This window comes from Akebia trifoliata, chromosome 7 (assembly GCF_017979445.1).
Source record: "Akebia trifoliata isolate Shusen 1 chromosome 7, ASM1797944v1, whole genome shotgun sequence".
In the NCBI taxonomy this organism is placed as follows: Eukaryota; Viridiplantae; Streptophyta; class Magnoliopsida; order Ranunculales; family Lardizabalaceae; genus Akebia; species Akebia trifoliata.
In genome coordinates this window covers 22,726,957-22,799,045 of record NC_141381.1, presented here as the reverse complement: position 1 = coordinate 22,799,045, position 72,089 = coordinate 22,726,957, and the positions used below count along the sequence as shown (strand labels likewise).

Below are 72,089 nucleotides of genomic sequence, written 5' to 3'. Positions count from 1 at the left end.
TTCAGTCTAGTGGTCTGCTAGATTACAATAGGAGCTATCCTAAGCAAATCAATCATTCCATGAACTAAGCCATTATTCCACAAGTAACTTATCAATATCAGCAATCTATTGAATGTAGAATCATAATCCCAGATTCTATGACTAACTACAATTCGTCTAGCTAACAATAGTCATCTTTAGAATATATGATGGCAGAGTTGATGATGCAGCAATGGCAGCTCATCCAAACTCAACAATAAATCAATCAAAACCAAACCCAGATTAATCAGGTCACTGCTTAGTTCATAGCTTAGATGGAAGTTCAGTTAGGTCAGTTAGATCTTTCTTTTGGAGGAAGAGGAAAATGTCAATTTGCCAGTCAAATTGTTCTTAATCCTAGAGGTCAACCTACGGTTCCCAATGGACTGAAGGGTTAATACGAGGTAGAAAACCATTCTGGAGCCCTATAAGATTTCGTCCAAGCTATCTACACCTTGAAGTTAAGAAAGAAGATGGACAACAAGGTCCAACTTATTGACGATGAAGATAATATCTTAGAGAAGGACAAAGTTCAAGTAGAAGAAATTGTAGAATCTCTTAAAGATAAGGAAAAAGATTTGGAAAAACTTCTTATTGTTCCACCAATTCCAAGAGCTCTATTTTTCCATTGCCTTAGAGATAATTAAAAGAGTAAGCAAGTCGAGGATGTCCTCGAAGTTTTTTAAAATATGCATATCAATATCTCATTCTTAGATGTCATTAAGAAAATACCTTTTCATGCCAAATTTCTTAAAGATTTGACCACAACTAAAGATCCTAGATGTTCGATAATTTTCATTTATATTGGAGATCAAATGATTGAAAATGTCTCTTAAACTTAGGAACGAGTGTGAATCTTTTACCTTACTCGATTTATAAATGACTAGAATTGGGAGTTTTTGAAACCCACCAAGATAACATTGAGTTTAGTCAATAGGTTTATTAAGGTTCTTAAGGGTATAATTGAGGATATGATAGTGAAAGTCAAGATTTATATTTCTCGATTGATTTTGTTGTCTTAGACACAGAAACAGTCATTAATTAATCTGCATAGTCATGTTCCTATCATCTTAGGATGTCTATTTTTAGCAAATTCTAACGTAGTCATTTATTGTAGAAACGAGATTATGACTTTAGCATTTAGGGATACAAAAGTCAAATTGAACGTCTTCCACAATTTTTACGGAATTGATGTAGAGGAAACGAACATGATATATATGCTGGTAAATCAAACGTGTCAAAATTTAAGGTATTCTAATCTCGTCACAAGTTATTTGACCCATTTTTGTTAAGATCTTGACATAGTAGAGTCCATAAATAAAGTCAATTCTTTACTTGAATCCGTTCCTTACTTTACACGTTGGCACATAGAAGTCAAAAGTCTTCCTGTTCATACTTCCACTTTTATTTTTTCTCAAATCGAGCCTCCCAAATTAGAACTCAAGTCTCTTCCAGAGATTTTGATATACGCATTTCTTGACAAAAATCAAACTTTTCCTATGATTATTTCTCACACCTTAATGTAGTTTATAAGGAAAAGTTGTTAAAAATATTGAGAGGACATAAAGAAGCTATTGGGTGGACCATAGCTGACATTAAGAGAATTAGTCCATTCATGGTAATGCACCACATTCGTCTAGAGGATTTTGTTAAGCTTTCCTTAAAACTTTGGAGACGAGTAAATCATGTCATGAAGGATATAGTCCAGAATAAAGAGATGAAATTATTAGATGCGGGTATCATCTACCCCATCTCCTATAGTTGTTGGATGAGTCACATTCAAGTTGTTCCTAATAAGTCTGGTATGTGGTAGTAAACCAAGACAATGAGTTAATCCCCACTCAAGTCCAGATCTGATAGAGAATGTGTATCGATTATAGGAAACTCAACTCAATAACTCTCAAAGATCACTTTTCGCTACTTTTTATTGACCAAATGTTAGAGTATATAGCAGGACATTTCTACTATTACTTATTGGATAATTACTCCGGGTACAATCAAATACCTATTGTTCCCTACGATCAGGAGAAAATAACTTTTACTTGTCCCTTTGGAACTTTCACGTATAGTTGCATACCTTTTGGGTTGTGCAATGCACCTGTTACTTTTCAGCGGTGCATGATGAGTATATTCTCGAACATACTAGAAAGATACCTTAAAGTATTTATGGATAATTTTTTAGAATTCAGACCAAGTTTTGAGGAATATCTTCACCACTTGAATTTAGTGTTCATGCATTTTAAAGAAATCAACTTAGTCCTCAATTGGAAAAAATGTTATTTTATGGTAACATCCAGGATTGTGCTAGGGCACATTATTTCTGTTAGAGAGATTGAAGTAGATAGAGAAAAAGTAAGTTTAATTAAGAAGTTAACACCTCTTCAAACGGTTAAAGAAATTAAGTCATTCTTAGGCTATGCAGGTTTCTACTGTAGATTCATTAAAAATTTCGGGAAGATCTCGACGTCTTTATGTGAACTCTTAGGCAAGGATGTTCCCTTCAACTTCTCAGAGTCATGTCTCTTTGTATTCAACCAACTTAAGTCTGAGTTAACCTTAACACCCATTATTCAACCTCCAAATTAGAACATTCCAATTGAAGTTATGTGCGATGTTTTAGATTATGTGATAGGCATTGTTTTAGGTTAGTGAATTGATAAACATCCTCACGTTATCTAGTACGCCAATAAAATTTTCAATAATGCTCAGTTTAATTACTCTACAACAAAGAAAAAAATGCTAGTGGTAGTTTATATTGTTGATAAATTATATCCCTACCTAATAGGATCGAAAGTCGTAGTTTACACAGACCATGTCGTATTGAAATATCTTCTATTCAAGAAGGATGCTAAAGCAAGGTTAATCCGTTGGATTTTTTCCTTCAAAAGTTTGATTTTGAGATCTGAGACAAAAAGGGTGCAGAGAATGTCGTGGTTGATCATCTATCTAGGATGTTACTATGTCATCCAAGGAATCTTTACCTATTTCTAAATCCTTTTCCAATGAGCAACTTATAAAAATCTCTAATTCTAACACTCTTTGGTATGCTGACATTAGCAACTACCTAGTTACCAGGTCAATCGTCAATCTCAATAACTAGACAAGAAAATTTTTGTCTCCTTTCAAAAAATTAAGTGGTATTTTTGGGATGAATTGTACTTATTTAAGTACTGCTCCAACCAAATCATTAGACGTTGTGTTCCAACCTGTGAGCAAGCCAATATTTTAGAGTTTTGTCATAATCATGCATGCGGGAGGTACTTCAGTGGTAAGAAAATCATTATGAAATCTTGTAGTGCGATTTCTTCTAGCTTTCCATTTTTCGTGATACCCACGAAGTTAACAAATCTTATAATTAATGTCAAAAATTAGGAAAAATCTTCAAGAGAAACAAAATGCCTCATAATCCTATCCTGATCATCGAGATTTTTTACGTTTGGGGCATAGATTTTATGGGACCTTTACCTATTTCCTTGAGTTACCAATATATAATCGTTTTCATTGATTACATGTCCAAATAGGTCAAAGCTGTAGTGTGTAGAATGAACGGTCACAATGTGGTGATCAACTTTGTCAAGAAAATCATATTTTCAAGTTTCGATATTCCACGAGCTATCATAAGTGATGGTGGCTCACATTTTTGTTATAAAATCTTTGCAACATTGATAAGAAAATATCTCATAACTCATAAAATTGTAGCACCTTACCATCCATAAATATGTGGACATGTAGAGATTTCTAACAGAGAAATCAAGATCATTCTGGAAAAATAATCAATCCTTCACAGAAAGATTGGTCTTTGAGATTAAATAACTCACTGTGGACATATGGAACTGCTAGTAAAACACCAATAGGGATGTCCCCTTACCAATAAGACATGTCATCTCCTTATAGAACTTGAGCATCGAGCATATTGGGCGATCAAACGCCTTAACTTTGATATCGATAAAGTCGGTAAAAATCATAAATTACAACTTGATGAGTTAGAAGAGATCAGAAATAACTTTTATGATTATGCTAAATGTTACAAAGAGTGTACAAAATTTTATCATGATAAACACATTCTTTGACGAAATTTCGAACCTTCTCAGAGAGTTTTGTTGTACAACAATAAACTCTATATTTTTCTAGGAAAACTCAAGACTCGTTAGATTGACCCATATATTATCCAAACAATTTACCACCATGCTACTGTTGAAGTCTTTAATCCTAAAGATGAATCCATTTTCAAAGTGAATGGTCAATACCTCAAACCTTATCTCGAGTATGTACTTCAAGAGGAAGTTTTTCTCCTTAATGATCCAGTTTATCAAGATTAACAAAGTTTTCGTCTGACTGAAGACGTTAAAATTAGTGCTTCGGGAGGCAACCCATTCTTTTTATTTTCGTGTTTAATAGTTTTAGAAATTTTAGATGAATACTGTAGTTTTTCACTTCAATTAAGCCTAGAATTTGATTATTTCCCTCATCGAGAACAATTATCGGTTCGGAACTAGAATGGTAGGTTTTAAAAGAAAAATCATAATTGGTCTCATATGTTTAGGATTGCACAACGCTTAGTAGAAAAGAATGGTCTATCTATTGATAGATTTTCCCCTTGCTGGACCTCTTCAAATGGTCACCAACGCATCGGGACAGCATACTTGATGTACCCAAGTTCTACATGCTAAAAATTGACGAACAGATCCCTTTCATGTTAAGCGATAATTATAGCTACCTTCCCATCTAAACCATATGTAATTAGCATTTTTTTTTTATTGTTCTTTTGTTTTGATTTTTTTTTTCAATTTAGGATTTTCTTAAGGTTATTTTAGAAAAAAATTTATTTTTCTGATCCAAAGAAACCCTATTCTCTAAATCTCTTCTTCTCTACCTCCAAATTCGTCCAACACCTTAGCCATCAAAGAGACATTTTTCAGATCTCTTTCCTCTGTCATTTCTATGCAGATCAAAGGAAAGCAGTGCATGCAACACCAAATTGTGACCAACTCGTATTCATTACTCCATCATCCCCATCACAGTCACTATGTCGCAGTCACCCTTCATTGTGTCGCAATTCTCTAATCTACAATTAGATTCGAATTTTCATTGATTGATCGTTTTATCATCCTGATTGTAGTGGTATCCATAGATTTTTTGAAATAAACAACTTTTGAGGAGTTTATTTTATGTCATTTCTTCCAAAGCGTCAATGGAACGTGGTTTTACGAAACCATCATCGAACAAGGGTGGAGCAATTTGCTCTACATCGAGTTTGAAACCTACTGCAAGGAGTTAGTGAGGAGTTTTATGCATCCATTATTTTGGGCAATATTGCCACTCCCTCACTCACCGTCGAGTTTCATGGCATCACGTTTGTCATTGGTTTGGAGGATCTTACAACAATCTTAGGTACTGCGAAAATCAACGATGGGACTTGCCATACCCATTATCTATTTGAATTAATTGTCATTCGATTGGGTCTTGATTCCCCATAGATTAGTAAGCGGAATGGAGGATTACTATCCAAAAGCTTTCAAACCAATCAATGCCTTTATTAGCAATGGGTGCATCGAATATCCTGGGGACACAAAACAACACTTTGCTATTTGCAAAACACATATACATCATGCATGTAATCTAGACTAAGGATCATACCTTTTGCATATCCTGTCTCATCTTAAAAACCCCGCTCGAGGCCTATGTCAAACCCATGAAGGGGCAATCATTGATTTTCCCATACTTAGTCTATTAGATTCTTGTGAAACGGATGGGCGTGCCGATGGCAGTTCTAGCAACCCATAGAGAGTTAATCTGACTTTCAAAATTCAAGGGTGCATTGTCTTTCACAAAGTGTGCCTCAGGTTTCTGGCAGATAATACCTAAGCACTTTGAGGAGCAAAGAAGCCATCAAGGTTTTGCACGCCCATGACCAGAATTCGATGAGGTCAAAGGGAGTGAGGCTAGGTCTCCTAGCCAAATTTTGAGGACACATCCTTTTTGGATGATATCAAACCTCGTCCCCTCCGAAGGCAATTACAAAACTTTTCAAGGGAATGGGTAAGCTTTATAAGGGGTAGAAAACATTATAACGATGACTCATTGTAGTTGAACAATGTGAGAAGATGCGAGAATTTGAGACAGCCACTGCTAGAGACAGAGCTCGTGGGGATTAGGCATTTTATTAAGTATTGTATTAGGATTTACTTTGTTAGTAGTAGTTTTTGTGTATTTTTAAATAATTTATTTTGGTATTATTCAAAAATCCTTTTCTTTTTCGTAGTTATTTTGTCTTGTGCTAATTTACACAGTATAGGTTGAAAATACTGATGTGTGTTTATCCGACATAGCCTAAGAATCATTTACCTAGGTTATGAGTACAATATCTTTCATGGTGCTCCTAGCATAATAAAACATGATCGCGATTAATACAGTAGATATAACAAACACTACGACAGTGGTGAGTAGCGTGTTATCTCATTTCAGAGGATATTGTGTTGATATCAACAAGACAATAGGATCATGTTTGAGTGTTATTCAATCCACTTCATTTCCTTTTGTCAATTTCCATTCTGCATTTGCATGTGCATATTAAAATATTGAGGACAATATTATGTTTAAGTTTGGGGGTGTAGGGTCTGATTTCACCTATTTTTTTTATTTTCTATTTAAAAAATCAAAAAAATTTGAAAATTTTGAACAATTTAAAAAAATATTTTGGTTACAACTTTGTTGTATTTTGTTCAAGATCTTAGCTTGTATATTTAAGCACTTATTTAAAAACAATAATCGGTCTTTGGTTGGAAACTTTGATCTAGAATCCTTATTCGTGTTTCTTTTAAACAAAAATTAGAGCAAAGTTACCTATTAATTATAGTTACTTCTAATAAAGTTACCAAGAATCTAGGTTGAATTAAGTAAGCTTTTTACCTAGAGTATACGGAAAAATGGATTTAATGAATTTTGACTTCCTTGTTAATTTGGTTGGCTAATTAGAAGAAAAACAAAATTTGTTGAATATATCGTGAACAACAACCATTGAATTGGACTGGGTACCTTGAAAAGGGTTGCCTGTTTTTCTTAAAAAAAAGAAAGAAAAATTAAAAATAGAAAAGAAAAGATCCCTCGAAGTGAGAAAGAAAGAAGGAACCACAACTTTTAAGTTTATATGTTAAAATTTCAATAGGGTGAAAATCATTAAGTTTAAAAATATAAGTACATTGGAATATCTTAAATAAAACCCGTATTAAAGTGAACATCTACACTTCTCACTACCATAGACATGATGCTAAGTTTATAATTAAACCCTAAGTTGATCCAATTATTATTGATTAGTTAAAAGGTTGAAACTCACTCTAAGAAATTGATTTCTAAAGTTTTTAAGTTAGAATCACTATACCCTAAAGGTCAATTTAAAGATGGGTTTTGTCATAGAGAAATAAGAGTTGGGATTCTATACCGAGTATTACTTCCAAATGATTGACAAATCTAAAAAAGAACTTGTGTTTTTAAATATAAGTTTTGATTTTGACCATTGTTACTTCAAAAGTTATTGCGAATTTTGTGGGTATATTATCTGCAAATCTTCACGAGTCAAACTGGTCTATTGGGGATAACCTAGCGGTTTAAGGGTTTACTACATTCGTTAAATGCAGTCAAGATGCCTGCAAAAGTGACAATTTATTTTCTAAGGAACTAAAAAAAGATAAGTTTGGGTTGTGATGAGTGTCTCAAAACACTGATTTATTCGCATTTTTTTTTAATATTTATTTTGATTTCCGTCTTATTTTGTTAGATTAAGTAAATAATCATGCTAAGCCTCAAATTTTCTCATTACATATCCTACCATGCTAAATAGGCTTAATTACATAAAATTAATGCATTTATTAGAAGACTGATTACGTGTGTTCATTGTATAGGTCAAATATCAAATCATTAGGATGGACTACCAAATCAATCAATCAAGTGTGCATTACAATCTAGAGGACCAATCAAGCAACCATGCAAAATTGGAGATCTAGAAGCCTCGGCATCAATGTGGCGCAATCAAGAACCAATGTGGCACAATAAATCTCGAATGGAACACCATAAAATTCCTTGAGTGTGTTCCTCGCATGCTCTTATACGCAAGACTGATGATGACTATTTTTGGGTGCTTCTAAAACACCAAATATCTATAAATAGATTTTTTACCAATTAGGAAGGGCCCTTTTCCATTCACTCTTCTCCCTTCCCCCTAATGCCCTTAGCATTTTCTCTTGTAATTTTTCATTTTTAAATAAGTTACATTTTTATAAATTTTATAATTTTTTCAAGAAGAAGATAATGTACCTTGATCACTCAATGAATAAAAGTGTTGGTTTTACAACTTCTTTTTGTCTCCTTGCAATGACCATAGGCTAGACTCCTTCCATTAAAGAGAGGATAAAGTCTAAAAGTAAGCTTTTAATTATGTATTTTAGTTGTTATCCTTCCATATTTATTTATAATTATTAGATTCTCTTCAAGGTTTTATCCAACTCTAATGGATCAAAGTTTTAGATAAATCTCTACATCTTTTATGCTTAACTTAGATATTTTATACTTAGATTAAATCAAGATAAAATATGCTTAATTTAGATAATTGATAGTAGGGGCTTCACATATTAGTGAGTGAAGGAGCCCTAACTATTGTGTTATTTAAGCTTCATGCTATATCTTCCAACCCAAGGAGCTCACACCAAACCCTTGGAGTTGAGTTAAAGGAAGGATAAAACTTAGATGGGATTTTAATTCCTAGTCCTAGGTTACTCTAATTACTAATGGTACTTTTCTCTTACTTCTTAATATAATTTTCATTTCTATTATTTTACTTTCCAACAACATTTACTTTCATTTTTGTTACACAAAATACAAAAGCAATTTAAAAATAGTGACTTAGATTACTTCATTTTGCCTTAGCTTGGTAACAACCCCTTTTCTCTTAGGTTCGATCCCTTACTTGCCCCACAAGTTAAGGAAAGTTATAAAAACATATATTAATTTTTGAGTGACGATATCATGTACTATGTTTCAACACTAATGATAAGGCATGAAAAAATGCCCAAAATCAAAAATTGGAAGTTAACATAAAATTACTTCAAGCCTTCATAAGCATTAATCATTAGATGTAAATAATAATTTGAACACAAAGTACCATTTTGGAAAAGTACATCTTCCCCATTCTTTTTACACTCAAAAAATATATCTTCCCCTGCTTATTTATACCCAAAAATACATATTTTCATTACTTGTCTTTACCAAAAAAATATAGCTTTCCCCATTTGTTTTCCCTTAAAAAGTATACTTTCCCCTATCTATTTTGTCAAAAAAAAAAAAAAAATCTTTCTCCATCTATTTCTCCTCAAAAAATACAAAACAAAATAACAATAAATCTTCTTCATATCCCCTTACTAGCAAAATACCTTTTTATATGCCCCGACTCTTTGCAAATCGACAACGAAAAACTTGTTTAACCTTCAATGCCTCGAATCTCTTTCTTTTCACTTTAGGATGACCTGGCCTGCATTTTTTCTTGGGTGGAATTATGCTATTTGAAATGACAAAGCCCAAAGGAGAACATAACAATATAGGTTGCATATGATCTTGATAAGTTAGACGATAAAAATGTACTATATAATAAAAGTCACAAAACTCATATGAACTTTCTCAATAACAGCAAAAACTTTAGACAAAGAAAGTGATTCATTTGCCAACCTAAGCAGCTACACGTCTTGATTGAAAGATCTACTTGAAATCCCAAGTTGTTACTATCTCTGACCTCATAAATAGCATCACTTACAAGGGTTATATTATAATACTGAGTAGCCTTCTCTATATCCTCAAGAAGCTTCTTAGCATGTGGCATGACCAATTAGTTAAACTTGATTCAATACATTATCTATCATAGAAAAGAACCATCAACTGCATTCGTAATTCCTCTAGCATTGCAAAAATGGATAAATGCCCGTGACATAAGTTTTAAAATTTTAGTCTTCTAATATTAAATTTAACTATTTAAAAAATAAAGATAAATATAATACTTCCTTTTTTACCTCGCTAATCTTATCCATTTGTTAAAAATCTCTACCATATTGGATGTTGTAATGACACATGTATCACTTTTGAACTTTGAAGTAGCCCAATTTTCAGGTTGATTATCTTTTATTTATTTGCCGTTGATTTATTTTTCTTCTCCAAATAGTCAAAAAGTTTGTCATATTCATCAGTAGTAAACCTACTAGCAATAAGCCAAAAAAAGGATTGCACCAGTTTTTACCTGAACTTCTTTCGCATGTTTTGTGCCAAATGCCAAGTACAATGCCCATACACAACCTCTGAAAAGTAATTCTTAACCGCATCAGGTAATCCACATAATAATGCACTATAAGAGATAAAAGTTTGTGAATCTCTTATCTTCAACAATTTGCAACACCGCAATACTTCTTGGATTTGATTACAATAAACAATGCACGTAATTCGGGAGCTTCTTATACGAGTTAGCCTAAGAACCATGAATTTTTTGGAAGGCGTCATCCTTCTTCTCCAAGAAGTCATATACTTTACATTGATTTGAGCTTGAGAATAGATGAAGGTTTTGATTTTCCTTGGACGAAAGTCTAGATGTTTTCATATCATTTCCATTATTTTGATAATAACCCATTCAGATGTTGTCGTTATTTTTTTTGACATTAATCTTGGGCATGTGTGCTCATCTCATAATGTCTTCACAATCACTTCATCCTAGTCTTTCTCAATCACAACCTACAATCTCTGCTTACAATAATTTTTAGTGATGTGCGTCCTCTTAGATTTTTTGAATTTGACTACATCTCTATCTAGTATGACATCATTTATGATTGCGGTTCTGCATTCTCTAACACTAGAGAATTTGTCACCCATTTGTACTGGAAATGGAATGAAAAAGGGATTAGAAGTTCCCTCGTTATCCACAACATGTTCGGGTAATTCTTCTTCATTATCATCTCCATTGGCACTCCAATCATTATCCAATGATTCATCAAAATATCCTTTATCCACATCAATTGCATCTTCATCCATCATCAAAATATTCTTCATCTAAATTATAGAGTTTCTTTTTCTTGCAATTTAGGTTTGAAATTACAATAACTAATATATAAAATCCAAATTTCAAGAATATCTACATATAAAAAAAGTTATATACACATCAAAACTAACAATCAAATAACATGAAAGACAGAACCTTCAATACGTCTTGATACTAGTTCCAAAGGTTCCCCTTCATTCTGTAATTTTCAAACCTTAAAATAATTTAGGACTAATTTTCATACCTAATTTCTAACCTTTATTTTATTTCAACCTAAGGTGCATAAGAAAAATCAAATTTTAGGTCTTCATTTTTTACCTAAAGCAAAATTTAAGAAAAAAAATATCAAAATCATGTTCTTTGTCCCCATTAAAATGTTGATCCAAACCCTAACCCTTTGTTCTAGGGTAGTTTAAAGAGAAATAATAATAATAATAATAATAATAATAATAATAATAGTGAGAAATTATAACCTGTTTGATACTACTTCCATGTAAGATCAAATCTTAGAGTTGATAGGATTTGAGAGAGAAAGAGAAAAGAGGAAATAGCAGAGATGCGGGAAGAGAGTTATGAGTGTCAAACTCTCAAATTTTTACATGAATGGGACCATTTGGAAGAGAATGATGTCAAGGGGAAAGAAAGGATATATGAGCTATTAGATTTAGAAAAGTGAGGATATAATAGACATTTAAAGCTCTATGGTGATGTAGATCCCACTAAAATTTTTGTTGGGTAATGATTATAGTAGATTACCACAATAAATAACAAAGAACAAAATAATAAAATCCTAGAAAGCAAGGAGTCGATCCACAAAGATAATGTTGATTCGAACTTTTAACTAAAAACGACTAAGATTTAAAGTACCAATTAAAAATAGATTTGTGAATATTTAAACTAATTAAAAATGATAAAAATAGCTAGAGATAAAATTGTAGTGTGAAAAAAGCTTAGATCGGTGGAATCCACCAAAAAATAATTAAACTAATCTTGTTTTTTTGTATTTGATTTTGTTTCAATCCAACTAACAATCTAATGTTGGTAGATCAGAAGATTCATGTGGCACCCCGCCAAATGCTAACACAAAGTCCCCTGTCAGATCTCAAGGCACAAGGTGGCGCCTCAAAATTTTGGCATGGTCTCCTCTGTTTATGTTAGCATTCCAAGGCGTTCAACCTGCACCTGATAAAAAAACATACAATCTTGCATATATACATACAAAATATAATAGTAATGGAAGCTTATATACATCTAATAATGTACGATAGATCAGAGTACGGAAGGGTAAACAAAATACAACATTATACAAAACTCCTCACTCTAACAAAAGTCCTAGCACTCAAGACAAAATCCATAAGACTAACTTGGAGGAACTGACACCACTAGGGGGGATAGCCTTAGTATTTACAGGTGACGGATTATGGTTGTCTATCTGACCCACCAGATGATCCTCACATGTGCTCTATACCTGCCTCGCCAAACTCTGAATCTGAAACTAAAAAAAATAGAGAAGAAAAGGGTGAGTAACAATGGTTACCCAGTAAGAAAGCAAATAATTTCTGCCAATAACCTCTCCTAACATGAACGAATAAATATACTGAATCATTTTAAAATATGTAAAATTTTACAGAAGAAACTACGATTAACTGATACATATAGCTAGGGATTAGCAATTAAACATTTTAAAACTCACATTACATCGATCAACAGTACTCACTATAACATTCTATTTTTATACAAATCTAATTGATCAAATGGAAATATTAAACATGTATTTCAATTTATATACCAAAATAAGGTAATATATACATAATACACAATGGTGGAGTAGTGAAATTAGAGAGTTGAGATTCACGACTGGATCACTCCCAGTTGAGGCATGGTGTTTCATAATAAAGTATTAGTTCCTGATTTTGTGGCTAGTCGCTGTTTACCACACTTGCGGGACTAATTATCTGGCTCAGGTTGGCCGTTTGACGTGACCATAAGCAATGAGTCTCTTTTCGATATGTCAGAATGTTCGACTACTGTAGATTGTTAGTGATCACTGACTAATCATCTTCGTCTATGCCTATCAGGCGTGCATATGATTCCCAAATATACAAATCATTCGTATACGACCACATTTACATTACAAGTTCACTGGTAAAGATAGAGAAGAATAAACTCGGATTCCAGTTGTGACTCCACTCTTATATTCTTCCCATTTCACGTATGAGCTTGGTGGTCTCTACCGTACATCCCAAGATAGTACACCACTCCGGATGATATGACGCACTATTCTTTTAGGCATTCATAGACTCTTTAATATATATATTATATATATATATATATATATATATATATATATATATATATATATATATATATATATATATATATATATATATATATATATATATTATTTTCATTTGAAAATAAAAGAGAAATTAACAATACAAGATTGATAATGGATATCAAGTTTCCTACCATGCAAGTGTGGCCACCCGGCCTAAAATAAATAACAGAACGGAAAAGTAAACAACGCCTCACGCTAATAGAAAGTAAATAAACATGCAACCAATAACATTATCCCTGATATCCGTTCACCAACCTACACACAACACAACAAAATAAAATGTAGACATCACCCCTCAGGTGTAATTCTGACATTTTACTATTTCATACTCTTTTTCTTATTTTTATAATTTCTAATCTTTCAAATAAAATATCTATTTTCTGATATTCATCAACTCAATTTGAGTTCATTGAATATTAAATCATATTTTCCAACTATGAAATTCATTTTTATTAATAACATTGAAAAATACAAAACTTATATCAAAACAGGGTCCGAGCGGTGCACAGGACCCAAATGACGGAAATAATCCAATGAGATATCCTACCCACATATATTTTATTATAAAATACAGTAAAACATATCAAACATGCAAGTTCTTACGTGAATTTAAAATAATCAATTGAATTCTATATTTTTGAAAACTCACTACAAATTTTTAATAAAATCCTAAATGTAATTTTTACAATCTACGATTACTAATAGAAATTGAGAATTTCTTACAATCTTTAGACGACGGAATTGAAACACGTGCGTGAAAATCGAGGTGAACGACACAAAAATTGAAACGGATCGGATTTTGAAGCGACTGATTTTTGAATCTGACTTGATAGTTTCAAAGATCTCGATGTCGTTGTTCTTTTTTCCTTCTGCGACGGAAGACAGTTTGACCCCGAAATAGGCGAAATCTGATATCGAAGTTTCGAAACCCCCGTATATATATACGACTAATTTTTGACGATACAGGGTGAAAGAGAAGATGAAATGAAGAGATCTTGGGTGGGTTTTGTAGATGTCGATGCTGCGGACCTTTTTCCCTTCTACGTCGGTCGTCGAAAGTGGACTGTTCGCAATGAATCTGAGGTTGGAAATCGGAGAAAAAAATAAATTTTTTATTATAAAAAAGGTTGGCTGATTTTGGATCATTTAAAACGAAGGTGAAAGTGAAAAAAAATTCAAAAAATTTATTTATATATATCTTGGGACGAAATCGATATTTTGCTTATTGTTTTGATCGACGATAACTTGACCGTCCAGACTCCAAAAGTGACGAATGAATACTCTATTTCGCGTAATTTTTCATTCTGGGTCTAATGGTGTAGTCAATTTCTTCAAATTCTATCTCTGACAAAAGTTTACATTTTTGACCTTGTGTTACCCCTAAAATTGACGTCATTTTCGTTTTTTACGATAATTTGACTTTTTAATCTTTAAAAATGACAACTAAATAGTTAATGTTCAATAATTTTCATTACAAACCCAATGGTATGATTGAATCTTTAAAATTATTACTCTAACAAAAAGTCACTATTTTAACTTGGTCCGACTCAGTAATCGAGGATTTTGTGACTTTTATGTTCGGATTATCATTTGAACATGCTTACATGCTAAAATATATTTTTCGATCATTTTGAATCCAATGGTAAGGTCAGATTTCTTTAAAAATGATCAGAAATCTCCTAAAATTTTACCCATAAATCTCACTTTCAAGATTTTTTTTTAAATTTCACTATTTATTTTTTCTCGAGATACGAATTGAAAACTCAGGGTTTTACAATTCATCCTCTTAGGCACAAATAATAGCTCACAATGTGCAATTAATCTCAAATAAGCAAAAATCATTAGATTACTTAAATCATTCTTTACAAAGCATGAGATAGCTTGAACTGATCTAAGACTTAATCATCTATATTGGAATAATCTGAGATAACTTTATTGATGATTAATTACCTAAAATATTATCATATGAATATTTGAAGCATGAAACAAACACAATATTAAGTAGAACAGATTATCTTGTTCGTAGCTTCCTCGACCTCTCTAAAGAGAGAAAAGATAAGAGAAGATAGAAAGATCATCGCAAGTAACAAAAAAAAATTTAAAACATAAAATAAAGAGAAGAAATAGAAAATAAGAGAGAAAGATTCTTCTTTATTGATCTTGATCTGAAACTTGGCATTATTTCCATTGATTACAAAGCTTGAACAATAAACTAAAAACTAAAAATATGAAAAAAAAAAAAAAAAAAAAAAAAAAAAAAAAAGATAAAGAGGATAAAAGAGATGAAGAGAGATGAATTTTTTGGCTCTGGTCTGATCTCTATTTATAGAAACCAGATAAGGATTTCTTTAGATTGGACTTTTCGTATAAATCAAGAGAATCCATCCAAATCCGATACGTGTGAAATCTTATCGTCAGTGAATAACACAAATCCCAAAGCAATATGAATAGACTTCATTGCGTCGCCCTACCTTATTACCGCATTATGATTATGGTGGGCCCTATAGGCCAGGGTCTTAGGCCATGTTTTCATTGCATGCTTTTGAGTGTAGTGTTCTAATTCTTTATTTCCATAATTATCCTTGTATTGATTGTGTTTTTGACCTGTCACAATTAAACAATCAAAATTTGGCCAAAATTCATAATTAATTAGAAAAGAATAAATAACATGGATTATAAGTGCATTGTATCTAATTAAGATAACTAACATATGTCTTATCCTTAAGGTCTATGTAAATAGGGCCCTAAAATGATCAGGTAACGAACTTGAAAAAATAAGGTTTGGTGCATAACAAACTTCATAAATCAAGGTTCCCTTGCAGTTGTTAGAACTCCAAGGGAGTTCAATTATGTCACGCCCCCTGATTTAGGATCCAAATTTTCTCAAATCTCGAGGGTGGAACGAAAAGAAAAAAATCCAAAATAAAGATCTTCAATGATTAAATATGATATGGATTTCTTCCAAATAATTTTGATAGAGTTACCTCTAAAAATTGGACTTATGAAAAAATTTCACTTGTAGAATTATACTTGTATAATCAAATCCATATATCCATTTTATTCCAACTATCATATCATAACAAATATACATCACTCAAAAACATATTATAATTATAACCCAAAAGTGTATATAAATCAACTACACATCTTGTATCGATCAACAGTTATCAATGTCATAAACATTAACTCTCACTCTTTAAATATATACATACAAAAATACACAACACACATTATGCTAATATATACAAGGACGTCCAAAACTACATAAAATAGTTTCACTAATCTCAAATCTCAGCTCACATATAACAGAAATAGTGTTATTATCCTAATCTTGCGATCCTTCTATATAAAATTCTCTATCATGAATAAGCATCTCGATAATTGGGACATCTAAAATATTTTGTTAGTAGGGTGAGTAACAGAGAAGTTACTTAATAGTAAACTCACATTTTAAACTAATAGTCATAATATGAATGAATAAATAAATTAATCTATTATAAATAATACAAATTTTTAAATAAATAAACAAAACAAATACTATTCGAAACAGACTAATATTTAATAAAACAATAATGAAATATCTCAATCTCATAATAAAATAAAAGAAACATAAACATGTCATACGAATATCAATCATGGTGGTGTATTTGATAAGAATGACGAGATACACGATCGATAAAAAAGTATCGATCTGTATATCGATGGTCAAATACTTAATCAGTGTAGAACTCACCGTTAGCTCCGGATTTTGTGGTCGATCTGGTAATTTACCATAATTGATTGACCGTATTTTCTAGCGTAGGTTGGCTGTTGATCCCTAATGGAGGTCAATCGTTTGACTATTATAGACTGTAAATAATCATTTAAAAAGTCAGCTTCATCGTACCTCTATGGTATGCATGTGTTCTCAATCAATCTAGTCATCTACAAGCCATCTTTACAATATAATTTGTTATTTTTCAATAAAAATAAGATAGGAATTTTCCGAATAATAGGTAGTAAGATATTCTCAAGTGGTATCCCATACTACTAGAGAGAATATCAAACTCCTATTATTCTCAATTAATTAGTTACTTCCGGAAAGAGCTACCGATTAATCTTATGGGTATTCATTACCCTTTTAATGGATAACAAAAATAATAATTATATTTTTAAAATTTATTTCAAATAAATTAAAATAAATTTGTAAGTGGGAAGATATTCTCAGGTATTCTAAAATTATAAACATATCCAATATATCGAAAATAGTAAACATGCAGATACACTGTCTCACAGTTACCGTCCTAATTACATCCCATGCTACATAGTGCTCAAAAGCATTCTAAAGTTGGAAATTCTTCAACCCAAGCATATACAGCCAAGAATCCCATTCTCGATTCCAACCAATCGAAAATCTCATTCTCAATTATAACCAATCGAGACTTTCATTCTCAATTTTAAATTTAATTTAAACATTTCATTTTTTTAATAGATAATCACTCAATGAAAATACATTTTCAAAATAAGACGTCTTAATAGTTTTTAAAATGAACACTCTACGAAAATTACTATGAAAATTAATTTGTTAAACAAATTGATTTTCTGGTTACACTCACCCAAATTCATTTATTTTTATTTCACAATATTTAAATATCAGAGAAAAGATATAAAACGATTTATTCTATAATTTGATGCATGAATTCTGAATTTAAATTATAATAAATTTAAAACTAACAATAAAAATTAAAATAAAATAGATTTCATTGAAAATTATACTATGAATTTGAAATTATAAGTTTCCTACTTCGCAATAAGGTTTTATGCGTCCCTACGCCATAAAAATGAATTTTCTAACTAATTCCCTTGGTGATTCGATCAAGTAATCTAGAGATTAGGTAGATCTCGAAATCGTGGATATTTTCTTCTTTATTGTTGGATTTTAATTCCTATCCTAAATGTGTTTAAATCTTTATTGAATGCAACGTACGCAAACTTAATTTCAAATTCAATCAGTCGATGTTTCAATTTCAATGTCTCGGTTAAAATGAACATCGAATCCTTTACTTTATAATAATATAAACTTTTATATTATAATAATATAAATTTTTATATTATAATATATATAATCTGATACTGGTGTTGTATCATAAATTCTAACACCTTTTACTTATAATATATATATAATAATATATTATATAATATAATATAATTATATTATTTTTATTTTAATTATATTCTACTTCTTTTATATTTTTAAAATTTTCAAATCTAATCTTTTTATATAAATAATTATAATTTAACTCAATTTTAATAAAATAATTTATTTTAATATTTTAATAATATAAAAATAATTAGAAAATATTATTTTTTTTCTCCGTTATGTCCATTAGATTAAATCAATTCGAATTATATATCTCAGATTTTTAAAATTCCTCACGAATTTTTCTCTATTGATCAAAATACCCTTTACACTCTAAGTTTTCTTAATAAAATTGATATTTTCATAACTTATTATATTAAACTCAGATTTAAGCATGTTGACAGTCTAAACTATGTTTTTCGATATTTTAGAGTTCAACGGTAACGTCCGTTTGACTAAAAGAGCTTCATATAAAATTTTAAATTTTATTTACTTCGACTAAATGTTTTAATTCTTTGATAATGATCATATAAAATTCTTCTTCTAGAAATTTTTATTTTAAATAAATAATTTCATGATTTATATATATATATATAGGGTCACGTTCAAAGGCCAACTTTTTGGCAAAACATTTTTCAAAACATGAGTTAGAAGTTTTGGAATGGGCTGATTTTTGGTGAGGATGATCTCCTCGGTCTTTCAAAACATGAGTTAGAATTTTTGGAATGGGCTGATTTTTGGTGAGGATGATCTCCTCGGACTTTCAAAACATGAGTTAGAAGTTTTGGGATGGGCTGATTTTTGGTGAGGATGATCTCCTCACTGAGGAGATCATCCTTACCAAAAATCAGCCCATTCCAAAACTTCTAACCCCATGTTTACAAATTGAAAAATCGTGGACCGTCCAGTTTTTGTAAACTATTTTTGATGGGGTTAGAAGTTTTGGAATGGGCTGATTTTTGGTGAGGATGATCTCCTCACCGTAGAGATTATCCTCACTAAAAATCAGCCCATTCCAAAACTTCTAACTCATGTTTTGAAAAATATTTTGGCCAAAAAGTTGGCCCTTGAACGCCACCCATATATATATATATGGGAAATGTTCGGCACCCTACTATTTACCCTACGCTTTGCCCTACGTGTTTTGTTCTACATGGGTTAGAAGTTTTGGAATAGGCTGATTTTTGGTGACGAGATCATCCTCACCAAAAATCAGCCCATTCCAAAATTTCTAACCCCATGTTTACAAGTTGAAAAATCATGGACCGTCCATTATTTGTAAACCATTTTTTGTGGCGTTAGAAGTTTTGGAATGGGCTGATTTTTGGTGAGGATGATCTCCTCGGTCTTTCAAAACATGAGTTAGAATTTTTGGAATGGGCTGATTTTTGGTGAGGATGATCTCCTCGGACTTTCAAAACATGAGTTAGAAGTTTTGGGATGGGCTGATTTTTGGTGAGGATGATCTCCTCACTGAGGAGATCATCCTTACCAAAAATCAGCCCATTCCAAAACTTCTAACCCCATGTTTACAAATTGAAAAATCGTGGACCGTCCATTTTTTGTAAACTATTTTTGATGGGGTTAGAAGTTTTGGAATGGGCTGATTTTTGGTGAGGATGATCTCCTCACCGTAGAGATTATCCTCACTAAAAATCAGCCCATTCCAAAACTTCTAACTCATGTTTTGAAAAATATTTTGCCAAAAAGTTGGCCCTTGAACGCCACCCATATATATATATATGGGAAATGTTCGGCACCCTACTATTTACCCTACGCTTTGCCCTACGTGTTTTGTTCTACATGGGTTAGAAGTTTTGGAATAGGCTGATTTTTGGTGACGAGATCATCCTCACCAAAAATCAGCCCATTCCAAAATTTCTAACCCCATGTTTACAAGTTGAAAAATCATGGACCGTCCATTATTTGTAAACCATTTTTTGTGGCGTTAGAAGTTTTGGAATGGGCTGATTTTTGGTGAGGATGATCTCCTCACCATATAGATCATCTTCATCAAAAATCAGTTTATTCCAAAACTTCTAACCCATGTAGAACAAAACTCGTAGGGCAAAGCGTAGGGTAAATAGTAAGGTGCCGAATGGGACCATATATATATATATATGGGTCCTGTTCAGCAACAAACATTTTGACAAACATTTTTCAAAACATGGGTTAGAGGTTTAGAATTGGCTGATTTTTGGTGAGGATGATCTCTACGGTATATATATATATATATATATATGGGAAATGTTCAGCAACAAACATTTTGACAAACATTTTGGCAAAACATTTTTCAAAACATGGGTTAGAGGTTTTAGAATGGGCTGATTTTTGGTGAGGATAATCTCTACGGTGAGGCGATCATCATCACCAAAAATCAGCCCATTCCAAAACTTCTAACCCCATCAAAAATGGTTTACAAAAAATGGACGGTCCACGATTTTTCAACTTGTAAACTGGGGCTAGAAGTTTTGGAATGGGCTGATTTTTGGTGAGGATGATCTCCTCACCGTAGAGATCATCCTCACAAAAAATCAGCTCATTCCAAAACCTCTAACCCATGTTTTGAAAAATGTTTTGCCAAAATGTTTGTTGCTGAACGGGACCCTATATATATGTTATGACGAGACAAATTAAGGGGCAATAAATATTATATTAAGAAGAATTATTAATGACATGTTGCATGGAAGAAAGTATGTAAATGATGACATACAACCGTCTTGACTCACATTAATGATTTGACTAAAATTTAGTATTAAAATATCCAATTTTTTGGGTTATTGACTTTTTTGAAAAATCATGTACACGTATAAAATTATTTTATGAGAATATATTGAATGAATCATTTCTAAAAGCACAAAGTTTTCAAAATTACACTATGATCACAAATGGCACGATGAGTCAAGAATGTTAGACTTACTTTTAAAGAGTGACCCAATTGGCTTACACGTTTTATACAAATTGGATTCTAATTAAAGAGTTGTCAATATTAAGGAAACCCACAAGTCATTGGAATTAGAATAGAAACCTTATTAATTTTAAAAGATGAACTCTTGATCCTTTACTCTTTTCTATATAAGAATAGATCGACACCCCTATTAAGAATCAATGATTAATACAATCATCAAAGAACTAAAAACGTGGAGACACCCTCTAGGTTATTGGGATCAAAATCTATCAAGAATGACAACCTTTGATCAATTCAAGAGGATAAAAAAGAGGAGATGGTGAGTCTAGTAATCATAGAAGTGAAGAATCACTAAAAGGGAATTTAATTTGCTTACGTAAGAAGATATCAAGTTCACATCAGATCACAATATTGCAAGCTACGCTTTGTAATCTCTTTAAATAGTACAAGTATGACAATGATAAATAATCTTGAGATATATGTAATACCCCGGATTTTCAACTTGTATATCGAAGAAAGTCAAATGGTGATATTTTGAGGAAAATTCTGAAAGGGGGACTTAGAATAAAATACTCGGATATTTTTATTCATTTTCAAGGAAAACTGACTTCGTCATTAGATTCAAAAAGATCAAAATATATACTTTAGCCTGTAAGCAAGTTCCAATTCGAGTTTAGATAAAAAAAGTTATAAAATCCTCGAATTTCTCGTTAAGTGGGACCCAAAACAGTGAAATTTTGTTAGAGCGAGAATCAGAAAAATTTGATGACACTGTTAGGTCCGCAATGAAAAATTATTCAAAATGGAATACTCGTTCATCATTTTTCGAGTCCGAATGATCTAGTTATCGTCAAAATTAGGAACAATGAAAAGAGAATTACAAGTTTACCCTCAAGCCTTTTATTAAAAGAAAGTTAGGTTCTTTTTATTCATTTCTCTTCTTCTCCAAAGAACCAAATGACAGCCACTTCTCAACCCAAGGGTTTCGACCCATTCCCATCAAGTTCTAACGTGAACGAGGCCGAGTTGAACCTCAACGAAGAAGATAAAGTTGTCGGCCACGACGAGAACTACAACTTCACTATCCTTACTTGCCCGTTCTCGTTTGTTTTCCTTACACCCTATTAATAACCAGCCGTGTAGTTTGAGGGAAACTCTACACCTTCCATCCAAAGGCTTCATCGAGTAGGAGTTAAAGCTACCCTTCATTTTAGAAGCGAATGAGAGCGCCGTCGTCGAATGCTTTGCAAACCCTCGCTCATTTTACATCCAAGTCAGTCCAACCTCGACTCTCATGCCATCCAACCTTAATTTGTAGTGCTAGCTCATCACCCTTGGCGTCCACAACTGTAAAGGACTTTCAATTCTTAGTAGTAACCTTAGATTTCGAAAATGTGCATATAGATTTTTAAGAAAACTTGTTGTTTGTATTAAATCGTAGAATGTGTTTCGTTTATTTCTAAATCAAGCCAAGATCCTCATGGTTTGATGTGTTTTCATGTTATTTTATCAAGTTTTAATATTAGCTTCATGGGTGGGTCGAAGGATTCGAAGAACGAAAGAAAAATCCAAAAAATGGATCGAAAGACCGACAGAAACATGTTTCTACCACCGACAGAACTGTCTTCAAAACAGCTTCTGACTCTTAAGATATGTTCCCTATGACTTTTCATTTACTTTAAGTTCTTTAATGAAATTAAGATTTTACCCCCCATTTCGGAACAATGGGGATGGTTTCAAGAACAAAACATAAATTTCGACGTTTTCGACAAGTTTTCAAAAGTTAATACCTTTCGCATTACCTTAAATTAGATTACAAAAACTATATGGTGTCGAATCTCGTGATCGAGGCTTTCATTTCCAAAAATCCATTTTCAATTTTGAGAACTTTGAAAATTTGAGTTTCCAACACTTAGTCAAATTTTACCAACTTTCCTCGTTTTAACAACTTTGGCCCCATGCATCCTCGAGACCTCGTTTTGAGTAAACCTTGATAGTTTTTCGATAGAAAAATCAAAATGACTTTGAAAAAGTGAGAAAAGGAGGTTGTACTTGAAAAAATGAAAAATAAAAATATTGAAAGAATGGGAATAGGGATAAATCAATAAAATGTCAGAATCACACCTGCGGGATGATGTCTGCATTTTACGTTGTATATTGTATGTAGGTTGGTAAAGGGATATTCAAGGATACTGAAAGGATTGCATGTTTATTTAAATTCTATTAGCGTAGAGACGCTGAATAATTATATTTATTTTAGGCCGGGTGACCACTGTTGCATGGTATGAATTGGATATCCATTCTTAACCCTGTTCTGTTAATTTTTTTTTGTTTTTAAAGAAAAACAATATATATATATATATATATATATATATGGGTCGGGTTCCTGCAACACACATTGCGACACACATATAGACAACGTGTTTGTCTTATATGGGCAAAAATGTTTGGAATGGGCTGATTTTTTGTGAGGATGATCTCTGTGATGAGTGGATCATCCTGGCAAAAAATCATCCCATTCCAAAACTTGTAACCCCATCAAAATTGATTTACAAAAATTGGACGGTCTATAATTTTTCAACAAAAATTGGACGGTCTAGAAGTTTCATAATGAGCTGATTTTTGGCAAGGATGATCTCCTCACCACAGAGATCATCCTCACAAAAAATCAGCCCATTCCAAACATTTTTGCCCATATAAGACAAAACACGTTGTCTATATGTGTGTTGAAATGGTTGTCGTTTGAACCTGATCTTATATATATATATATATATTGTGAGCTATTAAAGAGTCTATGAATGCCTGAAGGGATAGTGCATCATACCATCCAGAATGGTGTATTATTCTGGGATGTACGATAGGGACCACCAAGTTTATACGCGGTATAGAAAGCGTATGAGAGTGGAGTCACAATTGAAATCTAGTTCCATTCCTTTCTATCTTTACCAGTGAATGTGTATTGTAAAGGTAGTCATATACAAATGGAGTGTTTATTTTAGAAATCACATGCACGCTTGATAGGCATAGACGAAGATGATTAGTCAGTGATTACTAACAATCTAGTAGTAGTCGAACGTTCTGACACATCGAAAAAAGACCCATTGCTTACGGTCACGTCAAACGGCCAACCTGAGCCAGATAAATGGTCCCACAAGCGTGGTAAACAGCGACCAGCCACAAAATCATGAACTACAACATTATTGAGGAATATCATGTCTTGACTGGGAGCAATCCAGTCATGATCCCAACTCTCTAATTCTACTACTCCACCATTATGTATTATGTACCTGTTGCTTTACTTTAAATTATGAACTGAAAAGCATGCTTACTATTTCAATGTCGTCGATTACATTCGCATAAGAATGAAAATGTATAATGAGTATGGATGACTGATGTTATGTGAACTTTTAAAATGTTTAGCTGCTCATCCCTGACTATATGTACCAGTTAATCGTATTTTCTTTTGTTAAACCTTACATATGTTAAACTGTTCAGTATACTTACTCGATCATGTTTAGGAGAGGTTACTAGTAGGAATTGGTTGTGAACTTATTGGATAACCATTGTTACTCACTCTTTCCTTCTTTTTTTTTAGTCTCAGAAACTTGCAATTACCAAGGCAGGCATGGTGTCGGCAGGTGAGGAATATCTGGTCAGTTAGATCGACAACCAGAGCCTGGTGCTCAGTGAACACTAGGGCTTCACCATTTAGCGGTCAGTTTCATCTAGGGTGTATATAGAATTTGGGGTTAAGCGTTAGGTTCATGTTAGAATGAGAGTATTTTTTGTAATCTTGTATATAGTTAAACTTCCGCACTCTGATCTACTTATAGGTTAAATATTTTTAGTCTTCCGTTGCTCTCTCGTGTTTGCATATTTTTTCTATATACAGGATTTGTTATATTTTGGATTATCAGGTTTTCGAGTTCCGTAGAACACTAACATAAACAAAGGGAGTCATGCCTAAATTTAAAGGTGTCACCTAGTGCCTTGGGATTTGTGTTAGTGTTTGGCGGGGCGCCACTGTAGACATGAAATGTTCACAATGAACTTCAATACTACATTGTTTGGAGTCGCCACCATTCTTTTTTGGAAATGGGTGTGAATGGGCACCCGAATTGATTTTTTGAAAACCATTTTTTCCATGGCATTGTAGTGACTCTCATTCATTGGAAAAGGGCAAGGTCTACCTTAGATCTAGGTAAGGAGGTCCGGTTAGAGAATGGGGAAGGTGTTAGGCACCCCATCCTCTCCACCAAAGGTGGTTACCTTGCTTGGCCATTTTGTTTTGCAAAAAACTCAAGAAACAAATATTAAAATGCATGAGAATGTATGGTAAGAGTGGTGTGTGCATTAAGTGGAATGTTCCCTTAACAAAGGGTTTTGATTTTTAACATGACATTAGGGGTATTCTATGGAAAAGAATGACCCATGTAGCCACATTAAATTTATGAATATGAATGTAGTTTGAGCTTTTAGAGAGACTCCATGATGGAGTTCCCTTGAGGCCACAACCATGATGCATGTATGCATGGCTAGAAACTTAGTGTTTCACCCCATCAAGAGGGTGACACATTTCTTCATCATTGCCATGCATAAGTGAGTGTGTGCATTGTGTACAATATGATGCATGAGATTGAGGTTAAAAGGGCTTCAACCCCCCCATCCTTTCGATCGAACCTTAGTCCAATCTACCGGGGATGGGAGAGGGTATACATTACATCCTAAGGATTTCTAAAAAAAAATAAAGTAGAGGTTAGAGAAGAAGATGCAAGCTAAAATAATAAAAACTACATCTTAACCCCACCTTGTCCCTTGGTGGTCTTGAACCTTGAAGGTAGACTTGAGAGTGAGAGTTGAGTGAGATGATTGAGGGTTGAGTTTGAAGTTTAGAATATGAGAGAGTGAGTAGAATTTGGGTAGAGTTTTAGGTTGAGAGATGGGGGCTTGAGAGCATGAGTTGTTCATAGGAAATGAGGGTATTTATAGAGTTTTTGGAGAACTTTTGGGGATAAAGTGGTCCAACCCTAAAAATAAAGAAAATGGACATGAGATTTAGGTTATTTCTTTTTGGATTTTCCATTTGTATGAGGGTAAAGATGACATTTGTGAAGAAACCCTAAAAGCATGCTTTGATCCTTGGTTTTTTGGTAAATAGAGGTGAGAGAACAAAAGTACTTTTGGGAGGATGAATGGGGGAGTGACATGTGTAAAGGTGGAGTGGTAGGTAAAAAGTAGATCTTGGTTTATTTGTAAATAACTCATAAAAAAGCAAGGGTGGAAGTGTAGTTTTGAAATGGACCAATGGGAGAACTCCATGTATGTACTTGAGATTCCCACCTTTTGAGGGTATAATGGGAGTCCTCTCACCTTTATGGATTATTACCAAGACCAAACAACCTTTTTGGTTTGACTAAACCTTTTGAGAAGGGTATTCTTGAGTTTACACAAAAGGAAGTTGACCCTCCAATTAGGTGATGATTGGGCATTTTGGGGGCTTATGAAGGTATCAACATGTGTCATCTTATGAGGGGTGAGAGAATGGACTTGGAGTGGGCCTGGTGTTGGGCTGGATTTGGATTTTGTCTTGGGCTTGGTTGGCTAGAAAATAGATTTTAGGTTAGGGGTTTAGAATGGCATTGGGTTTTGGGCTTAGGTTGGTTAGGGAGTGGACCATGGTGATTGTTTAGAATGGCATTGGGTTTTGGGCTTGGTTGGTTAGGGAATGGACTTGATGATTGGGGTTAGAATGGATTGGGTTTTGGGCTTAGGTTGGTTAGGGAGCGGACCATGGTGAGGGTATGGTTGATGGATCGGTTAATGGAGAATGATACGAATTTGGAGTGGGTTAGGGACAAGGTTGAGTATGCAAACTATATGACATGATGCATGAAAAATGATGCAAAATAGCAATGTGGGTCCGTCGAAAATCTTGAGTTCTAAATCGAACCAATTCGAGAAATTTGGATCTTCCTAACGGATTCGTGCAAATTGGGGTGTCTACAGCTGCCCCTCTTTGCAGGAGTTGCTTGCAAAGAACTGCAAAGAATAAATTAGACCCTTTATTTGCACGAATCCGAAATAATTTATTGCATGACGATTAACAACGCCGGATGGATTGAAGAATTTTTGAAAATGTGGCTACCCAAGCACGGGGTCTGACAGGATTAGCCTTTTTGAAACCCTTGATTTCGTGGCACGGAGCTCGTTTGAAATCTTAGATACCATTTTTTTATGATTTTTGAAAGTGATTGACGTTTTGAACCATGCAATGCAATTTTGAGATATTTTTTTTTTTTCCCTCATTGATTTTGAATTTCGAACTTAGTTTCCCCTTCATGGAAGTTATAGGATCATCTTGAGAGAGCTTAGTGTAGCGTGACCATCCTTGAGAGAGACTTGCATGATGGTATGATATTTGAGTATTTGTATGTTGTCATGCCTCGGATATGGAGAGAATCATCGTTGACCAAGCTGCTCAGATCGAAGCCTTAAAGGATGACTTGATGCCTACTACACTTTCCAGGAAATGCTTGAGTGGCTCTTTGCCCGCTATTCCTTCTTGTACCCTGCTTTTAATGAGAATGATGTAGCACTATTTGAAATGAATGAAAAATAGGTTTTTTTACATAGTGGCCTCAGATATATCTACTGCTTTCGAAAAAACTTGATTTTAAGAAAAGTCCTAGATTCTTCGTCATAGGCCAAAAATAGTAATTTTGATGATGCATTTTTTTTTGTTTTAGGTTTTAAAAGATTGCCTTTGTCGAATAATCTGTGACAGACTGTGTTTGAAAACTCTGAAAGTTAACGATCATGGTGCCTTTGCCAAATGTCGAGGATACAAGTGTCAGCTAATCCTTAGCCTCTTTAGAGTCATCCCCGAGATTGAGAATTTTGACTGAGTTATCTTCGTTGTATCCGTTGGAACATTGAGGATTTCGAGATTTTTTCCGTTCACAGTTTATACTCTTGCGGGCCAGGAGTTTTTTTTTTTTTTTTTTTTTTTTTTTTTTTTTTTTTTTTTGTAATTTTTTTTTTCATTTTGCCCCTGGCGCCAGTTACGGTTTTCACCAGACCCGATTTCCACATTTTTGCGCATCGACGCCCTTTTTGGGTTTTCATCATGCCGGTGGTTTTGATCTTGCCATGGACTGATTTTTTTACTCATAGTGCCCTTGCAGGTTTTCACTATGCCCTTTCAGTCTATGCTTACTTTATAGATTTTTTTTTTGAATGTCTTATCGATTTCTTTATGCCCCTTGTGGCTTGGTGACTCAAGTTGAGCTGCGAGATCGAATACTCTACTCTTCTAGTGGCGCTCTTTCTTGAGTAACAGATCTGGACTCCCCTCTCGAGTTCCTCCGACGATTTTCATGGTGCGGTGACTCAAGTTGAACTTCAAGATCAATGACTCTACACTTCGAGTCGCTCTTTTTTTTTAAATATTCGACCTAGTCTCCCCTCTCGGATCTTCCAACGACTTTGGTGGCTTGAAATCCGATTTAAGTGGCAAGATAGACTACACTGACGATGTTTTCCATGACGTGCTTCCACCGTGATTGAGTTGCCTTGAACCGTTCCCTGATCTGAAAGGACTTTAATTAGGACGAAACATAGGCTTAGGCTAGGGTTGTGAAAGGATGTAAGAAAGCTGAGTCTGGATTTATTGAGGGGTAGTTTGGACATGGCGGGGTTGTCTATTTTTGTTTCGAAAATATGATCTATGTCTCCTCCCATCGTCACACGAACTTTTAGGTAGGAGATTTGGGTCGAGTTTGAGATCAGACATTCGAGATTTTTGACTTTTTGATTTTTTTTGTACTTTTAGCCGTTCACAGTTTATCCTCATGCGGGCCAGGAGTATACTTTGGTATTTTTGTTTTGACTTTTGACGATTTTTTTTTTTTTTTTTTTTGGTGGTGACTTGCCCCGGTCCTAGGTTAAGAAATGAATGTGATGGCTCAAAAGGATTAACTAAGGGTAGATAATTGTTCAGGTAGTAGAAAGATGGCCTCTCTTCATTTCAAGGAACGACTTTAGGCGTAATATTTTTTCACGGTATCAGCATTGATCGGTTGTGGAAAGACTTCCCCATCCATCCATTTCTGTAAGGATTAGCGCCCCTCCGGACAGTACCTTTTGGACGACGAATGGCCCATCGTAATTCGGACGAAACTTTCCTCTCGCATCTTCCTGTATTGGCAAATCTTCTTCAGAACTAAGTCTCCGGGTACAAACTCTCGAGGTCGAACCTTCTTGTTATAAGCACGTGCTATTCTTCGTTGATAAGTTTGCCCATGGCAGATTGCTGAAAGTCGTTTCTCCTCTATTAAGTTCAACTGATCGAATCGGGCTTGGACCCATTCTGCCTCATCCAATTCAACTTCTTTTAAGATTCGGAGGGAGGGAATCTCAACCTCAACGGGCAAGACTGCTTCCATTCCATAGACTAGTGAATAAGGCGTTGCCCCAGTCGAAGTTCGGATTGATGTTCGATAAGCATGTAGAGCAAATGGTAACATTTCGTGCCAATCTTTGTAAGTAACGGCCATTTTCTCAATGATCTTCTTGATGTTTTTGTTGGCGGCTTCAACTGCTCCATTCATCTTTGGTCTGTAAATGACTGAGTTGTGATGGGTGATCTGAAAATCCTTGCACATCTTAGACATATCTTTGTTCTTGAGATTTTTGGCGTTATCGGTTACTATCCCGCTTGGGAGGCCATACCGACATATGATGTTGTTCTTCACAAACTTCAAGACATTGCCCCTCGTAACATTGGCATAAGATGCTGCTTCTACCCATTTTGTAAAGTAGTCGATAGCGACTAAGATGAAGCGATGCCCATTGGAAGCTTGAGGATTGATCTGCCCGATGACATCCATGCCCCAGAGTGAGAAGGGCCAGGGAGAAGTCATATTGTGCAATTCTGAAGGTGGCGCGTTGATCTTGTTGGCATAGATTTGACACAAGTGACATTTTCGAACATGTTGATATCCGTCGCTCTCCATAGTCATCCAGTAGTAACCCATTCTCATAATCTTCTTTGCGAGCATATGTCCATTCATGTGAGGTCCACAGACTCCTCCATGCACAGTCTCGATTAAGCGTTGAGCTTCTGTCTGTGTTACACACCTGAGGAGGACCTCGTGATGCGATTTTTTGTACAAGACTCCGCTACTCAAGAAGAACTGTCCTGCCTGCCAATCTCTGAATAGTCTTTCGATCCGTCGTTGTGGCATCGGGTGGGAAAGTTCGATCCTCTAAGAATGCCTTGATGTCTGCATACCATGGTTTTTCCTCAGGTTCTTCGATCTCCACAGGTAAGCAATACGCTGGCTCATCTTGAATACCAATCTCAAGAGGGTCAACTATGGTATCTTCAGAGATGCTGATCATTGAAGCCAGAGTAGCCAATGCATCTGCAAACTGGTTCTTAGCCCTCGGCATATAGGTAAATGAGATTCGGGTGAAGTTTGAACTTAGATCTTCGAGATATTCATGATACGGAACCAGTCTCTGCTCTCGGGTTTTCCATTCTCCGGTTGTCTGGTAGACTACCAGACTTGAGTCTCCAAATACATCTATTTCATCCACTTCGAAGTCGATTGCTGCTTTCAACCCCACAATGCATGCTTCGTATTCAGCTTCGTTGTTGGAACACTGAAACCTTAATCTGACTGCGATGGGGATATGATTTCCGTCTGGCTTGACCAGGACTGCCCCAATTCCATTTCCCTTTTGATTTACTGCTCCATCGAAATACATTTTCCAACTAGATTCTTCATTGTCGCTCTCGGCTTCAGCAAACAAAATGGCTTCATCAGGAAAATTTGTCTTTAGCGGTTCATAGTCGGGCAGAGGGTGTTCCGCTAAGTGGTCAGCAATGGCTTGTCCTTTGATGGCTTTTTGAGTGACATAGGTGATGTCGAACTCAGATAATAGTAGCTGCCATTTTGCAGTGCGTCCTGTTAGCGCCGGCTTCTCGAAGAGGTACTTCAAGGGGTCCATCCGAGCAATGAGCATAGTCGAATAGCTAAGCAAGTAGTGGCGTAGTCGTTGTGATGCCCAAACGAGGGCACAACACGTCTTTTCGAGTGTTGAATAGTTCGCCTCGTAACTTGTGAACTTCTTGCTAAGGTAATAGATGGCACGCTCTTTTCGACCTGTTTCATCATGTTGCCCCAGTACACAGCCCATGGAGTTTTCTTGCATAGAAAGATACATCAGTAAAGGTCGACCTGGTGTAGGTGGAACTAAAACCGGTGGATTAAGCAGATATCTCTTAATCTTGTCGAAAGCTTCCTGACAGTCTTCATTCCATTCTTTTGGCTCATTCTTCTTCAGTAGTTTGAATACTGGCTCACATATCGGAGTTAGTTGTGCGATGAACCGACTAATGTACTGAATTCTCCCTAGGAATCCCCTGATCTCTTTCTCTGATTTGGGTGGTTCCATATTTATGATGTACTTCGTTTTAGCTGGATCGACTTCGATGCCTCTTCTGCTGACAATGAACCCTAATAGCTTCCCTGACGTGGCCCCAAATACACACTTTGCCGGATTAAGTCTTAAACTGTACTTCCTTAGTCGATCAAACAGTTTCTTCAAGTTTACCAGATGATCCTCATCGAGATTGGATTTAGCTATCATGTCGTCCACGTATACCTCTATTTCTTTGTGGATCATGTCATGAAATAAGGCCGTCATGGCTCGTTGGTAAGTTGCCCCAGCGTTCTTGAGACCAAATGGCATGACCTTATAGTGAAAGGTACCCCAAGGTGTAATGAATGCAGTCTTCTCTTGATCTTCTTCCACCATTTTTATCTAATTGTAACCCGAGAAGCCGTCCATGAAGGAGAACATACCGTGCCCTGCTGTGTTGTCGACCAAAGTGTCGATGTGTGGTAATGAAAAGTCATCTTTAGGACTGGCTCTGTTCAGATCACGATAGTCTACACACATGCGCACCTTTCCATCTTTTTTTGGTACAGGAACGACATTAGCGAGCCACTCAGGATAGGTGGATACTGCGAGAAACCCTGCTTGGAACTGCTTCATTACTTCATCTTTGACCTTAAGTGTCCACTCTGGTTTCAACCTTCGTAATTTCTGCTTGACTGGCTTGCTTCCTGATTTGATAGGTAACTTGTGAACGACTAAATCTGTGTCTAACCCGGGCATGTCTTGGTAGGACCATGCGAAGACATCTTGGTACTGTTGTAAGAACTTTGTCATCTCCTCTTTCTGCTCGATTGTTAATAGGACTCCGATTTTAACGATCCGTGGGTCATCTTCGGTGCCTAGGTTCACTGAGTTTGTATCTTCTATATTTGGCTGAACACCTTTCTCGTGACGTTCTATGAGTTCTTTGATTTCTTTTGGAGGATACTCTAACTCTTCTTCGATCCCCATGAGATTAAAGTCGAGCTCGAGGTCAAAGTCGTATTCATCTCTTTCATACTCTGTTCTGTCACAAGACTCACTCAACTGAGGAAATTCTTTGAAGACCTTAGGTATTTTGAAGATTTCTGAATTTTTTGAATTTTTGAAAATATTTGATTTTTTTGAATTTTGGAGAGTTTTTGATTTTTTTGAATTTTGAAAGATTTTTTATTTTTTTAAATTTTGAAAGATTTTTAATTTTTTTGGATTTTGTGGACTATCTGTATTCCTGAAACAAGATAAAGAAAAATCATGCAATTTATTAGCAACGAAGGTGAGCCCCCAAAACAGTCTTGTTCCGAGGACGAGGGCTCATTATGGTCCTCGGATAGATGAGATTTTGCTAATGACATTTTTTTTTGGAGGCCGTAGGGATTCTGGACCCCATGGCGGCCTCGTAAGTGATTGGGTACTCCTCCCAATTCTTGAAAATTTGCCCTTCTTCTGCAGGACGGATAAGTTGGGAAGGTGACTCCCTTGATGGTTCAGATATAACCATCACTTCCGGGTGACTGTCGTCACATCCGGGCGTAGGAATTGTAGGTGGGTGGAATTATGACAGATTGGATTAATTGGTAAAGTTGTTTTAAGAAAATCCTGAATTTCGTTGAGGTTGGATTTTTGTCAGCACGGAGTTGGGGTTCATCGGCATGGATTGAAGGTTTGTCAGCACGGAGCTGGAGGTTCATCGGCACGGAGCCGGAGGTTTATCGGCGCGGAGCCGAAAGTTGTCAGCACGGAGCTGGGGGTTTATCGGCACTGAGCCGAAGGTTCATCAGCACGGAGCCGGAGGTTTGTCAGCACGGAGCTGGAGGTTCATTGGCACGGAGCAGGAGGTTTATCGGCACGGAGCTGACGGTTGTCAGTACGGAGCGGAAGGTTCATCAGCAAGGCGCTGGAGGTTGTCAGCACGGAGCCGAAGGTTCATCAGCAAGGAGCTGGAAGTTCATCGACACGGAGCCGGAGGTTGTCAGCACGGAGCTAGGGGTTCATCGGCACGGAGCCGAAGGTTCATCAGCACGGAACTGGAGGTTGTCAGCACGGAGCCGAAGGTTCATCAGCAAGGAGCTGGAAGTTCATCGACACAGAGCCGGAGGTTGTCAGCACGGAGCTAGGGGTTCATCGGCACGGAGCCGAAGGTTCATCAGCACGGAACTGGAGGTTTGTCAGCACGGAGCTGAAGGTTCATCGACAAGGAGCTAGAGGTTCATCAGCACGGAGTCGGAGGTTTTGTCAGCACGGAGCTGGGGGTTTATCAGCACGAAGCCGAAGGTTCATCAGCACGGAGCTGGGGTTTGTCAGCACGGAGCTGGAGGTTTATCGGCGCGGAGCCGAAGGTTCATCAGCACAGAGCTGGAGGTTTATCGGCGCGGAGCCGAAAGTTCATCAGCACGGAGCTGGAGGTTCATCGGCACGGAGCCGGAGGTTCATCAGCACGGAGCCGGAGGTTTATCAGCACGGAGCCGAAGGTTCACCAGCACTGAGCTGGAGGTTGTCAGCACGGAGCTGGAGGTTTATCGGCGCGGAGCCGAAGGTTCATCAGCACAGAGCTGGAGGTTTATCGACGCGGAGCCGAAGGTTCATCAGCACGGAGCTGGAGGTTGTCAGCACGGAGCCGAAGGTTCATCAGCAAGGAGCTAGAAGTTCATCGACACGGAGCCGGAGGTTGTCAGCACGGAGCTAGGGGTTCATCGGCACGGAGCCGAAAGTTCATCAGCACGGAACTGGAGGTTGTCAGCACGGAGCCGAAGGTTCATCAGCAAGGAGCTGGAAGTTCATCGACACGGAGCCGGAGGTTGTCAACACGGAGCTAGGGGTTCATCGGCACAGAGCCGAAGGTTCATCAGCACGGAACTGGAGGTTTGTCAGCACGGAGCTGAAGGTTCATCGACAAGGAGCCGGAGGTTCATCAGCACGGAGCCGGAGGTTTTGTCAGCACGGAGCTGGGGGTTTATTAGCACGAAGCCGAAGGTTCATCAGCACGGAGCCGGGGTTTGTCAGCACGGAGCTGGAGGTTTATCGGCGCGGAGCCGAAGGTTCATCAGCACAGAGCTGGAGGTTTATCGGCGCGGAGCCGAAGGTTCATCAGCACGGAGCTGGAGGTTCATCGGCACGGAGCCGGAGGTTTATCAGCACGGAGCCGAAGGTTCATCAGCACGGAGCTGGAAGTTTATCGGCGCGGAGCCGAAGGTTCATCAGCATAGAGCTGGAGGTTTATCGGCGCGGAGCCGAAGGTTCATCAGCACGGAGCTGGAGGTTCATCGGCACGGAGCCGGAGGTTTATCAGCACGGAGCCGAAGGTTCATCAGCACGGAGCTGGAGGTTCATCGGCACGGAGTCAGAGGTTTATCAGCACGGAGCCGAAGGTTGTCAGCACGGAGCTAAAAATGCATTTTGTAAAAGGTAGATTAATTGATAGCTCTGATTTGGGTTGGGTATGAGTTGTGGCCCTGACTTGAAATATACGTGGGCCATGGACCCATCTGAAAGTGGGTATAGGTCATGGATAAGAGTCATAGACCCAGTTAGAAGTAGATAAGGGTTGTGGACCCATTTTGAGGTGGGTATGGGTCATGGACCCGATTGGATACGGATATGGGTCGTTGCCTCATTTGGATATGCATGGGTCGTGGACCCAATTAGAAGGATATGGGTCGTGGACCCAGTTGGATATGGATTTGGGTCGTGGACCCAGTTGGATATGGATATGGGTCGTGGACCCAATTGGATATGGATGTGGGTCGTGGACCCAATTAGAAGGATATGGGTCGTGGACCCAGTAGGATATGGATGTGGGTCGTGGGCCCAATTGGAATGATATGGGTCGTGGACCCAATTAGAATGATATGGGTCGTGGACCCAATTTGATATGGATATGGGTCGTGGACCCAATTAGATATGGATATGGGTCGTTGACCCAATTGGAATTGAATATGGGTCATAGACCCATTTGGATATGGTATGAGTCGTGGACCCATCTAGAAAGTGGATAGGGGTCGTGGACCCAATTGGAAGTGGATATGGGTTGTGGACCCATTTGGAGATGGTGTGGGTCATGGACCCATTTAGAAGTGGATATGGGTCGTGCACCCAATTGGATATGGATGTGGGTCGTGGACCCAATTAGAAGGATATGGGTCGTGGACCCAGTAGGATATGGATGTGGGTCGTGGGCCCAATTGGAATGATATGGGTCGTGGACCCAATTGGAATGATATGGGTCGTGGACCCAATTTGATATGGATATGGGTCGTGGACCCAATTAGATATGGATATGGGTCGTTGACCCAATTGGAAATGGATATGGGTCATAGACCCATTTGGATATGGTATGAGTCGTGGACCCATCTAGAAGTGGATAGGGGTCGTGGACCCAATTGGAAGTGGATATGGGTTGTGGACCCATTTGGAGATGGTGTGGGTCGTGGACCCATTTAGATGTGGATGTGGGTCGTTGACCCAATTGGATATGGATGTGGGTCGTGGACCCAATTAGAAGGATATGGGTGGTGGACCCAGTAGGATATGGATGTGGGTCGTGGGCCCAATTGGAATGATATGGGTCGTGGACCCAATTTGATATGGATATGGGTCGTGGACCCAATTAGATATGGATATGGGTCGTTGACCCAATTGGAAGTGGATATGGGTCATAGACCTATTTGGATATGGTATGGGTCGTGGACCCATCTAGAAGTGGATATGGGTCGTGGACCCAATTGGAAGTGGATATGGGTTGTGGCCCATTTGGATATGGTATAGGTCGTGGACCCATTTGGATATGGTATGGGTCGTGAACCCATCTAGAAGTGGATATGGGTCGTGGACCCAATTGGAAGTGGATATAGGTTGCGGGCCCATTTGGATATGGTATGGGTCGTGGACCCATTTAAAAGTGGATATGGGTCGTGGACCCAATTGAAAGTGGATATGGGTTGTGGACCCATTTTGGTGTGGATACGGGTCGCGGACCAAATTCTGGGTGGTTATGGGTAAGGTTGATAGTGTGTCACATTGGGTCCGGATCAACTTTGATAGGTAGAGTGGAGGCGAGCTCCATTTGGGTCAAACACAAAGTGGCGAGGGGTAGACCTTAAGTTTAACGAAGAAATGACTTATTTAATCATTTTCAAGTCCTAAAACTTAAAATAAAAAAAAAGTCCAAGAGAAAAGTTGTCAAGACTTATCTAAGGAACAAAATGAGCAAAAAAAAAAAAATTTTTTTTTGGGGGTCCGTTTTTAATGAACACCGAAGAGCTTTTGTACTGGTCCGCTCTTAAAAACGGACCAGAACCTTAATTTTTGCAAAAAAAAAAATTTTTTTTTTTTTTAAATTTTTTTTTTTTTTAGATTTTTTGAGGCACATAGCCTCTGTTTTTTGGCTTGGGGTACAAAATTTTTTTTTTTTTTTTATGCAAAGCATAAAAATATATAGAGATTTCCCCCTTTACCTAGGGGGACATGTAAGAAAAAAAACTTAAAATCTATACAACTTTGCCCCCTTGGACATTACAACTTTGCCTTCAAGGGCTAAAAAAAGAACATTACAAGATACCCAAGGGTTGATATATCTTGACATTTGTGTCCTATGCCTCTAATCGTATTTTGATGCATGCGGCTATAGGTGGTTTGAGGTTACTCAATCTTCAAACCTCCATGCACATTGAAATGTACACTTCTTAGGTTGGTGATTGAGGTGGATGTTCTCCTCCCCGCCTCCCAAATGAACGATCTAGGGGGCTTGAGAGTACCGGCATCCGGGGTTAGATTTTTAAAATAGGAGAAGGTGGTTTGTGCAATGAGATATGAATCGAATGTGCACAAGTGCATTACAAGTGTGTATCAACCCTTACAACTTTGAATCAAAACAAAATAAGAAAACAAATATTACATGCATTCCCACAAAGAAGAGAAAATCATAAACACAATAAAGTGAATCAACCAACACATATGTTAGTAACAAAAATAAACTAAGAAATAAAGTTGAATATTTTTTTTTGAAAGAAAAATAAAAGAAAAGAAAAGAAAATGGCCAAGTCAAATCGGTTTGGACCCACAAGATCCCCAGTGGAGTCGCCAAGTTGTAGACATGAAATGTTCACAATGAACCTCAATACTACATTGTTTGGAGTCGCCACCATTCTTTTTTAGAAATGGGTGTGAATGGGCACCCGAATTGATCATTTTGAAAATCATTTTTTCCATGGCATTGTAGTGACTCTCATATGTTGGAAAGGGCACGGTCTACCTAAGATCTAGGTAAGGAGGTCCGGTTAGAGGATGGGAAAAGTGTTAGGCACCCCATCCTCTCCACCAAAGGTGGTTACCTTGCTTGACCATTTTATTTTGTAAAAAACTCAAGAAAACAAATATTAAAATGCATGAGAATGTATGATAAGAGTGGTGTGTGCATTAAGTGGAATGTTCCCTAAAAAGGGATTTTGATTTCAATGTGACATTAGGGACATTCTATGGAAGAGAATGACCCATATAATCACATTAAATTTATGAAATGAATGTTGGTTTGAACTCTTAGAGAGACTCCATAATGGAGTTCCCTTGAAGTCACAACCATGATGCATGTATGCATGGCTAGAAACTTAGTGTTTCACCCCATCAAGAGGGTGACACATTTCTTCATCATTGCCATGCATAAGTGAGTGTGTGCATTGTGTACACTATGATGCATGGGATTGAGGTGAAAAGGGCTTCAACCCCCATCTTTTCGATCGAACCTTAGTCCAATCTACCGGGGATGGGAGAGGGTATGCATTACATCCTAAGGTTTTCTAAAAATAAAATAAAGTAGAAGGTTAGAAGAAGAAGATGCAAGCTTTGAAATAGATAGACTACATGTTAAACCCTACCTTGTCCCTTGGTGGTTTTGAATGAACTTGATCTTGAGAAGTGAGCTTAAGAGTTGAGTAAGGTGATTGAAGGTTGAGTGAGTTGAAGTTTAGAATATAAGAGAGTGAGTAGAAATTTGGGTAGAGTTTTAGGTTGAGAGATGGGGGCTTGAGAGCATGAGTTGTTCATAGGAAATGAGGGTATTTATAGAGTTTTTGGAAAATTTTTGGGGATAAAGTGGTCCAACCCTAAAAATAAAGAAAATGGACATGAGATTTAGGTTATTTCTTTTTGGATTTTCCATTTGTATGAGGGTAAAGATGACATTCGTGAAGAAACCCTAAAAGCATGCTTTGATCCTTGGTTTTTTGGTAAATAGAGGTGAGAGAACAAAAGTACTTTTGGGAGGATAAATGGGGGAGTGACATGTGTAAAGGTGGAGTGGTAGGTAAAAAGTAGATCTTGGTTTATTTGTAAATAACTCATAAAGCAAGGGTGGAAGTATATTTTTGAAATGGACCAATGGGAGAACTCCATGTATGTACTTGAAGATTCCCACCTTTTGAGGGTATAATGGGAAGTCCTCTCACTTTTATGGATTATTACCAAAGACCAAACAACCTTTTTGGTTTGACTAAACCTTTTGAGAAGGGTATTCTTGAGTTTACACAAAAGGAAGTTGACCCTCCAATTAGGTGATGCATTGGGCATTGGGGGCTTATGAGGTATCAACATGTGTCATCTTATGAAGGGGTGAGAGAATGGACTTGGAGTGGGCTTGGTGTTGGGCTTGGATTTGGATTTTGTCTTGGGCTTAGGTTGGGCTAGAAAATAGATTTAGGTTAGGGGTTTAGAATGGCATTGGGTTTTGGGCTTAGGTTGGTTAGGGAGTGGACCATGGTGATTGTTTAGAATGGCATTGGGTTTTGGGCTTAGGTTGGTTAGGGAGTGGACCATAATGATTGGGTTTAGAATGGCATTGGGTTTTGGGCTTAGGTTGGTTAGGGAGCGGACCATGGTGAGGGTATGGTTGATGGATCGGTTAATGGAGAATGAATACGAATTTGGAGTGGGTTAGGGACAAGGTTGAGTATGCAAACTATATGACATGATGCATGTATGCATGAAAAATGATGCAAAATAGCAATGTGGGTCCGTCGAAAATCTTGAGTTCTAAATCGGAACCAATTCGAGGAAATTTGGATCTTCCTAACTGATTCGTGCAAATTGGGGTGTCTACAGCCACAATATATGTTAGATTCATAGATTGAAGATTTTTGTACTCATGAATATTTTTTATATGATGAAATATTTAACACTTATTACATCTGTAAAACCCCGAGTTTTTTATTCGTATCTCGAGGAAAAATAAATAAGTGAATTTTGAAAAAAAATCTTGAAAGTGGGACTTAGGGTAAAATTGTAAAATTTTAATTTGGCCATTTTTAATGAAATCTGACATCACCATTAGACTCAAAATTATCAGAAAATATATTTTAGCCTATAAGCACGCTCAAATGCAAGTTCGAACAGAAAAGTTGCAAAATCCTCGATTATCGAGTCTGACCAGACTAAAATAATGACTTTTTGCTAGAGTAATAAATTTTAAAATTTAATCACACCATTGGATTTATAACGAAAAATTATAAAAAATAGACTATTTACTTGTCATTTTTTTAGATTAAAAAGTCAAATTATCTTTAAAAATGAAAACGACATCAATTGATTATTTTCAATTCACGTCAGAACTTACATATTTGATATGTTTTATTGTATTTTATAACAAATTATACGTGGGTGGAATATTTCACCGGGTTATTTCTGTCAGTTGAGTCCTGTGCACAGGTTTTAATCTAAATTTTATAATTTTTTGATGTTATTGATAAAAATGAATTTCATAGTCGAAAAAAATGATTTAATATTCAATGAACTCATATTGAGTTAATGAATATTAGAAAGTGGATATTTTTGTTCGAAAGATTGAAAATTACAAAATTGAAAAAAAAAAGGGATGAAATGGTAAAATGTAAGAATCACACCCGAGGGGTAATGTCTGCATTTTACATTGTAATGATGTATGTAAGTTCATGAAGAGATATCCAAGGATAATGATTTGTTGCACGTTTATTTAAATTATGTTGGCGTAGAGGTTTCAAGTTCTATCATTTATTTTAGGTCAGGTGGCCACAATTACATGGTAGGAAACTAGATATCTATTCTCAACCTTGTATTGTTAATTTCTATTTTATTTTAAAATGAAAATAATATATATATATATATATATATAGCTATTTTGTGAGCTGTTAAAGAGTCTGTGAATGCTTGAAGGGATAGTGCGTCATATCATCTGGAGTGGTGTACTATCCTGGGATGTAAGGTAGGGACCACCAAACTCATACGTGGTATGGGACGCATATGAGAGTGGAGTCACAATTAGAATTCGAATTTATTTCTCTCTATCTTTACCGATAAACTTGTAATGTAAAGGTGATCGTATACGAATGGTTTGTATATTTGAGAATCACTTGTACGCTTGATAGGCATAGACGAAGATGATTAGTCAGTGATCACTAACAATCTATAGTAATCAAACGTTCTGACACATTGAAAAGAGACCCATTGCTTACGGTCATGTCAAACGACCAGCCTGAGCCAGATAAATGGTCCCGCAAGTATGATAAACAGTGACCAACCACAAAATCAAGAACTAATACTTTATTATGAAACATCATGTCCCAACTGGGAGTGATCTAATCATGAATCCTAACTCTCTAATTTTATTATTCCACCATTGTGTATTATGTATCTGTTGCCTTATTTTGATATATAAAATGAAATGCATATTTAATGTTTCTATTTAATCAATTAGATTTGTGTAAAAAGAAAATATTATAGTAAGTACTGTTGATTGATATAATGTGAGTTTTAAAATGTTTAGTTACTCATCACTGGTTATATGTACTAGTTAATCGTAGTTTCTTCTATAAAATTTTACATATTTTAAAATGATTCAGTATATTTATTCGCTCATGTTAAGAGAGGTTATTGGCAAAAATTGTTTGCTTTCCTACTGGACAACCATTGTTACTCACCCTTTCATTATCCATTTTTTTTAGTTTCAGATTCAGAGCTTGGCGAGGCAGGTGTAGAGTATAAGTGAAGATCATTTGGTTGGTCAGATAGACAACCAGAGTCCGTCGCCTGGTGAGTACTGGGGTTATACCCCCTAGTGGTATCAGTTCCTCCAAGTAGTCTTATGGATTTTGTCTTGAGTGTTAGAACTTCTATTAGAGTGAGGAGTTTTGTATAATATTGTATTTTATTTATCCTTCCGTACTATGATCTGTCGTACGTTATTAGATGTATATAGGTTTCCGCTTGTATTATATTTTGTATGTATATATGCAGGATAATGTATGTCGATTATCAAATGCAAGTTGATCGACTTGGAATGCTAACATAAACAGAAGAGACCATGTCAAAATTTTGAAGCGCCACCTAGTACCTCGAGATCTGACATGGGACTTTGTGTTAGTGTTTGACGGGGCACCACAACATCCTTGACATTAGAATTGAAAATGTCCCAACTACCCCTAAAAAGCTTATGCTGGACGAGCCCAAAAAGATCCATGTAACTAAAACTAACCCTATCTAATATTGAAAGCTGAAGTTTCTTTAATATTTTTTAATGAATTTTTCTAAAGACCTTGGTTTCTATTGTTTTTATTCTATTTATTATTATTTTTTCTTTTAAATGGGTCTAATTCCTTTTGTCAAAAATAAAAATGAATAGGAAAATAACATTTTTGTGCATTGAAAGTAGATGTTATAAGGTTTTATATAGTGAAAATTTTAATGGTTGGGTTATTGTTCAAATTGCACATATTTAATCAATCTTGGGGTCAAAAGTTTGGCTATTTTATCATATTTTTGGATTGAGAAAGCAGATAAAATATTTACGTGAGCATCTGAAGAGCTTACAGGTAAGTAGTTTCGACTGTTGGATTAAATCATATCAATTGGACTAGTCAATGGGGAAGAGAACAATAAGTTACGAGGAGAGATATCTTAAGAAGATGGAGAAAAAATGATGTTTAGGGACATAATAACAAAAAACGTGTCATTTTTCTCTAACAATTAAAAAAATTCAATCCTTTCGTTTGTAACAAAAAACGTCATTTCATTCTTGCTTTTTCACAGGAAAAAAAAAATTAAACACTTTCTTATATTTTTAATGTGGGATTTGATATATAGTAGAATTTGGTGATTCATAAATGTAAAAAATATGAGATTTAATGATAATAACTTGATTTTATGAATTTTCATTATATATATATATATATATATATATATATATATATATATATATATATTTTCATAACTTTTGATATATCTTTTTTATCTTTTATTTTTATCATTTTCAATATATTTTTCAACCCGTACTCCAACTTTGTGACCATGCTTAGGGAGAACCCCTATGTAAGGGTGTAGGTGAGTTACGTACTTAGAATGAGCTCCCTATATTTAGAGCCCTAGTAATTTCTTTATAGGAAAATGAGTGTAAAATAATCTAAATGCCTCCTCTTATCTAATACATAATACAATAAAATTTTCACATTAAGGAAGTAAAATAAGGGATTATAAAGTCTTGATGATCTCTTGACCTTCAAACATATATTCTTTTTATCCTCTCATGTAAGTAATATTTTGCGACTTCACTCATAAGTCATAACCAATCCACATGGCATACATGTGGGCCATTTTGCACATAATCATGTTAGAGTGACCTCACGATTGACCTCATTTTACACTTTCCTTGTATGGAGGTGCGCACAGAACCAAGGATGTTTTTTACTTGTATCTCGATGAAAAATGTCTATGATTCGTACATCTCCACGTTAGGAAAGTGCGAAATGAGGTCACTCAACATTATTCTTTTGCACCAACTACGTAACATGGTTTCAAACACAAAAAAATTGTAATTTTTTAAATAAGAATTATTATTGAACTAAAATGGATAAATCAAGTGATTAAAATTATATAAATAAGTTTTTGAGGTACTTTTTGTCATCTTAAGATTCCCTAAGTGATTTCCTTAAAAGTTCAAATACATCCACTTCAAAAAAAAAAAAAAAAAAAATCCATCAACTGTGGAAGAAAAGGAAAAGATTGTGGAGATCTTGAGAGGTAACCAGTGAACGTGGCCTTTTTTGTCACTTACCCTAAAGCTTAAGAGAGGTGTCTGTCGTTTTGGGGGCAAGTAGGACCTTAGTCTTTACACCCCAAACCCACCTCCACAAGGACGCCACAGCAATAGTAAATGACAAACCTACCCCCTTTCCCCTCTTTTCTTCGAAAAGACATCTTAGTCAACACAATCAGTCAACAATCTGATATGAATAACATACATATCTCGATGCAACTACTATTATATAAAGATTATATATATATATATATATATATAGGGAAATGTTCAGCACCCTAAGTTTTACCACACACTTTAACAAACGTTTTTTGTCCTACATGGGTTATAAGTTTTGGAATGGGCTGATTTTTGGTGAGGATGATCTCTATGATTAGAAGATCATCCTCCCCAAAAATCAACCCATTCCGAAATGTTTAGCCCCATGTTTACACGTTGAAAAATCGTGGACCGTCCATTTTTTGTAAACCATTTTTGATGGGGTTAGAAGTTTTGGAATGAGCTGATTTTTGGTGAGGATGATCTCCTCACCATAGAGATCATCCTCATCAAAAATCAGCCCACTCCAAAACTTCTAACCCATGTAAGACAAAACACGTTTGTTAAAGTGTGTGGTAAAACTTAGGATTTGGTGGTTTACCAAATCCATCATTGATTATGATGCATTCGTTGGATTCCGTACATAAGATTTAATTGCCCAATCACAAAACATATTTCAAACAATTAGCTATATCTGTTGGACTGTGTCCATCTTGGGGTCTCTGACTGTTGTTATTCGAATGTGATCCACACTTACCACGATCGACATCTCAATTGATAAAATCGAATGGTTGAAAAGTTAGAGGTTGCCCACAATTTAAATGGTGGACTACGAAATACCATAGCTTAAGATATCGAAAACTCTTGCTTCATCAATTAGGTCAAGTGTTCCAAACCCCACAAAGTTATGAATTTCTTGGGGCTACCCTCTAGGGTTCGGTTGATGTCGACTCAATCTGTTGCACGTAGGACTTTCTGAGGGGGTAGTATTAGTCCCACCCGAAAGGTAGGGATACCTATGATATAAAAATAAAAAATAAAAAAATAAGTTGAAAGTCTAATTAAAACATTTTGTGTGTAATAAAAATTAGATGCAATCATTTTTGTAAATATTGAAAAAAATATTCAATAATTTTTCATTGTACTTGAACGTATTATAAAACATCTATATACATTCATCATATACAAATGATTGTGAATTTGATACTAAAAGTAAATAAGTAGGATATTAAATTTGAAAATCAATTAAATTTTGGGGTATTTTATTTGTTATAAATGTAAAACAAATTTAATAAAAATGGAAACCTCCAAATAAAATTGACATCTCTACCACACTAAATTTGTTATCTTAAATTTCTATCAATTATGATTATGATTCAATTCTCATACGAATTATATACTAGTCATTCATCATCCTAACAGTTCTAATACTAAGATAGATAGTTTTAGGGGAAAATTACTATAAAAAAAGGTTAATTATTTTATTATTTACAAAAGGAATTTATTTTTTCAAAAATTACCAAAATCGAATTAAGTTATTGGACAATCCAACGTTCTAATGTGTTACAATACATTGCTTTACCAAAAATACCCTGAATGCTTAAAACGTTGGGTTGTCCAGTATTTTAATAGCTTGCTTTAACACCATAGCAATTTAGCCTCTATTTAAAATTTTGGACAATCCAGCGAGTTACTAAAACACAAGACTGTCCAGCGGCTTAATTCGTTTATGATAAGTTTTTTTAAAATAAATTATTTTTTTGATATAACGAATTAAGTCGTTAGAAAGTCCAACGTTTTAACATGCTACAATACATTGTATAACCAAAAATGCCCTCCTAATGCTTAAAACGTTGGACTGTCCAACGTTTTAATAGCTTACTTTAACATCCTAGCAATTTAGGCTCCATTTAAAATGTTGTGGACAGTCCGGTGAGTTACTAAAACGTTGTATTGTCTAGTTACTTAATTTGTTTATGATAATTTTTTTTTGTAAATATTAAATTATTTAACCCTCTTTAAGTAATTTTCCCTAGTTTTAGTGTTGGAATAATTAGTTCCAGCCATCTGTTTGATAATCAAGTGCCCATTGACACCAATATTTGCACAAACAGATACTAAATAGTTATAAATTTCTAGTTATCTTTTTGTAAAATGCTGGACCTATCCACATGTTTTTAATTATTATTTTTTGTTTATGGTATGTATCTGACATTACTTATTTTGATTATTTTTTACAAAAAGAAAAAAAATCTACAAAATAAAATACAACAGTGAATTACACTCAACTACAATTTTATGGGGTTTACACTATCCTACATTTCCTCTTCACCCCTTCAATCATTTCTTTTTTAAAGAATAAATAAATTATAAGATGGCAATAAAACCAATTATGATTTATTGAATTGAATATTTGATGATCAATAAGAATTGTGTTAATAAATTAAATGTAAGAAAGAGGGGGATGTTAAAATGGATTATTGAAAAGACTATGAAAGATAAAATAAAAAATAAAAAAATATTTGAGAAAATGTAAAAATAATTCCAATCGGTAATAAACCAATGAAAAGTCAATTTAAATTATTTGGATGTATTTAACGAAGGCCGATTAGAATCTTAGTAAGAAGAAATGCCTTCAAATTGAATATTCTAAAAGAGCACGAAAACCCCAAAAGAAAGTAGAATCACATAGCAAAAACATATATGAACGCACTTTCAATAACAAACAAAAAAAAAAAAAACTTGGGCTCCAAACAAAATGGAATGAAGGAACATGATACATTTAACCAATCCGGACTTCTTGGGACAGCAAATGTTCAAACTCTCCAGCTGTATTATACAAGAATGCAAGATCTTCGGAATTATACATAGAAATGGCCAAAATACCCCTCCGATCGAATGACAATAACTTCACTGAAAGAGGTCAGAAATAAGTATAGAACTACAGTGTAAATGATCCAAAAAGAAGCTAAGGTATAATCGTAAAAATTAAATAATTTAAAGAAGAAGAGAACAGCATTAAGAGGAAAAGTTTTAACAGCATCGGTTTTCCCATATGAAAACGTCGAAGCCATCTAAGCTGTTTTGTGGATGCGTTCGTTTGCGTTTAATATTAATTTCAACCTTTTCGAAGAACACTTTTTTATCTCTTTAACATTAGTGAAGTTGAAAGATGCGTCAAACAAGAGTATGAGTCTGTTTTACGCCAAAAAAAATCGTCCCATTCGCCCAACACCATTACTATAAAGAACCACTCCTTTTACTCTCCAATACCCACACCACTTTTTTCCTTCTTTTCTCTCTCTCTCTCTCCTCCCTTTTTTTCTTTTTTTTTTTTTTCTCTTTGTTCTTGTTCTTCTCTCACTCACCCTTTAAATGGATTATAAGAACCAAACATGGGTTCATTGAATTTCATCCCAATTAGCCTGAAATAGGCAAATTTCGGGGTGGAGGGAGTTGTTTCGATCGATTGATATGGAGAAGATCAATTTTGTTAAAAATGGAGTTATAAAATTACCTCCTGGTTTCCGATTTCATCCAACGGATGAAGAACTTGTCGTTCAGTACTTGAAGCGTAAGGTGTTCGCTTACCCATTGCCAGCTTCGATCATCCCTGAAGTCGATGTTTGCAAGTACAATCCTTGGGATTTGCCAGGTTAGTCTGTATTTTTATTTTATTTTTCTGTGCTCGCACTAAAGCATATCGAGATTGATTATCATGGAATTGTAATAACATAGACACGATACTATAAGTTTTATATAACCGAGAATAATATCAAATGATGCAATTATACATATGTTTCATAAAATCTTTTAATGGGTAGTTGAAAATAATCGTACTGAAATGTGGCTTTTGTGTTTAGGTGATTCGGAACAAGAACGATACTTCTTTAGCACTAGAGAAGCTAAGTATCGGAATGGGAACCGACCTAATAGAGCAGCGGGTTGTGGTCACTGGAAAGCTACTGGTGTAGACAAAAAAATTGTAGTATCTAGAAGCAACCAAGTAGTAGGAATGAAGAAAACTCTAGTTTTCTATAGAGGGAAGACTCCAAGTAGGTCTAGAACTGACTGGATCATGCACGAATACCGCCTCGTTGGTGATGCCTCAACCCAAGTGAGTTTAATTTCTTCTTTTAATTGATTCTCTTATGTATAATTTACTAGGAGAATGAAACATCTAGATATCTAATCCATACAAATTGAATTAAACCCATGTCTTAGTATTTGAATATGATTGACATATTTGCACTTATATCTCCTCTTATTTACTTATATTCAGGATTTCTTTTTGTTAAAATTTATGCAGAATTCCATGACACAAATGGGAGATTGGGTTCTCTGTCGTATATTTTTGAAGCAAAGAAATAATAAAAATGACGATGACATCGCGCAACCGTGCAACAAGCACAGAGTTCTTGAACTCAGAGTGGCAAGGCCTAATCATTTTATTGATTTCATGATGCAAGATAAGACTAGTAGGAGCCCTTCTTCTTATTCTTCTTCCTCCTCTTCTTCTGCTTCAAGTGGAATCACTGAAGTCTCTTCTCCAGAATCTGATCATGAAGAAAACAGTAGCTGCAATAGTGTTACTGCATCACCTTGTCGAAGACAACCATGAAGCCTCTTAAGTTAATCCTGTATCAGAAATTGTGTTTTGTAAACCCAATTAGAAATAATTAAGGATCCAAGTTTTAACTTAAATTTCGATTTGTTGCGTTTCTTATCCTTGGTTATTGCTCAAACAACAAGAGTACTAAAAGTGGGGAAAAAAATAAATAACATGGGAATTTTTTCACACACAAAAAATTCAATACAAGACGGGGATTAAAATCCACGATTGATCAATCACATGCCGTGTGTATTGCGGGCTTCCCTAATGTGGGTGTCTTTGTAAATTGGAGATGCCCTCAATATAGGTGGCATCTTGTGATTGGCAAATCCGAGATTGAATTTTTTGTGCACAAAATTTCTTAATTAACATCAAACATGATGAGTGAGATTTTAGAGCCTACACTTAGATCACACATTCCCCTCAGTCCACGTGTATTGAATTGCATATCAAAATTATAAAGTACCCACTTTATTCATGTTGGGAAGCCCTTTAATAGACATGGACCAATGGAAATGTTTGGTCTGGTAAAGACTCCAAATTGTCGGTCTCCAAAATTGCACTCAAACATGTTTCTCAATGTGTGTGAGAAATATGTGGTTTTGTAAGCAAACCCAAACTTTTAAATTAATACTAATCTTTTCCTTGATGAATTTAAACATCTTTCTTAATTAATTTTCAAATAATGAAATATAGTGAGGGATTAGAAGCAGAAACATAAGTGCTGTTCAGTATCTATAGCTTTTCTTATCAAAAGGGAAGTGATTTTATTGGAATGTGCTCCTTCCAAAGTAAAAGGAAAGAAAGAGGAGCATCCAAAGAAAAGAGGGAGAAAGAGAACATATATTTAGCTAAACTTTATCAAAGGAGACCCCTTTTGGCAAGCATAATTCCATAAAGAATAAGAACTTTGATCTAAAAAGAATATTTGCACATGGGAATTCAATTCTCCTCTATATCAAAGGACCCAATACCAAAATAAGTCTTCGATTGAGTGAAGCATAAAAGTGTTCTATTTTCGATTTTCAACACTAAATTCAGGATTAAATGTTCTTCCTGTTTCATTTTTATCGACAGCATCGATAAAGAAACTACCAGATTTAGTTAAATTGAACCATGTTCTTGAAACTGAGAAATAGGCATTTCGAAGAACCTTGCTTTAGAACATTTGTATCTGTAATTTTTCTAATGGGAAAAAAAAAAGTATTTGTAAGAAGAAATACGGTTAAAATACAATCCAAGTTAGAAGAAATAATCAAATTGAAGGTTTTAAAAGAACGAGAGGATGACCCAAAAGAATTTAGATGGAGATAGTGAAAGTATGTAAGAACTCACTTTCAATAACAAAAGTCTTGACGTTAGACAAAGTGGAATATAATAATAAAATTCATTTGACTCAAATCTTTGGAATAAGGGTTTGTTATTGTTGATGTTTGTACCTCATGCGGATTAATATCCATTAGGAAAATATAGGTTCAACCAAGATTTGTTTCTCCAAAGTAATTGATCTACGGATCTTAATTCTTGCTTCAAATTTTGTAGGGATGTCTGCAACTTTAAGGTCATGGGTTCAAGTCCAGTCCCCCCCCCCCCCCCCCCCCCAACGCACAAAAAAAAAAAGCACCACATTTTTTTAGGACATTTAGAAAATATGAACCTTATGATCAAAGGAAAATTTACAATCAGATGGTTAAAATCATTCAACCAAGCTTTTTTCTCACCAAGAAAATCTCCTTATGATGGGTCCCAAAGAGAGTTTTCTTTCTCCACCCTGACTAGTTTTCCTCTAGAAGAAGAGAAGAGCAAGATTCTGTCATTATCATTCAATTTCTTTACAACTTTGCTTTAAATGGATTACGCTCCAAATGCTTATAAAATATCAGTTAATCAAATAATTTAATTGCTTTCGGGCAAAATTATGCAGGCAACAACCAAAATAAAGTATTTTTATAATAGATTTCTTTTATTTCTTCAAATCAGTAGACATGTTTAAAGTTTAAAAGTTATCATTTCTTATTAATTACTAGTTTTTAGTTTGTAGAGATTTTTCAATAAGATTATATACACTCATACTTTCTGACATGCGGTAGGACCGCTGAATGATTGGGTCCCTCATAAGACTATGAGATCTTTGTGGGTTCTACAAACTGTTTGGATGATGAATCATTCTACCCCTCTTCTTTTCTATCTCTTGGAATCCTCATTTACGAATACTCCGACATTCAAGTCAATTAATAATCTAATAATATAACAGTTTTATTTATAAAAAAAATTTGTACCTCTCTCATTTTATACTTTATTTATAGATTTTTGGTCTTTTCAGATTTCAATTGTATCACTCCTTTACCTGGTCATATAATTTCTTTTGAATGTATCAAATATGTCTGGTGTCATCTCTCAGAGTTTTTTGTTCTTTCACATGTCATGACATACTTGATTTTTATATGCAATTGTTGATTGACTCTTCAAGGCACATGTGCGTCTTAGTGACCATGGGAATTACTCAGTATTCCACCCACTGATCTCATCTTACCTTTACAAGAGTCGAGAGAATTTTTGCTTGGCCAAAATCTTCTTTGGGAAAAAAAAAAAAAAAAAAAATCAACCCAATGAAAACTACAAAAGATGAGTTCAGCAACAGGACCCACCAAAATGGTAGGTCCTACCAACCCCCTTATATGTATGCCACGTGGACGGTCTAGAAGCAGAGGACGGCTTCCTCACATAAGTTGATTAATTATATGTAACTAAGGTCCAAATAATTAAGTGTGATTTCATGGAAGAGCTCAACGAAAGAAAAAACATATCGAAGGAGAAAACAATTGCCGACCAAAGTTTCTTGTGACAGTGGTTTTAGAATCATCTAAGGCTGTTGGAGTTCTTCACGTCACCCTTTCCTTTTTATATTACCTTTTCATGTTCACAAGACAAAAGGAATCAAAATGGTGTGTTTGTGAGTGTGAGAGAGAGAGAGAGAGAAACAAAGAGGATTAGATTGCTGACTTGGGCCCATGTTCTCTTCTGTCAATCTAGTGTGTTAATTGGACTTTTTAATTACCTTCACATGATCAGGTCAATCATCAAATGAAGAAAGAGGCTTTGGTTTATAAGTATATTATAAAATAAAATAAAAATGGAGGGCAATTTAGTAATTTTGAAGGTGATGGAAAATCTTGCCCTTTAAGAAAGATAACCTAAGTCCTAAGCAGAGATGGAATGTGTGTTTACCTGTTCCAACCCAACCACTTTTCAAATGCTGTCTCTTTGAAAATAGAGCTTAAAGTCAATAAATTCTACAAAAGGGTTCCTTAATAATTATGCAACAAGGACATCTTCATTTTTATTAAAGTTCAGGGTTTAAATTCAATCATCTAATAATAATTGTCCCAAAAAATTTCTTATGCACCTCAAGATAAGGATTACAAATCATCGAGATACAACATTTGGATTTTTTATTGATCTTAAAACACACAAGTCAATAAACATGATTATTGAACATTTTTACTTATTCCAACCTTTCTCTTAAATGTGAAGATATCTTCACTTCTAATATTTTTGAAATTTCCATCTCAATAGCTAAGGTGTCAACAAATTTTAATGTAATTATAATATCTTTCTTACCTCCATACACATCAACAGAGCATACAAACTTAAATCTAAACCATCAAAATTTTGGTACCGTGCCTTCGTTTATTATGCCCAAGTAGTTTTTTCGTGGTTAAGGTGGAATAATTCATACCTATTATTTTTTAATATTAGTTTTTTGGGGTCGCTCTTTATCTTGAATTATATTTTCAATCAATCAAGACTAGTATTTTCATGCACCATTTGTTCTATTTACAATAATTACATGAAACATTTTGAAAGATAATATTGCAAATGAACGCCTTTGAAAAAAAATGTACAAATAACATCAATGTTAGCTAAATTAAGAAAAAATAGATTGAGATGGAAATGCTACTTAAAATGAAGGAATAATTGAAGTGTCAAATGTGACCTAAATAATGTGAAGGTGAAAATGTACACAAACACATTTGAGTGAACGTGAGTGAATTTATATAAAATTATATAGAACAAGATTTAACACCAACGGGTTGCCCTAGTGGTCAGCCGAGCCTTGAAAAGCTCCTCAAGAAGGGTAGGTCAAGTGTTCGAAAACCCCACGAAGCTATGAATTCCTTCGGGTCAACCTCCAGGGTCTGATTGACTCTCGACTCAACCAGTTGCATGTAGGACTTTTCGAGGGGGGAATACGTGTGACTGTGGGACTAGTCTCACCTGTAGGGTGGGGATACCATGATAATCCAAAAAACAAGAAAAATAGAGGAACAAGATTTGTGTCACTCCAAATATTTGGGATAAGAATTTGATGATGACGATTGCGTAATTTACCATGACAGTAAAAATTATTATTTACCATTAACTACATTAATCGCCAAGATTCCTTCTTGTGGTGAGTCATCTGTGAATGATTGCACAGGCCACCCAATCGCAAAAGTTGAAGGAATGGGCCAAATCGCCAAGAATCTCCCTACTTCCATCAATTATTTTCTCAATATCATAATCAAACTGTTCATACCTTTTGATCTCATTTCTGGACTCATGTTGCTGTGGGCAGACTGGAAAGTTAAAAAGATTCAGTATCATACTTGCTGTGTAACTGAGTACTGGTGTTCCAAGAACAGAATCAAATAAGATATCTATATGGATTTGTCTGACCAATTTAGAATTGTCTTTAATGTTGGAAAAATAAAGTGTTTCTCATTAGCTAATTTGATTGTGGAGATTCCTGCTGCTACATTTCGTCCATGAATAAGCAAAAAACCAATAACTGCATTGTTATGTCAAAGGATCTCAACTTCTCCGTAATTGATTTTTCAAAAAAGAAATAAAATTAATTGAACGATATGAAGAGATGGTCGAGATGACCATCGCAATAAGAAAAATATGTAGAATTAGAACTCTTGCTTCCAAGCTTGAGTCCCATATAATAACTCTTCGAAGAAAACACCTTTAAACTCCTCAAATAACCTAAACCAAAACTAAACTAAACTATACCCAAAATGCTAATAATTTAGGGATTTATGTTTTTTGTGGGTTTTCATGTCTCATCACTTCAATTCTTTGTTCTTTTCCAAAGGACAATATCATATTAAGTCATTCAACCATTTATAGAGCTATTACATCTTCCATAAAGGCACCTGTTTACAAATCTTTGCTTACCATCATCTCAATTTGCATCATATTTCGCCTTACTCTCACATTTTTTGAGCTTTCAACTTGCACCCGTGCCCCTAACTATTGTTGAGATTGGTCTTCATTATACATTCCCAAAAGGTAATGCTTGAATTCGTTCTTCATATGCCGTAGCCTCTGATGGCTGAGAATTCAAATCTCCTTCACCATAAAAAAAAGAAAGAAAAAAACATTTCTAACACTTGGAAACCCAGGATCAGCTAGTAGATCTACCACTATGGTGAAGCATGAGAATTCCTTCAGCTGCTAGGGGTTTCTTAGTAGTTCTTCCCATCCCATTGTTTCCAATCTCTCACCCAAACCACCATATTAGTAAGAACTGAGAAAGAAATGCAGAGGTTTAACAAATGGTTCCAAACCCTTCAGTTGTAATACAACTGGAAGGGAATGCTCTCCTATATTGAATTTTTTATTTTTTTATTCTTTTTTCTGTCGGAGCTCAGTAAGGGTGTCAATGGGTACCCAATTACCCAATGTTTTGTTCCTTTTGCTGTACTTTCTTTTAACATTTTTTTTTTAATTTTCCTGTGATGCAATTAATAAGGTAGGACATATAACCATGGTCATATCACTTCCATTGGAAGAAAACCCTAAAAGCAGGCAAATGGCAAAGCATGACACAAATCCACCATAAAAATGAAAAAAAAAAAAAAAACAAACAAACAAACCGAAAGGTCCCAAATCAGATCACAGGGAACACTAAGTACACTAGACCGCAAGTTTTCGAAGCACATTACCAACTAACAAGGATGTTCAATTTTTGTTTTTTAAACTAGTGTATAACTAAATTCTGCCAAGTGCTTCAAGATGATAAACGATTAGGATACCATTGTCTCAAAGATGTTATCTTGTATCAAAGCTAAAAGTGATACCACATTTTGAGGTCCTTCAATTCTAATGACAGAAGAATGAAGCTGACTATAAGTTGGAGCAAAGAAGACTTCGCCCCACAAAGCTTGGAAACACCAAGCTTGCAAAAAAAGACTTCAACATAATGTTCTTACTCATTTTGTTTGTCAATTTTGCGCGCTCTTGTTATCTTTTTCTGCCATTCCAGCATCACCAGTTGATGAAGTTTTTGATGGAGGTGGTTCAGAACATGCCTTCAAGACTGCCTCATTCTGCAAAAGAAATGTATTTCTAGATCTCAAGACTCCAATAAAATATAAAAAAAGAGCCACGAGTTCTTTTAAGCGAAAATTTTCAATCCCCTTGCATATAGTTTGAGCTAGGGCTACAACTTGGTCGGGCTAACCCGAACTCAACCCGGGCTCAACCCGACTGACGGGCAAGCCTAGGTTGAGTTATATGGAAAATGAGTTGAGCCTGGGCTTGGAAATCTCAACCCAAAATGAATTCAGGTTGAGCTAGGGTTGAGGCTCCAGGCAACCCAACTCAACCCAAACCTGATGCTATATATTTACATATAAATATTTTTATTTATTTTAAAAAATATATTAATTTTCTCTTTCTAAATATATTTGTAAAACTAAGGGAAAAAATTTTGATATAAAAATTTATGGATTTGGAGGTTGTGTGCAAATTTATTTACTAGTGATTTTGTTTTTTATATTATATCGTTTTTTTAAGATATAAAACAAAATTTCTATTTTGATCAAAATGAAGTTAGGCTTGCTCAGTGAACCCAACCCACCCAAAATTACCTAACTTGGGCTAACCTGAGCTCAACCCGATTTTAGAAGCTCAATCTCAGGTTGAGCTTGGGTCAATGAGCTCTAATCTGATGGTCAGGTTGAGTGGAGCTCGAGTTAAGGGTTCTACAACTTGGGTTGACCCTCCAACCCGCTCAGGTTGCAGCCTTAGTTTGAGTTTCATATATATATATATATATATTCCAAGTAAATAAAGTAATACTGAGATCGCAATGGTAGCAATGTCAAATACTGAATTGACACATTCACGTGAACCTTACGACACATGCACAAAAAGCATTGTTTGGATAGCACTTTTAAGTGCTTGTAGCTCCAACGGAGAGCTAGAAGTAATTGAAAGGGCATTTGGATAAATAGCTCCTCGATGAAGTACTCCCAATCAGAGAACTTTTTAGTACTTGATGTTGAAGCATCAAGTTAGGGACCCAGTTTGGATATAGGAGCCAGAAGTACTATCTGAAGGTGTTGAATAAGTACTGTGTGTTTCAGAAGCATTTCTGAGAAGTGCCATCAAAAGTACTTTTGACAGAGTTTTGTGTTAGGATACTAGTCTGAATTCTGGGAAAATAATCAGAACGCCCATATAACCAGCTACTATTTTTAGCATTATAACTCCACAAATTATGTCCAAATAAATACCAGTCACGGTTTTTAGCACTATAACTCTACTTATTATGTCCTAAAATATGAGTTATTAATCATAAAAAATGCTACAATATCATTTTAAACCCAAATTATAATTAATTTTTGACAAAACCTCCCCCAAAAACTGGACATATGAAAAAAAAAACTTGTAGAAATATTACCTATAAAAACTATAATAAAAATAACATGTCTCATGATACAAACAAAGATATAATTGTTTTCATAGGATGTTCGACAACTATGGTAAAAATAAGTTGTATCAACATGCATACAACTACATAATAAAAAACAAGACAACTAACTAAAACAACAAAACCAATATCATCATAAATTGCACTATATTGCATCCTATTGATGCATATAAAAATCAATCTCGTGCCCAAATATTTGATTTTTTCTATTTCTTCATGTACTTATCGTCGTCAGGATTAATCTTTTCAACTTCATCAGCCCATAAGAAATCAATCTAGTGACCCTATAATTGAAAAATAATATATTTCATTTTAAAATATATAATTCCATAATTATAATTTGATACAAAGTGATGTAAAATGGACACCTATAAAATTGTCTACTTTTGTTACTTTTTGCCTTGGAAGTATGAAAACTCATCTCACGTCCATACGAGCAATAAAAAATCATAATAAACTGTAATAGTCATACCAACATACAGAAAATGAAAGAAAAACATCTAACACCAAAATTAACTATAATAGTCATATCAACAAACAAACATGTTTACATGATCCACACAAAAATACATAAATTGTTTACATACTACAGCAAAACATCCAACTCATGGAATTATATTATTAAATTATATCAATCATAAGCTTCTTTTATTACTCCAATCTTATATTCTCTCATGCATTCCATTTTTCTATGCCTTTCTCATTGTAAACGTCTCAAAAATTCGTGTTCCTATACACTCCTAACGACCTCTTCTTCTAGGTAATCTTTTTTATCGTATCGGGCAAACTCTATGCCTGCCAAAACTTCCATTCGAATGAAGTTATGTATTCTCATGCAAGCAATGATGATGCCTTTCTGTACATCAATGGAGCAAGAGTGTATGTCTAAGAATTATTCATCTAACCTTCAATATCTCAAAACACTTCTCAATGACATTGCACAACAAGAAATAAAGATGGTTAATCTAACCAAAACTTTTTGGTCCTAACTACCTCTTGTTATATGTAATCTTCTTAGTCGTATCAAGCAAACTCCATGTCTGCTAAAACTTCTTTACAAATGAAATCATACAACCTCATGCAAGCAATGACAATGTCCCTATATGTATAAATGGAGTAAGAGTGTATGTACCTAAGAATTATTCATCTAACTTTCAAGAGCTTAAAAGACATTTCAATGACGTTGCACAACAAGGAATAAAAATAGTTAAACAATCTTTTCTTCCCCTTCTCCCATGTAGCACTCTGGAAGCCTTGTAAATGCTAACTAACACCATTGTATGGTGTCATGCATCATGTCGAAAGATGAGAAAACCCCAAACTAGGATCAAATATGGTATCCAACAACACATTCAAGTCATTTGCATGTCCCTTCCAACCAACGACATATATGAAACATGTTAAAAGAGCATGCAATCATTATATTTTACATTATTTCGACCTATATATTGAAGTTAATCCGTTGCTTGAACACGTATCCCAATGAGTATCCCATCAATCGCTCCCACATAATCCTTCATATTGTTATAATAATAAATGTGAGATTAAACATTCTAAATATTTGCAAATATAACTTTGTTATTAATAGAAAATTACGTTGAAGAAAAGGAAAAAAAATCAACTTGAGTGAAATTTAAGAGATCTTGTCCATGGAATGGGACTACAATGAGAGTTTTGCATAATTAAAGAACAACTTTCAATACTCTGTGAAAGTATCTACTAATTGTTTATTCAAGATGTTGAATCGACTTCCAACGAGTTTCATGCACACATTTTGTCCCAATATCAGTAGAAACATTCTTAATAATACTTTCAAAGAAACGTTCTTTGTTCTCTCAAGACTTGCTTCATCATAATACACTAATACAATTTCTCGAACATGTGCTTCTCCATCCAAAATTGTTCGTGATATATTGCATTATTCTTGGACAAAACATAGTTCATATAATTTTGTCTGATAAAAACACAATTAGTCTTGGGTTATTAAACTAATTTGAACGAACTAGCATATGAGATCCCCCCCCCCTCGCGACTGAGCAGAATCTATGTTCACACACTAACAAACTTCATAGAAAATGCGTAATATAGAGACGCCTATTATGGCTTGCGGACAAAGGAGCTACACCGATAGTGTTTGGAATTTGACCACAATCAATTTCATAGTGGTGAATATGAGGTGGGGTAGTCTTTTTTTTTAAGGTGGTAGTCTTATTTGGACATCTTTTTTGCATGAGATGTGTCTTATCCGAATATGTTTAGTTAAGTTTATGGATTATGGATTGATGTTGTTTATCGATTATGTCTTGAGGTAGTGGATTATTATTTATTATTCTAGATTATATATTGATGTTGTTTATTAATTACCCAAACAGATTAAAATGGATTTGTCAGATTCAGACGATGAAATTATTTATACGGGAGCACTTGCTGCAGCATATCATTATCGTAGGGCTAGCAATCACAAATTAGTTAAACAACCCAAAACTAATTGTGTTAACATTAGACAAAATTATATAAACTACATTTTATCTAGAAAAATACAATATGTCATGAACAAATTCAAATAGAAAAACACATGTTCGAGAAATTATGTTGGTGTCTATAAGATGAGATAAGCCTTGAGAGAACGAAGAACGGTTATTTATAAGTATCATTAGGAATGTTTCTAATGATATTGGCACAACATGCAAGCATGAGGCTTGTTAAAAATCGATTTCAACATTCTGAAGACATCACAAGTAAAAACTTTCACAGAGCTTTGAAGGATGTTCTTCACTTATGCAAGACTCTCATCATGCCCCATTTTATGGATGAAATCCCTCCTCAAATTCACACAAGTAAAAAAAAAAAAAAAGACTTTTTTTAAAGTATTTTTTTTTAATAACAAAGTTATATTCGCAAATATTTGGAATGCTTAATCTCACTTTTATTATTATGACAATATGAAGGATCGTGCAGGAGTGATTAATGAGATGCACATGGGGCATGCGTTCCAACAACAGATCAACTTTGATATTTAGATCGAAAAAGTATAACGCAGAATGTAATGATTGCATGCTCTTTTGACATGTTTTTCATATATGTCGTCACTGGTTTGGAAGGGCAAGCAACTGATTTGAATGTGTTGTTAAAAAAAATATATAATCCCAATTCGAGATGCAAGCAATGAGTGGAGTGCTACTCCACTCGCTCATAAGCACGGAACGAGCCCTTAAAGGATAGCCCTTTGAGTATAGTTGTGAGAACTCCACGAGCAACAAGGATCTTCAAGAGATATGGAATGCAGAACGAGCATATGAAATAGAGAGTGGAGTTTAGGAACGATCATATGAAATAGAGCGAGTGGAGTACTTACACACAAAACGAAGCTAAAGGGAAGAGAAGCGTCACAAACTTAGCTTCACGCCGCAACGTGTCAGGTTGTTAGTGGTGCTAGAGAAGGCCCCTATAGGGAGCCACAATGCGTCAGGGCAGCAACGAGCAGAGTAGCAAGTGTAGACGGGAGCGAAAATGAAGATTAGCAGAGTAGCATAACTCACGCATTCGTGTACAAACCAGTGTAGACGAAGTAACACGAATATCTCCGATAGTCAATCTATTTCCAGTAGCCGGCCGGTCGGAACGAGAAGTTAGGGATATGTTTGGTACTTCTCCCATCAATCGTTCGGATCTACGGCCCCCACAAGTCGGTTGTGCTATCAGACCACAAATTATTCATGCAGTCGATGCCCCACCGAGCTATAACAACCTCCTGTTGAGACATCCATGTCTAATTCAAGTGGTGTCTTCAACTACTGACATGAAAAAATATGACTTCCCTTATACAATCAGTACAATACCATCTTAGTCTCAAAAAGTATCCAATTCCCTTAATAAAATGAGATTCTTTTTTCTCATCCTCCGACAGGTTGATATTCAAAATTCTATTTATAAACACATTCAATTATATTTTTTTATAATCAATGAAATTATTATTTTTCATTGATAGGTAAATATTACTTAGTTGACTTTGACTACGTATTGATGGAATAGTATATGACACCATACAAAGGTGTTTATTGTCATTTACAAGACTTTCAAAGATGTACATAGGAGAAGAGAAAGAAAAAACCGTTTAACCATCTTCATTCCTCGTTGCGCAATGTCATCGAGAGGTGTTTTGAGGTCTTGAAAACAAAATGGGCAATTCTTAGAGATATACACTATTACTCTGTTAATTCATTGAGGGATATCATCATTTGCTTACATGAGATTGCATAACTTCATTCGAAAAGAAACTTTGACAGATATAGAGTTTGTCTAATATGACCAAGAAGATTACATAGAAGAAGTCATCAAAAGTATTCATGACTCAGATTCTCGAGAGGTTCAAAAAAATAATGACATAGGAAAATGGAACACAGGAGAGAGCTCATTGTTGAAGCAATAAAAGAAACTTATGACCGATATAATTTAGTTATATAATTTCATGAGTTAGATGTTTCGCTTTAATATGTACTATGTAAAAAATTTATGTATTTTAGTGTGGATCATGCGACCATGTGAGTTTATTAATATGACTATTATAGTTGCTTTTGATGTTAAATGTTTTCCTTTCATTTTTTATTTGTTGATCCGGCTCTTACAATTTATTATGACTTTTTATTACTCGTGTGGGTGAGAAATGGACTTCCACACTTCCAAGAAAAATAATAACAAAGGTAGATAATTTTATAGGTGCTCATCTTGAAAGGTAATGACTTACATCACTTTGTATCAAATTATAACTATGAAATTATATCTTTTAACGTGAAATATTTATTTTTTTTCAATTACAGATCACGAAAATGATTTCTTATGGGCTAATGAAGTTTAAAGATTATTCTTGATTCCAGACAACAAGTATATGAAGAAAAAAATTAAATGCTTGGGCACGAGACTAATTTTTATATGCATCAATAGGATGCTATATGGTGTAGTTTAGGAAAATATTGGTTTTGTTGTATGTATTTTTTTATTAGATAGTTGTATGTATGTTACACATCTTATTTTCACTATAGTTGTTAAACAACTTATTAGTTGTTACATGTATTTAGGACATTTATTATATCATCGTTTGTATGGTGAGACTGCTTATTTTTATTATAGATGTTGCAGGTAATATTTCTATAGGATTTTTTCATATGCCTAGGTTTTAGGAGAGGACCACCAAAATTTTGATAAAAAATAATCATAACTAGAAGGTTGCATGTGAAAACGGGCTGATGTAATTTAAAATATTGATTAAATAATTTTTTTAAAGATTATATGGTAAAATGGATGTTTTGTAATTTTGAAAATTATGCAACGTGTTGAAAGCGCCCTCGATCCACGGGGTGTGCGGATCCGCTTTTGATTTTTGAGGTTGGGGAGTCGCCACCTAGTTATTATGGTCTAGGAACCAAATATTGACTCTAACAGATAAAACAACTAATCTACGAATAAAAATAGACTATAGTCCGGGGATCACGTTACGGAGTTGGAAAGTATCAGGCACCAACCCCGTCAGGCAAACGTCGGTCTCTACTATTTTTCAAAGAAGGATTACATTGCAAAAAAGACCTAGAATAAATAAAAAAAGTAAAAAGTATACCTAGATGATCGCAACGATTTGTTCCCTCAGAGCTGGCGGAGAGACTCCTCTATGAGATTCCTTGTTTTTCTTCCATTACAAGATCTACTTCAGATCTCCAAGTTGAGGTGTCTTCTTCTTAAATCTGAGTATTTCCTAATTTTTTGATGGATTTCTAGGTGTTTTTGAAGGATTTTTGGGTGTTTTTTTAGCAAAAATTGAGGCTTGGATATTAGGTAGGGAGTTGGGGCTTCAAAATCAGGGTTTGGAGAAGGCTAGGGAGACTTTTTGACCTACTTTTTCTAGGGTTTATTTTGACCTACGAGATTAAATTGTGGAAACTCCTATTTATAGATTTTTTTGGAAGAATTAAGGTTTGACTAGGTCTCCTTTTAGATAAGGTGAATTAGGATTTTGACTTAAGTCTTATTTGATTGACTAGGCTTCTTTAGATTAGGGTTTTGACTTAAGTCTTATAAGATTGACTTGTTTTTTTGAAATTAGGTTTTTTTAATCTTGCGTACAATGAAAGAATACATTTTTAAGTCTTGTGGAGAACCCCCTAATTATATCTCTAATTATTTGGACCCCCAGATGGAAGGGTCTTTTAATAAATATCAGGGGGCTCCACTTAAATAAGTGGACAACCATCAACAATTTTGCCCAAAGGCTTAATTGATTAATTTTTTTGGTCAGATTTTTAAATCAATCTTATTAAGGTTTCAATTTACGTTAATTAATGTTTTATTTATTAATTTCAAATTTTAAAACTTTTAAAATTGAAAAATTACCGTTTTGCCCCCGAAGAGAACTTTTGCATTTGAAGTCGTTTTTCGATGTTCCGAGATGTTTTGGAATCGATTTTTCGTAAAGAATTCGATGGGATTATCGGTTTGTGTCACTTATGAAATTTTTGACATGAAATGATTGTGAACCCTTATGAGGGGAATTTCCAGAATTTTGTCGAATTTGGTAAAAATTGACGGAATGGTTTATTTGATTTCATTTTGTTGTTTTATGTGTTCAAATGGATTTTTCTAAGTGTAATGTAGGCTCTAGGGATGTTTTGATGTTAGGGGTATTTTGGTAATTTGTTCATTTTTAGTGATTTTTATCGTAAAGCTTTTTTTTGTCTGAAAAATGATGATTTCTACGTTGTGGGATGTATTTTCCTAGCATAGAGTGGTTTCTAGAGTTTTATTTGCTTGAAATACCTCATCTGAATTTCTGAAACATATCTAGTAACAGATATAGCATTAGAATAATCATCCATCATTGGGAATCGTCACGATCAAGTTGACAAGTTGATTAATCAAACGAGTGCAAAGATGGGATGTCTACACGTGTTAGTCGCAAATTTCATGGTTTTTAACCAAAATGATTCTGATTATATTAAATTTAAATATAAAAGTAGGGGCATTTATGATCACCCAAATTTTGGTGTTGAACCACTTCTACTCCATCTTCTCTCATTATAATAGTAAGGATTTGAGTTTAAAATGATATATAGCATTTTTTATGGTTAATAATTCATAACACATATTTAAGGGCATAATTTATGGAGTTATAATGCTAAAAACAATTATCGGTACTTATAAGGGCATTCTTGTCATTTTCTCACTCAGAATAGTTCCCAAATACAAAACTCTGTCAGAAGTACTTCTGACAATACTTCTCAAAATCGGTTCCCAAACACATAGTATTTATCCAGCTCCTTCAGACAGCAAGTCGGACAATACTTTTGTTTTAAGTACTTCTTGTGCTTGCATCCAAACGGACCCTAATATTCTGGCACTACATACAATAGTCCTAGGTCTCACAAAATATTTGAATCCATAGAAGAGTAGAAATACATTGATATTCCTAAAGGTCCTGAAATCTGCAAACCCACACATCCTAAAAGATAAAGAAGGCCAATTTAAATATTTGCATGAAAAAAGAACAAAAACAACGACAATAAAATTGATAGACACATGCACAATAGTAATTTGCTAATCTTAGAAAAGTAACTAAGTCAGTGTTAGACAGGTGTGTGTTGGTGAAACACATAAGTATTGAGTGTTAACACAACTTCCTTGGATATTTTTCAAAAGTATGTTAGTTCATACAAGTAAAGATTATGGAGATATCATGTGTTAGATAATGATGTGTGCAAAGATTATACAAACAATACATTCAGCTAAGCTGATATAATTTTTTTTTTTCATGATTTAGGGTGTCTTCACCCTCTCAGAAGTAGGACTAATCACTCCGGATAATCCCAACCACCACAAGTTGGCGTATCGGGTATAATCACGAGAGGGGAGAACTCGATCTCACGACCTTGGGAAGCACACCCAAGCCCCTTACTCCACCACCCTATAATCTTATAAGTTGTAATAACAATAAGATAAATGCAATATGATATATATATTTCGTAATAAGATCTCCATAGTGTGTTGTGAATTTCTCTTTTTTACATTGGCATTGGCCTATTGCTTAGCTTAGCATGGATGTCCCAAGTGATAAAACTATTGAAAATGGAATGCAATTCTTACATATCTAGGAAAAAGAAAAACAAGATATTTGGCAAATTAAGACTTGTTGAGCAATGGTATACATGTGACTTTGTATCTTTAAATTGGCACGTGCCTGTAGTGACATGGATGTCCAAAAGCAATAAAATTTCATAAAATAGAGTCCACTTGTTACATAGCTATCATCAAATAAACAATATATGCAACACTAAAACAAATGAGACCATAGGGCACCTAATCAAGAAATTTTTCTATTTTTTTCCAACCGGTTAATCAATAAAAAAGAATAGATCCCATGCTTGTATAATTTGTTAGAAGTGTGGATTATGTGAGCTGGAATTCAACAATCCATGACCAATACTCAAAAGACTAAACACGTCCTGTCATCTCCCATAAAAAGTTTGAGATATCAATTCCCAATCATAAATTTATTTTTTTATGAATTTTATCACTAAATGGAGGAGTAAAACTACAACAAAGCTCAGCACAAGGCCAAGTGGCGAACAACAACCAAAGAGACTGAAGATTTAAGCACCATCCCCTGGAAAGACAATGCTTATTAGGTAGGGGTGCTAATGTTTAATTTGACCTGTATTTGGGTTATGGCTTGTTTAAGACAGATTGATAACCAGGTGAAGTATGTACACCCAGGTGTGCAAAATTTTCATTTCACCCCCTGGACCTCAATACCCAATTTCGCTCAATTGGTCAGACCAACTGGGATGGATTGGGTGCATTTTTAAATTCGGTAAAAATTTTGGCTAGGATTCAGATACATTAGCATTTGAAACCCCCCCCCCCCCCCCCCCCCCAAAACACACACACACACACACAAAGAAAAAATTAAACTAAACTTGCTGCCATCATAGCACTTGTGCACAAAACCCAGTATTAGCAAACAAGAAACACAACAATACCAAATTAAATTCAACTAAACAATAAGTTAAGAAAAGGTAAGAAGCACATTTCCTCCCCGACTCTCCTAGTCAGAGGAAAAACACTGAACTTCAAAGCCCTGGAATTTGATTCCTCATCCTCATCTGTAGATGGTCTCAATTAGCCACTGTGAAATAATAGATTCGACCCGAAGTCAATCCGAATCTCCTTATTACAAAACTCATCAAATTCAACCATTTTTTCCCGTTTCTTTTCCTTTTTTTATATCATTTTCTAGATTTCGTTCTAAAGAGTCAATCGTAGTCTCTGTATTGAACTAAATAAAACAAAGAAGCATCACAATCGAAGGATCGGATTAATAAACCAAACCAAATAAAGATTCTCTAAATAAATAAATAAAAGATGGTTTTTGATTATTTGGATTAACATTCAAGAAGCAATAAAATTGAAGTAGAGTTTCAAGATCTAATGCAATGAGTCTATGTGTAACTACCAACAACCAATCCAAAAAAAATAACAATAAATAAAACCCAAACCCTAGTTTCTGTAAGAAGATGAGAGAGAGAGAGACCTGCCAAACCCTGAGAAGTCTCTTCTTGGCGTTGGCTTTTCTAGTGGTAGTGAGCTTTATTCTCTTCCACACCAAACCCCCTGAGTCGTGCTTCTTCACTATCTCCATCACGCGAGTTCCCCAAAACCCACCCACACCCACCATCTCTCTCTCTCTCTCTTCAAAATCACTAGTAGTGCGTTTGTTTGAATCAAGAATCAAGCTGGATTGATTGATTTTCCATTTTCTTAACCCAGAATCAAACCACAGCTTGTTTCAAACTGAACCAAACCAGTCCATACTCCAATTCCATGGCATGGTTTTTAAACTCGTATTTCGTCTCGTCTCGTTCAGCTCTGATACCGAGTTGACTCGGACGAGATGTCTCGTCTCGTTTGACATTGAGATAATGGTTTTTAACCATTTAAAAAATCTGAAAATTTCTGAAAAAATTCAAAAATGATTCCTATTAAAAAATGAATCCAAAAAAATATATAATTAAAAAAAAAAATCATAATATACCTATTAAAATAAATAAATTAAATATTTACATTGTTACATTGTTTTATTTTCATTGCACAAGTTCATCAAACTTGTTTTCCAAACATAATATTTAAAGAGTACCAAATTTACTATCAAAAATATCAATCAAAGTACTAATTGCAATTCAATAAAATGCAAATACATGATAACAAATAGGTTTATACATACAAAAATAATTGAAATACTAATATAACACTCAATTTGAATTTAGGATAATTCGAATCCAAGGTAAACATTAACTAAGAAAGACTTGTAAATATAAAAATCATGGAAGCGAAGCACCACAATGACATGAGTTGAAATTTGCACCGATATCCGATAGAACATGTAACCCACTCACCTACAAAAGATATTTTGAACAAAAAAATAAATCGAGCAATGATTAATTAGATATATTTGATAATAAGTTAAAATCACATATATAAAATACAATCATATAAAAGTAATTTTAAATTAACGTATTGTTCTTGTTCCTCGTAGTGCGGATAAAATTGATAGTCTCCAAGGAAGAAAAAAAAAAAGCAAAAACGTCAGTTGTGGTGTCGCTCGTGTTGGTATGACTATGCTCCCACTATTCATAGTTTGAGCTTATTTGTCCATGGTATGAATAAAAACGTCCGCACTCATACACACCAGTAGGTTGGCCATAACCATGATAAGAACCACTATGTCAAAACTCAACACCATAGATGCATCATTATCGTTTATACCCATCTCTTGAGAGTATTCATAATGATCATAACTTCTATCACCGTTACCATAATATTGAGTCTGACTTTTATCATCATCATCACTACAAAACTCTGTCAATTTGATCAATTTCTCGCGTCTCTCTTCAAATGGCCTAGCACCATGATCGATATCTTGTGTCATGATCACGTTATCAAGTTCACTATCATCCCATGCTCTATATTGTGTCTCTCAATCACCTCTATCATCATCGTTACCATCATTCAGAAATGGAGATCTATTCTTATATGTGGCAGGTTGGGTACCAATCTCCCTATCCAATCAAGACAAATAGTTATTATCCATCAAAGGATCTTCCATCTCTCTCAACCACTAATCTAATACGTCATCATACTCAATATGAAATCTAGATCAATAGGATTGTAATAGCTATTATCTAATCTACGATCCATGATATTGCGAGCTCGTAATTTTATGTTATAATGTGTAAACACCAATTTCCTTAACTTTTCCATTTTGAATTTATTACGAGGACGAATGTAAATTAAAGCAAAGGTACTCAAGTTTCTTTCACAGCCTGAAGACGAACATGTCTAACTCAAGACTTTAATTGCTACTTTTTTTAGGTCAGGTCCATCATGACCATAATTATACCACCAATCAGCTAATCAAAAGAAAAGAAATATGTTAAATACTTAGTATTTGTTATTGTATAAATTGTTATTATTATTTATATGTTACCTGGTAAAGAAGTTTTACTCATGTTTCTAGTTAGAGCATCATCGAATTCCCCCGTTGTGTCAATAAACAATTTAATTTATTTAAAATACAAATAATAATTCAAAAATGATATAAAAAAAATTTATATAATATAATTAAATTATAAAAAAATAACTTCGAATTATTTGACAATATTATGTATTAATACATGATCTGTCATCTTCCCTTGATTAATTATATCTGGTTCCAACTTTTTGTTGTTTGAAAAAATTCATTGCTTTCTACTAAGAAGTTATCATACTGAAACTAATGATTTAAATAATACGTTGCAATAAATGGCAATATCAATTTTTTTAATATCAAAATGTTAATAAAATATTAACATTTAAATTATATTAAAAATACATAATTATTACTTGTCATATGAAGATTTGATTTAAGATGATTTGACCACCTATTTTCAATCAATTGGATATATAGTCGATGATGTCTTACCAAGTATATTATTAATTGTTTGACTCTTCCCACGCCTTCATAAATTACAGTTATAGTGGACTTTCTATCTTTGTAACAATTTTCAAAAGTCTAACAAAAAGTTTTATGACCTTGCAGACTTCTTTTGCCTTATCCTAGAATTTACGTTGCAAGATCAAATCTGAAACCTATTTTGCTAATTCTCATTTCTTCACATCCCTCATAAGTCCTATTTGTAACCATTCATCAGATGCAAACATGATTTTCAAAGTTGATTGATGTCGAATAAGACTTTGAAAAGCAATACATTACGTAGCAAACCGTGTGATCCTAAGACGTAACAATTCACGTCCCTCAGTAAATGTTCTCATCAAACTCACTAGTTTGTTACTATTGTATATGAATCATGTTATTTATCGACCATTTGAAATAACACGAGTAAATAACGGTAATTTTTTCATGTCCTCCAAAATTAGGTCGATGGTATGTGCAGTACAAGGTGATCAATACAGATGAGGTTTTCTTAACATTAAATCCAAACCTGCATTCCGATATAATGCTTCATTATCTGTCACAATCTGAATAACATTATTTTCATCGATTTCATCTACTACATTTTCCATCAATCCAAGTAAGTACTCTGATGTCTTAGTAATTTAAATTGCATTGATTGATTTGTGAAATCTCATATTTCTATCAAAATATACCATGAAGTTGATGATGGACATTCTAATTTTTGGTATCTACCCATCATACATCACGGTACAACCATGTATTGGTTATTTCTTTTTAAGAAATCTAATATAATCTCTTAACTCGTCTACTTTCATATCCAAATATTTGACTCCAATCTCATATTATGTAAGACCCCTGATGTCACTCCTTGCTTCTATACTAAAATCCACTATAGTCTCAAATTATGGACTCTTGGTTGCATGAAATGAGATTGAGTTGAAGAAAAAAACTTTATAATTACTCAGTCAACCTTATTTAATAATTTTTTCCCACTCCATGATCTTTTCAATTTTTTCTGTGTGGCTTCCTTTGACCTATACAAGTAAGGATCCAATCCTCTGTTCGAAACATCATATACATTTTTTTTTTACCTGTCTCAAATCTTGTTTGGCATTTTTAAATTCTTTCTATCTTTCGCAATTCATGACTATCCATAACACTGAAAGTTCAAAATAATCCTCCATCTATTTTTGTTGTCTTAAATGAAGTGTCAATTCTTCTACCCCCACTTTTAGAACTATTAGGGATACCTGAAACTGAATGTCTTCTTATAAAGATCGTCGACTCATATCACATATAATTCTCATATGGGCATTTTCTTCTCTTTCAACAAAATTAAGCGACTCGTTATTTGAGTCATCTATAGGTATACTATCATCAAACTCAGTCCCACCCTAGACATTTCATGTAATCTTTGCATTGATGTTTCTTTTTTTTCTTTTTTCCGTTGCTTTTAATTTCGATTTTGCTATCATTTGCTTTCTCATCAACAATCGAGTCTTTTGAGGACATTATGGACAAGTTGTCACTTCTCCTATTGTAGAAGACCAATGTTATTTAAGACGTGTAATGCTACCACTCATTATTTTATCACAATAATTGTATTTTACTTTTTTTTTATTCCTTCAAATGCAGTATCATACTACCAACCAATGTCCTTTTTCCTAGGCATCCTATAATTCATAAATAAATATATAGATCAAATATGTTGTAAAATTAATTAATATAAGTAAAATGTAACAACATGATACCACGTACAATGAAAAATTAGAATTTCTAACACATTATTCACTATAAATTTTTAACATGACGTCACGTGCAATGAAAAAATTATTTTTTAAATAAGGATTATCCATTATTATTGAAATTTTTTATTTTCTAGCTGAATCAATTTCTCAACTAAAAATGTTATTTCCAATTATAAAATTAAAACATAGATAAAATTATGATTCACACTTCACAATTCATAAAAAAAATTAAAAAATTAGAAATTAAAATACACATCTCACAAATCTAACTCTTAACCATTATAAATTAGAAATTAAAATACACATTACACAATTCATAAAAAATAAAAAAATAAAAAAAATTGGAAGTTAAAATACACATTTCACAAATCAATCTCTTAACCATTAGAAATTAGAAATTAAAATACACATTATACAATTCATAAAAATTAAAATTAAAATTAAAATTTAGAAGTTAAAATACACATCTCATAAGTCCACCTCTTAACCATTAGAAATTAGAAATTAAAATACACATTACACAATCCTTTAAAAAAAAATTAAAAGTTAAAAATACACATTACACATTACACATTACATATTACATGGATAAAAAAAAAAATTTAAATTACTAGACCCTAACCCATTTCACAAGTCCATCTACTTCACCCATCATTTTCAATGTTTAAGTAATCCATTAAAATATAATACATTTTCCACCTCTTAACCATTAGAAATTAGAAATTAATATACACATTATACAAAATATTGAAAAGAAAGAAAAAAAAAATCTCATGTTTTATTAAAGAAGAATATAAATCTTACTTGATTTGGAGGAAGATCAAACAAATCCATTTGATTTTTTCTTGAATCGGATGAAGATGATGAAGTTTCCTCCAAAACCTTGCCTCTTTTTGTTGAGAAAATGAAGAAAAATCGAATTAGAGGTGAAATAATAGAGGGTTGAGCTTTAACTCACTTGGCTTGGACGAGATTTTGAAAATTTCGTCCGATACATCTCGTTTAACTCATGAGTTAAACATTTTCTACAATATCTCGTTCGTATCACTCAAGATATTGAAAAATATCATTCGAGATGACTCGCTTATCTCACGATACGCGGTCGTTTCAAAACACTTTCCGAGTTGGTCTCGTTCAGCTTCAATACTGAGTTAACTCGGGCGATACGTCTCGGTCTCGAACGAGTTTAAAAACCATGGTTCATAGTTATGAGCTATCAACCCTAATGGTGGGTAAAGATAACTTATGAGATATTCTATTGGCACCCCAACTTTTACTTGTTATACTCAATTAAAAATAAAGAAAATAAGTAAAAGTTGGGGTACTAAGAGAAGTTCTATCTCTTTTTCTTATATTCCTATTTTTGGGGTTTAAAATTTTATATCAACCTAATCATAATTGTATACAACTATTGAAATTGTTTTAACAAGTATTATAATGTTTGTATGCTTAGATAATAACTTGAGACAAAATTTTGAAATGTTTAAATGGTGTGTTTTAACATTTAATTGAGGGTGTGATAAATAATTTAAGAAATCTAAGAATTGGGGTATTGTAGCAATCGATTTCTTGAGATGGAATCGATAACCATCCGATTTTATTTGAGTTTTAAAAGATTTTATTTTCTGACGAGTTGAATTCGAGGGAAGATCTACGAATCAAATATTCAGTTTCAAAGATTCAGTTGTGACGCAAGGAAAGTATTAGGCACTTTGACTCACCCGTTAAATGGTTACCTACTTAACATCGCTCAATTTTTTGACTCATATTTTTTATATTTTTTTTGAGATTTACAATTTATGTACAGTGCATCTAGTTGAGATTTAAATAAAACATAAGTATTTCACTCATTTATGGTTTGAGATTTAAAAATGTGGTTTATAAATTAACGATAAAAAATCGACAATTCACAATTCTAACCACTTTTGATGAGGTTAGAAGTTTCAGATTGGGATAATTTTTTGTGAGGATGATCTCCTTATTA

General features: G+C 34.5%; 1 protein-coding gene and 1 long non-coding RNA gene across 2 annotated transcripts; one reads left to right on the top strand and one right to left on the bottom strand.

The window, feature by feature from the left end:
* The first annotated feature begins 47,282 nt into the window (after window positions 1–47,282).
* LOC147398418 (NAC domain-containing protein 83-like) lies at window positions 47,283–48,689 on the top strand. Its single transcript, XM_086447606.1, has 3 exons — window positions 47,283–47,640; window positions 47,849–48,102; window positions 48,295–48,689. The coding sequence occupies exons 1-3, from the start codon at window positions 47,460–47,462 to the stop codon at window positions 48,604–48,606; spliced, it is 747 nt and encodes a 248-aa protein (XP_086303732.1). The 5' UTR covers window positions 47,283–47,459; the 3' UTR covers window positions 48,607–48,689.
* A 5,816-nt stretch (window positions 48,690–54,505) lies between these two features.
* On the bottom strand, window positions 54,506–66,247 carry LOC147398417 (uncharacterized). Its single transcript, XR_015179855.1, has 2 exons — window positions 65,937–66,247; window positions 54,506–54,974 (listed from the first exon to the last, which is right to left on the bottom strand). It is a non-coding gene; the product is annotated as an uncharacterized LOC147398417 (long non-coding RNA).
* Between the last annotated feature and the right edge of the window lie 5,842 nt (window positions 66,248–72,089).

Bases quoted from the DNA above. Each gene is read 5' to 3' on its own strand.
- LOC147398418 (XM_086447606.1), top strand. From the start codon at position 47,460: ATGGAGAAGATCAATTTTGTTAAAAATGGAGTTATAAAATTACCTCCT. The intron at 47,641-47,848 runs GTTAGTCTGTAT...TTTTGTGTTTAG, and splicing joins CAATCCTTGGGATTTGCCAG to GTGATTCGGAACAAGAACGA. The intron at 48,103-48,294 runs GTGAGTTTAATT...AAATTTATGCAG, and splicing joins TTGGTGATGCCTCAACCCAA to AATTCCATGACACAAATGGG.